The sequence below is a fragment of the Pongo abelii genome, chromosome 4 (genome assembly GCF_028885655.2).
Source record: "Pongo abelii isolate AG06213 chromosome 4, NHGRI_mPonAbe1-v2.0_pri, whole genome shotgun sequence".
Taxonomy (NCBI): domain Eukaryota; kingdom Metazoa; phylum Chordata; class Mammalia; order Primates; family Hominidae; genus Pongo; species Pongo abelii.
In genome coordinates, this window is record NC_071989.2 from 169115094 (window position 1) to 169167967 (window position 52874).

The window sequence follows — 52874 nt, forward strand, 5'->3', positions numbered from 1 at the left end:
TCATTTCAAGATGAGAAAACTGAAGTACAGAAAGGTTAAGAGACTTGCCCAAGATCACACAGCTGGGTGGAGGAATTAGAATAGAACTGGCAATTCAGCCCCAGAATTGATACTCAGGACCACTACACTGGCCTCTCGGGATCCATGAACTTCACACACCGCTGTTGTCGAGCATTTCTCCCACAATTCCTTTGGCCAGACTTCTCACATGAGACCCGGCATCAGATCCACCTGGAGGGTTTGTTAAGAACAGGTGGCTGGACCCCATTCCCTGGGCTTCCGAATCCATGACAAGAAAATACGGGCTGATGTTGAGCCTTTCCAACAACTGCCTGGGCGGTGCTGCTGTACAGTTCAGTGACATTAATTAGATTCACACTGTTGTGCAACCATCACCACTGTGTCCTAATATTTTATATATAGATTATACATTTTAGCCGGGCACAGTGGCTCACGCCTCTAATCCCAGCACTTTGGGAGGCCAAGGTGGGCAGATCACTTGAGGTCAGAAGTTCAAGAGCAGCCTGGCCAACATGGTGAAATCCCATCTCTACTAAAAATACAGCAATTAGTCAGGTGTGGTGGCATGCGCCTGTAATCCCAGCTACTGGGAAGGCTGAGGCAGGAGAATCACTTGAACCTGACAGGCAGAGGTTGCAGTGAGCAGAGATCACGCCACTGCACGCCAGCCTGGGCAACCGAGCGAGACTCCAACTAAAAGAAAAATTACATTTTAATGTATCTGTTTATCTATAATATAGACTATATAGTTTACATAACTATATTTTTATATACCTAGATATATAGAATTTATATATTTTTATATACAGAAAATCCCAAAGAATCCACAAGAAAGTTGCTAGAATACAGCCTTCTATTGTCTCTTGCCTGGGCATGTTTTGCCTCCATTCCTCCACCCAAAATGCTCTTTCAAGGTCTCTGATCTCCATCTTGCTAAAGCCAATGGTCAACACTTAAGTCTGCATCATCTGATATGGTTGATCATTACTTCCTCTTTCTTTCTTTCTCTTTTTTTTGAGATGGGGTCTCTGTTGCCCAAGCTGGAGTGCAGTGGCATGATCATAGCTCACTGCAGCCTTTGAACTCCTGGGCTCAAGGGATCCTCCTGCCTCAGCCTCTCAGATAGCTGGGACTATAGACAAATGCCATCATGTCTAATTTTTTTTTTTTGAATTTTTTTTTTTTTTTTTTGTAGAAACAATGTTTTGCTTTGTTGTCCAAGCCAATCTCAAATTCCTGGCTTCAAGTGATCCTCCCGCTTCAGCTTCCCAAAGTGCTAGAATTACTGGCATGAGCCACTACACCCGGACCACTTGCTCTTTTTAACAGTGTCTTTGGTTTCCAGCATCACAGTCTCTTGATTCTCTTTTAGCTCTGTAGCAACCACTTACTTTTCAGTCCTTCTCATCGTCCACAATCCAATACCAGAGCGTCCCAGGGCTCAGTCTTCAGACTCTCCCCTTCTTTATTTGAATTCTTTCCCCTTGTGGTCTCTCTAGAACCATGGCTTAAAAGCCATCTATAGACTGAGGACTTCTAAATTTATGTTGTCAGTCCAGACCTCTTCTCTGAACTCCAGACTCATACATTCAACTACCCATTTGCCATCTCAACTTAGTTGTTGATGACAGTCCTCAAAAGAATATGTCTACATCAAATATCTGGAACCTGTGAATGTGGCCTTATTTGGAAAAAGGGTCTCTGCAGATGTAATTAAGGATCTTGAGATAAGAAGATCTCTAAGGGGGTCTCTAAGTCAAATAGAAGTGTTCTTATAAGACACAAAGAGAGGAGAACCACTCAGAAGAGGAGAAGGTTGTGTGACCAAGGAGGCAGAGACTGCAGCAATGCAGCCACAAGTCAAGGAACGCTGACGGCCAACAGAAGCTGGAAGAGGCAGGAAACAGAGTCCACCCAAGACCCTTCAGAGTAAGCGCAGCCCTACTCCTGACATGTAGATGTCAGACTCTGGGTTCCAGAACTGTGGGAGAATCCATTTCCGTTGTTTTAAGCCACAGTTTGTGGTAATCTGTTATGGCAGCTCTAGGAAACTTACACATTTGTTTTATAGACATCTCTGACACAATGTTTCTCAAAACAAACTCTATTTACTCACCTCCTGCTCCCATCCACAGAGCCTGCTCCTCCCCCTCCTCCCAGGAGCAGTGTTTCCCATCCCGGCAAAGGGCAATTCCAGCCTTAAAGTTGCTCAGGCCAAAACCTTTATGTCAGTGTTGACCCTTCACTTTCCATCACAGCCCACATCCAAATACTCAGTGAAACCTGTTGGCTCTATCTCCAAAGACGGCCAAAATTACATCGTTTCTTACCTCTTTCCTGCAACCACTTAGGGCGAAGCTCCCATCATCCCTTGCTGGGATTTTTTTTCCCTCCCTCCCTCCCTCCCTCCCTCCCTCCCTCCCTCCCTCCCAACCTTCTTTCCTTCCTTCTTTCCTTTCTTCTTTCTTTTTCTTTTCTTTTTCTTTTTTTTTTTTTGACAGGATCTAGCTCTGTTGCCCAGCTTGGAGAGCAGTGGCACAATCCTGGATTACTGCAGCCTCTGCCTCCTGGGCTCAAGCAATCCTCCCACCTCAGCCTTCTGAGTAGCTGGTACTACAGGCATGTACCACCATGCCCGGCTAATTTTTGAATTTTTCTTTTTTTTTTTAAGGGTGTAGAGACAGGTTTTCACCATGTTGCCCAGGCCGGTCTCGAACTCCTGGGCTGAAAAGATCCTTCCATCTCGCCTTGCCTCCCAAAGTGCTGGGATTACAGGTGTGAGCCACCGAACCTGGCTGCTGTGATTATTAAACTAATCTCCTGTCTCCCTCCTTTGTCCTTGCCCCTCACGGTCTATTCTCAAATAGTAGCTGGAGTAATGCTGTTATAATTGAAACCAGACTTCATCACGCATCTGCTCAAAGGCCTCCAATTATTTCACGTCTCACTCAGCATAAAAGACAAGTGCTTACCATGTTCTGCAGGACCCTACATGATCTGCGTGCTTGTAACCTTTCTGAGCTCATCACCTGCCACTCTCTTCCTGTTACTCTGCTCCTTGAGCCAACCATGTTGACTCCCACCTTAGGGACGTTACATTGAGAATGTCGGGGGTTGGGAAGGAGCTGGTAGAGCTCCTTCCAACAAAATGTTGCCAGGTTAGCATTTTGTGCCGTTGGAGATTTGTAGGCATGAATTGAAAGTAGGACCAATCAGCACAGTTACGTGTTCTTCTTAATATTTAGTTGGAAATGAGTGAATTGTGAACAAATGTGAACCTGAAAGAACCAATCCTTCAAGATAGATCCTGAGTGGCTAACTGGGCCTAAATTTAAAATAGAGCCAAATGACCATTTGCTGACTACAGATCACCCACATACTCTGAGTTCCCCAAACACCCCTCACCTCTGTTTAATTTTAGGACTTTCAGGGCTCACCTCAACCAACCAGAGCTCACCTACTTCAGCCAATCAGGGCTCAGCTGTATCAACCAAGCAGAACTCAGCTGTATCAACAATTCAGAACTAAGCAAATTTGAATCCTTCATGTGCATAAACACGTTTGATTGGAAACCTATGTGGGAACTTTTTCTATAAAAGCTAAACCTGGCTCACTCCTGTAGTCCCAGCACTTTGGGAGGCCAAGGCGGCTGGGTCACTTGAGCCCAGAAGTTGGAGGCCACCCTGGGTAACATGGTGAAACCCCATCTCTACAAAAAATACAAAAAAAAACTAGCTGGGTGTGGTGGCATGGGCCTGTAGTCTCAGCTATTTGGGAGGCTGACGCAGGAGAATCTTGAGCCCAGAGAAGGCTGCAGTGAGCTGAGATCACGCCACTGCACTCCCACCTGGGTGACAGAGTGAGACCCTGTCCCCCCAACTCCCCCACTCCCCAAAAAAAGCCAAACCTTCTCTTTGTCTCTGGAACATATCTTCATTTTACACTAAAGGCTGTGTCCCCTTGGTTTGTAAACTGTTCACTGAAATAAAGCCTCTTTCCTCCAAATTCCTTTTTAGGAACTTTTATTCACAGAATGAAGAAAGAGAAGGACTGGGTTTGGCTGGATTAAGGTTTTACTAGGAAAGAATGATGAGAGAAAAGGGCAAGAATGTAAGGGCTATTTGTATAAGGGAATGATTATAATCTTGGCCCATGAGATCTCAGATGGGTAAGAAGGACCTAGGCAATGTGTATAAAGCACTTACCATAGGGCTTGGCCATTTTAAAAGCTCAGTAACTACATTCATCCTATGTATACTAAAACTACTCTTCTTCTTCTTCTTCTTTTTGAGACTAAGTCTGGCTCTGTCACCCAGACTGGAGTGCAGTGGCACGATCTCAGCTCATTGCCACTTCCACCTCCGGGTCCAAGTGATTCTCCTGCCTCAGCCTCCTGAGCAGCTGGGATCACAGGCACCTGCCACCACGCCCGGCGAATTTTTGTATTTTTAGTAGAGATGGGGTTTCACCCTGTTGGCCAGGCTGGTCTCGAACTCCTGAACTTGCGATCTACTCACCTCGGCCTACCAAAGTGTTGGGATTCCAGGCATGAGCCACCACACCCAGCCTAAAACTACTCTTAAACCTCAAAAAGACCTGGCAAAATTAACCACAGTGCCGTGCTCTAGCCTAGCACTTGCAATTAAACCTCAATCTCTGTAAACAAGAGATGGCTTTGAAGATAGAGCAATAAAATCCAAGACATGGATAATACTTAAGAAATGTGCATATATATTATATATATTTATATGGTATAAACAAATCAAACGTATAATTGCCAGAGTGAAAGTGATTATCACTTTGTAACTCTATATAATGAGCAACATGCAAAACAAAAAAACAAACCAAAAACACCGCCAAAACCCCAAAACACATCCAAGCACGTTCTTCAATTTAAATACATTAAGATTTACTTACTCCTCCAAGTGTTTGTAGTATTTCAGTACCATTTCAGCCTGATAATACTGTGGTTTTCTTTTAGATGTATGCCTCATTTTACAAATCTTTGTCGACTTGCTTTCAGTTATCCATTAGTGCTGACACAGAAAGTGTTTTTTCATCTGTTACTCATATCTGCCAAGTTGCAAGCTGTGGTTGACTAATTGGAAACATACAACCAAATGGATCAACTTTATCAGCGTGTTCCAGGTACTCAGGGCCATGGCCGATTTTCCTCAAGCTTCAATATGATTCAAAGATTTGGCTAAGAAAAACATTTTATTTTTATGTTCATACAAATAGAGATGTTAATAAGGAGAATGTCAAAATCACATATATTCGGAAGATTAAAACACATCAGCAAAATTCACGAGCTGGGCCATGGATCAAGAAATCAACAGATGGGAGTTATAGTAGGAGGTGCCATCTGCCAATTCAAGGTCCCGCTAATTTAGGACTAAGACAAACCCTCTGTGACAACACTGGTGGAGGGAATTATTTCTACATTTTTGAGCCGAGCACCTGGGTGGATGGAGTTGCCAGTTATTAAAATGAGGGAGTTGGGGCTGGAACACACAGTTTCAGGTTCAAGCCCCTGATGGTTTAATTCCAACTGCAGGAGCCTCAATTTCATTATCTATGAAATGGATGTCCATTCCAAATTTCCTCAATCCTATTATTGATTGTATGGCATTTCTGCTATTGAGAATGTGTCTTAATTAATAAATTAATGCATTTGAAGGGTCTTTTAACAGATAAATTTTAAAATTGACAGCATTTCTTTTACATGATGTTGATTTAAAATGTAGCAAAGAAGACAGGACATGGCTCGTGAGGTTGCTGTGAGGATTAAATTCGTTAAAGTGTGGTGTTGTTTGTAAAGCATTTCGGAGTGTCTGGACCCCAGGGCTGATGAGGGAAAGTGAGAAGGGCTGCAGCCTGAGTGAGGATGTTCCACTTCCTACTCCTGTGTGTTGCTAAGATCTCCACCATCACCTCACCTCACCTCAGCAGAAAAAGGCCAGGAAAAGCATCCCCATCCTACTCTGGGGAATTATTTCTTACTTATAATTTGTTCAGAGATATGCATTTCTCTTGAGCTGTTTCCTACTCTGCCCCCCTTTTCTTGTTACTCACTATGAAACCTACTTCAGGACAAGGTCAGATTCTGACCCACACAATCAGCATCTCTGCAGGGGGATCTTGAGTTCACATTTATTTCCTGTTTACATGTGAGTCTTTTATTGTTCAAGACACTCCAGGGGGCTGGGCGAGGTGGCTCATGCCCTGTAATTCCAGCACTTTGGGAGGCTGAGGCGGGTGGATCACGTGAGGTCTGGAGTTCGAGACCAGCCTGGGCAACATGGCAAAACCCCTTCTCTACAAAAAGGACAAAAGTTATCTGGGCGTGGTGGCGGGTGCCTGTAATCCCAGCTACTCAGGAGGCTGAGGCAGGAGAATTACTTGAACACGGGAGGCGGAGGTTGCAGGGAGCCAAGATCACTGCACTCCAGCCTGGGCGACAGAGCAAGACTCCATCTTAAAAAAAAAAAAAAGACAACAACAAAACTCCAGGGGCCACCGTCAGGTCAATGGTCCATAAATGCCATCCATGATCTCTCTGGCGAAGGACTCTAGCCATGGTGGCCTCTTGGCTATTCCTTCAACCCACCAGGCTTACTCTTGTTTCAGGTTCTTGCATTTGATATTTCCACTGCCTGAAATGCTCCCTGCTACCCTCCACCCCTACCCTCAGATATTCTCCTCTCACTTTCTAAAAGGTCTGTACTTGAACGTCTCCTTTGCAATAACAGCTTCCCTAACCACCCCCATAAAGCTGTAATCCACCCTTAACCAGCACCCCCATTTTCTCCCCTACTTTATTTTCTCTCCGTAGCACTTTGACCATCTAACCCCATTTTATTTTATGTTTACTTGGTTTACTGCCAGTCTCCGTATTAGAATGTAGGTTCCACGAAGGCAGGAATCCTTCTCTGTCTTGTTCACTGCTTTCTCTCCAGTGCCCAGAACAGAGCCTGGCATATAAAGGTCCTCAGTAAGTGCTGTTAAATAAAATGTGTAGGAGGCCATTGGTTTAGACTGAGCTCCTGCGTTAGGCCCAACTGAATAAACCAAAATGGGATCAGTCATGCTGAAGTTCCATGTCACCCAGCCAAAACTAAGTTGTTTATCTGACCTTCCCAGAAATCAGGAGAGACAATAGCCAAATTTCTAAACAAGCTAGTTTTAGCTGGTATGATAAGGAAGTCCCCTCTTCTTTAACCTTCACTAGGAAAGTAACTTTGAAGCAACCCATCCGCTTTTTGCTTTCTGTTTCTGCTTTCCTCAGCCCTTTTTGGTCTATAAAACCAACATTCTCTGCTCCGATTCTAGGAACACTCATTCTGTTTTACAGAATATGAGGTATTGCCTGATTCTAGAATTGCAAATAAAAGCCAATTAAGATCTTTAAATTTGTCAAAATTTTGTCCTTTGACAGCATTTATTTCAATAACTAGTCTTTTACGTATTCAGCATTTCCCTTCTTCAAGGTGGGATTTGGGGCCAAAAGGATGACTACTTTTTATAGTTTTTCATCTAGGTTGTTTCAGTGTATCAATAGTTTGTTTCTTTTTATTGCTGAGTAGTATTTCATGGTATGGATGCATCACAGTTTGTTCAACCAGCAAATGCAAAGGCCTGGAGTGGGGAATGAGCTTGCCACCCCTTCAAGTGACAGGAGACCAGGTGGCTAAAGAGAAAGAGATTATTTATCACATTAGGCTCCGAGCAGCAGAACCTCGAGAAGCTAAGGAGCCATAGAGGGCAGTTGAAGGATGTTCCTTGAGGTTTTTTTCATAACTCAGCTCTCAAGCTCAGTCTCATCTGACCTCTACAGGAACTTTGCCTTGGGAGGAACCCCGCCCCCCACCCCGCACCTTCCACAGCTCCTGACACTCTCAAAGGAGTGGATCAGATCCTGGCCAACAGCCAGCAGCATCCAGTTCTGGCAGTGCCAACTGTGGGTCAGCTGACTTCATTTCTTCTCCTCTCACTGGTCTGCAGGCTTGGTCTGCGTCAGAGGGAAGATGGTGGGCAGGGCGCGGAGATACAGCTTTGAAGACTCTGCTCTACCTGACTGGCCATTGGAGCTGACACAGTATTACCAAGGTCCCTCAGCCTCCATCTGTCAGTTCCAGAAATTCAGTCACCTTGGAGAAAGCCTTCTGGCAGCAGAACTGGTGAATCACAAAATAAAAAAAAATATCTAAGCTAGAAGGGAACTCAGAGATCACTGAGTCCAGCCAGAGAGATGGCTCTTCCCTGCAACAGCTCTCTCAAGTGTTTTACGAGCTATCTGCCTGTGGGTCTCAACCTGGCTGCACCACAGACTCAGCTGGGGAGTTTCCAAACATTCCCAATGTCCAGGCTGTACTCCAGACTAATTGCATTAGAGTCACTTGGCGGGTGGGAGACAGGATTAGAAGTCTTACCACTCCACCCAGGTGCAACCACGGTTAGAACCAGAGCTGTGGTCCCTTGCAGCCTGGCTGTCAGAGGGCTGTAGCCATTATGATCGTGACCTCTGAGGTCTGAAGGACTTGGATTTGAGCTCCTGCTCTGCAACTTCTCCAACTGGGTAACCTCAGTCAACTTTCTGAACCTCTTCTAGCCTCTGTTTCTTCATCTGTGGAAAGTGAATCATCGTAAAACACCTACCTTACATGTTGTTCTCAAGGCCAAACGTATTAATCCATGAAAAGCACACAGTGTTTCATTCCTAGTAAGAACTCAGTAAATGTTAGCTTTTATTGTTATTACTTTCCCAAGGTCTAGCATTATATTAGAAAGCTCTTCTGGGCCGAGCGACGTGGCTCATGCCTGTAATCCCAGCACTGTGGGAGGCCTAGGTGGGTGGATTACCTGAGGTCAGGAGTTCGAGACCAGCCTGGCCAACATGGTGAAACCCCATATCTACTAAAAATACAAAAATTCGCCAGGTGTAGTGGCGGGTGCCTGTAATTCCAGCTACTCGGGAGGCTAAGGCAGAAGAATTGCTTGAACCCTGGAGGCAGAGGTTGCAGCGAGCCAAGATGGCACCACTGCACTCCAGCCTGGGTGATAGAACAAGACTCTATCTCAAACAAACAAACAAACAAAATGAAAGCTCTTCTATAGGTAAGCTGAAATGTTTCTCCTATAGCTGCAAGAGCGGTCTTCTCAAAACCCAAGTCTGCCCACTTAAAATCGTTCTGTGGTTTCCTGGTATTCTCATGGTCAAGATAGCCGTCTTTAGTTTGACCCATCAGCCTTCAAGGTCTGGGCTCTGCCCCCTCATCTTCTCCCCTTGCACACTTTGCCCCCATGACCTGGGGAGGGGCTTCTTTGATTCCTCCGCTCTGTCATGCCCTGCCCCACCACGGGGCCTTTGCCTGCCATGCCCCTCCCTGGAAAGCCTTCTCCATCCAGCTTCCCTTGCCAACTCCCGCTTGCCCTTCAGCTCTGCTGTTACTCCACCAGTGCTACCCCCTGACAGTCTCACCAGGACAAATCCTCACCTTGCCACTCTCATGGCATCATGCCACAGCTGACATCTTACATTTATTGGTGTGGTCATTTTTGCAATGTCTGTCACCTGTGTTAGACTCCAAGCTCCAGCAGAACAGAGACCATATCTGTTTTGCTGATCCCATGATCACTCTGTGCCTAACTCACTGCTTGGCACATAGCTGAGGTTCAATAAATATGTGTTGCATAAACAAACTGGCCCCAGTTGGCCTCTTGATAAAGTCCACCAGTTGTTTCAGTTCTGCCCTCTGCAGCTCTTCAAAGCAGTCAGCACCTTCTACCCCGAGACCACCTTGCAGGGGTAGGCGGGCACCTTCAGGACTCCCAGTCTTCTCTCCTCAAGGTTGAACAGACACCACTCCTATGGCAGGTGGCACTTCTAGACCCTCCACACCCTCCTCGGGTTCAGGTTGTAGGATGCCTAGAACCAGACTCAACACCAGGGAATAAGGAGCTTTTCAAAAGTGATTTGCCCATCCAGTTCTGCCAAGTGACAGGAAACTGTGATGAGGTTGAGGATTAATGCCCCGTTAGCCTTTGACCTCTGAGGCCCTTGATCTCCATGTCTTGAAGCTCACACATTAAGTGTGTTTTATGGGATAAGAGAACCCCAAATAGAATATGGACATTTCACATGAGGAAGCCATTTCGGACTGCTGTCAGTATCAGCTTGAAAACCACTTGGGGTCGGGACAAATGAGTGTCGGAAGTTTGCAAGGGCATCAGCAAAAATAAATACCTGTGATGAGGTTGAACTCTTCATTATTGTTTTTAAGTCAGGGCCAATCTGAGGCAAAAGTATAAAGTAGATGGAGAATGTTTGAAAAATAAAAAATAAAAAAACAACCCCCACCATTTTCCAGAGCCATCTTTGGGCTCTTTCTGAGAAATTCTTTTTTTTTTTTTTTTAAATGGAGTCTCACTCTGTTGCCTAGGCTGGAGTGCAGTGGCACAATCTTGGTTCACCATAACCTCCGCCTCCTGGGTTCAAACAATTCTAGTGCCTCAGCCTCCCGAGTAGCTGGGATTAAAGGCACCCGTCACCATGCCCAGCTAATTTTTTTTCGTATTCTTAGTAGAGACAGGGTTTCACCATGTAGGCCAGGCTGGTCTCGAACTTCTAACCTCAAATGATCCACCCACCTCGGCCTCCCAAAGTGCTGGGATTACAGGCGTGAGCCACCGTGCCCGGCCTCTTTCGGAGAAATTCTTTTTGGGTCTCTGTCTCTGGAGCAGGGAGAGAATAGTGTTAGGAAGCCACAGAGGTCGTCGGGAGCACCCTCAGATGCTGTGGTTGAGGAGCTGGGCCTGCGAAGTGACCTTCAAACCCACACTCTGCTCCATTCTCAGTGCCACCCCGGCCTGAGGACAGCTGTGGAAATGACACCGGGACAAGGGAGGCACACACAATGTCCTCCCTTGAAGGGCAGAACTCGAGTCTTTCCTGTGTTAGTTTTCCCCTCAGCCCGGCCCAGGGCTTGGCAAAACTGGCTGAGGGTTAGAATCGGCTGAGGAACTTTTATGAAAGCGCATGGCAGCCGTCCCCGCAGGAGGTTCGGCTGCTGAATGAGGCTGTGGTGCCAGATAGATCTGACTCCCCACCTGGTTTGGGGACCCCGGGTGTATTCTCCAGCCTTGCCTCAGTGAGTGCTCAGGACACGTCTGCTGAATTGAAATAGACCTTCAATGGACTGAACAACAACCTGCTTTGTGGCAGGCAATCTAGAAAACAGCCTGAGACCAGGGTGGATCTCCCAGCCTCCATGCCGCAGGCCTGCAGGTTTGTGTAGTCGACGTTCTCCCCCTAGTGGCATGAGTGAAGATGACAGGCAGGAGGGAAAAAAAGCCTTTCCACCTGCGAGGCCTGGCTGCCAAGGGCTCCCCAGCTGCGGATGGACACCAGGATCCAGCTGCTCTTGCATGACTCGCCCTCCCTTACCTCGCCCTGATCCCGGCCCTGTCAGATCTCATCTTTACTTAACATTTTGATATTTTGTTTATCATAGAGTTTTTGGGTTAATTTTGATTTATTAAAATATTGTATTAAAATATTATTTCTGGCCGGGGGTGGTGGCTCACTCTTATAATCCCAAAACTTTGGGAGGCTGAGGCGGGTGGATCATTTGAGGTCAGGAGTTCGAGACCAGCCTGGCCAACATGGCGAAACCCCGTCTCTACTAAAAAAAAAAAAACTAGCCAGCCGTGGTGGTGGGCACCTGTAATCCCAGCTACTCGGGAGGCTGAGGCACAAGAATGGTTTGAACCAGGGAGGCAGAGGTTGCAGTAAGCTGAGACTGTGCTACCTCACTCTAGCCTGGGCGACAGAGCAAGATTCCATCTTAAAAAAAAATTATTTCTGTCAGGTGCGCTAGCTTATACCTGTAATCCCAGCACTTTGGGAGGCTGAGGCGGGTGGATCATTTGAGGTCAGGAGTTTGAGACCAGCCTGAGCAACATAGCAAGACCTCCCGTCTCTACAAATAATTTAAAAATTAGCCATGTGTGGTGGCACAGGCCTGTAGTTCCAGCTTCTCAGGAGGTTGAGGTGGGAGGATCACTTGAGCCCAGGAGGTCAAGGCTGTAGTGAGCTGTGATCATGCCACTGCACTCCAGCCTCGGTGACAGAACAAGACCCTGTCTCAAAAATATATATATTTCTATTGATTACTGAGGTTTTTGTCACCCTCTTACATTTTGTGCATGAGGTGAGTGCCTCAGTTGCCCTCCCCCACCCTCACCATAGTCCTGATGCAGAAGTCAGCCCACGAAGCCCCCCTAGATATAGGGAGTGCGACCCTCACCATTTGTCAGCTGAGCCCTGAGGCTCCACCCAGGGTTGGGCTGGCCTGTGAGGGCCTTGTGTGTCTAGTGCTCTTTGCACTGTAATAAAGGGAGCTGCAGATTCTCCAGGCTTTCTCCAGAAGGGGAATGGCTGCCTTTCAAAGTGTGTTCTGAATGAGAAAATACCCCTGGATCAAGGGCGATTTGAGTACACAAAGATGCACTGGGTTCTGTGGTGCTTACAAACATGGAGACCTACAGGTAGGCCCTGGTTGCTGAAGGCCACAGTAATCAGCCGCAGCTAGGAAGAAGGGCTGGGGACCAGTGCATCTGGGAAGGCCACCGCCTTGGATCCCCTTCCTCATCTGGGCCACCATCCCGCATGATCAGCCTGAGACCTCCAAGTGGCTTACCAAGGAAGCAGCCATCCTCAGAAGTGTCAGGGGATAAAGGAGCACTCATCCTTGACATCACTCGCTACCAGAGACCCGCCTCAACTGCATCATCTGCTTCTGCCCTACCTGCCACAAACCCACCCTCTGCAGCAACCCTAGACCACATCCAAGGAAGACAAGACCCCAGCCCTGGGCCCTGGAAGGTCTCTGCTATCATCTGCCGCATGCTCTACAAAAGAGTGACGAGTCTTGCCCCATCATTCCCCCACTCTCCCTGAGGAGTCCCTGGTAGATGCCAAGGGGACATCGGTTCAATATGGGCCAAAAAGTGGCAACCACAGAGCTCTGGGGTCCAGCCCATCTTGCTGAGTTTGGATTTATTACCTGGGCTACAAAGGGTTAAGTCAAATGCCTTCAAATGCCCATATCCCTGAGGGAAGGAAGAGGAAGAAGCGAAAGGCTCTCCTAAAATTTATTTTTGTGAGAAAAAGAAAAGGAAAAAAGAACTGTTCACTGACCAAAGCTGACCCCTTCCCACAGGGGTGCTGCAGGGGACCCCAACCCACACGTCAATCTGATTGGGCCAGAAAGCCTTTCCTGAATTTTTCAGACCCACCCCAATCCCAAACCATTTATGGTCCAGAGAAAATGGAGTTATTTTAAATAAACCCCATTTTATTTATGGAGATGGCCACTCCTTCCGGAACCATCCCGTGCAGCTATCCTTGTCCCTGAGGATCTCACTAGGCGGGCAGCCAGAGAAAGCTGCTAGGGAGCTGCAGCTCCAACTGAAAATTCTCTGCAGCAAATTGTTTCATGGGGCTCTCAGTACCTGCGTTTTTTTCTTTTTTTTTCTTTTTTTTTTTGAGATAGCCTCACTCTGTTGCCGAGGCTGGAGTGCAGTGGCACAATCTCAGCTAACTGCAACCTCCACCTCCCGGGTTCAAGCGATTCTCCCACCTCAGCCTCCCCAGTAGCTGGGATTACAGGCGCCCAACACCACACCTGTCTAATTTTTGTATTTTTTTAGATGACGTTTCGCCATGTTGGCCAGGCTGGTCTTCAACTCCTGACCTCAAACGATCCGTCCACCTCAGTCTCCCAAAGTCCTGGGATTACAGGCATAAGCCATCGCATCCGGCCAGCACCTGGCACTTTTACTTCGGCTTCTTAAGCCCTCACATCCCTGCATACTGGAAACACCTGGGCTTGGGGTGCGATTCATTTGCGTGGGATCCATTCCTGCCATCTTAGATCAGCAGTTCTCAGGCACACGTGCATATCCTGGTGTATCTCATTCATTGAGAAGCGGGCCTGCAAAAGATTAACTAATAATAAAGTGCTCAAGTCTGTGGCCGACTTGACTCATGCATTGAGCAGATTCAGGATGATCCGCTTATCAGTGTCACTTTGCATTCTGATAAGCCTTGGTGAGTGGAACGAGCTCTGCCATGGCCTGGGAGGTTCTGTATTATCTTCCAGCCTCACGCCTCCTGCCTCCCTTCTCAGTTCTTACCTTGGCCCCTCCCTCTTTCCTGTCAAGGTCTTTGCACTTGTAGAGGCTTTTGCTGGAGACCTCTTTTCTGAGGCCTTCACGATGCTCTATTTCCTTCTTTGGAGCTCAGCTCAAAAATGGAACTTTTCCAGGTACTGACTTAGAGGGGTCTTAAGAAAGCCTCTGGGGAAGGGACATGAGAGGCTGGAAATAGCCTGTTCTTTGATCTACATGGGGGTTTCAGGGTGTGCACATAAGTAAAAATTATTCACTGAGCTGTCAACTTAAAATTTGGAGAGTCACTGTATGTAAATAAACCTAAAAAGGCAAACTTAAAAAAAAAAAAAGAAACAAATTTCCACCTCTTCCCTGTCTCCTGTTATTTCTATTACTGTCAACCATGGCATGTTCATTTCTATCCTGGCATAATATTATATTATTTGCTCGTGTATTTGTAAATTGTATCTCCTGCTAGCATGTAAGCCGCATGAGGACGGATACTCTGTCGTGTCCACTGCTGCATCTTTCAGAGAATAGCATAGTGCCTGTTACGCAGGAGATACTTTAAAAAGAAGTGAATAAATAGATGGTTGGATGAATAAAAAGGTTTGGATTTAATGATGGGGAAAAAAAGAGGCAGAGGAGGTGAGCCTGAGGCTAGAACTGCTCACTCGACCCCCCACCCCCACCCTACAGTTGAGGAGTCTTGCTCCGTAAGCCCAAGTCCAGAAGCTTGTTCCCTGCCTGGAGGACCGCCCTGGCATGTCTATATCTCGTTGGGGTCATCCTGGTCGGCATAGATTAGGAAGCCCGTAAAGAGGCTGTCTGTCCAGTAAGGGTCATAGAAGAGCCCGTTCTGCTCTGAGTAGAAGATCTGCAGCCAGACTTCGTCACCCTGCTTGAGAGCCAGGATGGTGGAGCCTGAGGCCACATCATGGTTGCCGGTGTTGGCATCAAAGGTCCGGATGCGGTACTGGCCATTGTGCACCAGGCCGATGGCCAGGTGCTTGTTGGCCAGCGTGATGTCGTAGGTGAAGTAGTAGATCCCAGGCACGCCGCAGACGAACTTGCCACTGGAAGCATTGTAGTGGCCACCCTCGTTCATCAGAATCTTGTCAAACTTGATGGGCAGCCGCTCCCGTGGGTAGCTCTTGGTCACTGCCACTGAGAAAGCTGACTTGGTATGGCCACTGCCACAGCTGCAGGGGCCTGGGAGGCCTGGCTCCCCCTTCTTGCCCTTGGGCCCCTTCTTGCCTGGTGTGCCATGCTTCCCGGGGGTACCGTTGACCCCCTTGGGGCCACGGGGGCCAGCCCGCCCAGTGGCCCCGGCTTTGCCCTTTGGTCCTGGCTTTCCCCGGTTACCTGTCCGGCCAGGTGGACCTGGAAGACAGAGCAGCTGGTGTTATGGAGGGTCCTCACAGAGCTAGGCAGAGGGGTGCACCTTGGTTTTCCAACCTTGGAGAAGGAGTGCTTGGGTAATAGAACAAGAAGGCTTTGCAGACACATAGAAGTGGGTGTAAATCCTAATGCTAGCTATCTGGAAAATGGAAATGATGACACTTACCTTCAAGAATCACTGTGGATCAGAGCAAAAAGAATAACTTGTAACAGTTCACACCCTTTCCTTTTCCTGCCTTCTAAGGAAGGGTCTGGTCTGTCTGCCAGATCAATCCTTCCATGGGCTGTGCTGGTAATGGGTTGAGAAGAGAACTGGAAAAAGCCTCTTGATTTCAACATATTGATCTTAGTAAAATCCCTGCCTAGTGCATACAAGCCCTGCCCATGTGTACAAGGATTTTATTGCAGCATTGCTTATAATAGCAAAAAATAGGAACAACTAAATGCCCATCCAAAGGCAAATGATAAAAAACATTATGGTCCATCTATACTGTGGATTTCTATGCAGGAGTTAAAAAAAAAAAAGTAGAATTACATATGCTCTATGAAACCTTCTCTAACATACACTAAGAGGAAAGAGCAGGTGGCCAGACCCTTTATGTTAAAAGGAAGCCAGGCCAGGCATGGTGGCTCGCATCTGTAATCCCAGCACTTTGGGAAGCTGGGACTGGAGGATCGCTTGAGGCCAGGAGTTTCAGACCAGCCAGGGCAATGTAGCCAGACAGTCTCTACAAAAAATACCAAAATTAGTCAGGCATGGTGGCGTGTGCCTGTAGCCCTATCTACTTGGGAGGCTGAGGTGAGAGGATCCCTTGAGCCCATGAGTTCCAGGTTACAGTGAGCTATGATTGTGTCACTGCATTCCAGCCTGGGCAACAGAGTAAGACCTCGTCTCTAAAAAATAAAAATTAGAAAAACAAAAGGAATGGAATCCACAGTGCTATTTTTTTTTTTTTTTTTTTTTTTTTTTTTTTTTTTTTTTTTTGAGACAGAGTCTCGCTCTGTCGCCCAGGCTGGAGCACAGTGGCGCGATCTCGGCTCACTGCAAGCTCCGCCTCCCAGGTTCACACCATTCTTCTGCCTCAGCCTCCCGAGTAGCTGGGACTACAGGCACCTGCCACCACGCCTGGCTAATTTTTTGTATATTTAGTAGAGATGGGGTTTCACTGTGTTAGCCAGGATGGTCTTAAACTCCTGACCTCATGATCTGCCCACCTCAGCCTCCCAAAGTGCTGGGATTACAGGTGTGAGCCACCGCGCCTAGCCCACAATGCTAAATATTTCTACACCCATTTAAACGCATAGAAGAGTGCTTGGCCTATAGCAAACATTCCCTAAATACTAGCTGGCATTCCCTGCAGAACAATTCCCCCAATTGTGTTTTCCTTTAGAAGGCTTTTTGATGTTTCATACTCTAATGTTTCATAAAATGCACATTTCTCTCAATACAACATTTTTGGCTACTGATTGTATAAAATCAATTTAGTTTATGTCCCCTCAACTCAATACATTTTAAACAAAACCTATATGGATAGTGACTTGAGTTCACTCGACACAAGGTTGTTACAACCATATGAACTGGGTGATCAAGGAAGTAATGTTTTAGGCATTTTACATCCTAACAAGTTACTTTGTTTCTTATACATCTGTATGTAGGCATTTCACTGTGTTTTAGAGTTTTGAGTTAATCTGTAATGCATCTGAATTTTTCCTATTTTACATAATTCGGAAATAGGTTTCCAAATTGCATTTTGTTACTGAACACTTGATTTTCAGGAACAGAGTGCTTATGTTAAGTGCCTGACAATGGCTAGTATTATTAAATACATATGTAAATACACAGAAAAAGGCCAGGAAAGAGACACACCTAACCAATTAATAGTGGTTACCTCTGGAGGGTGAGGGAAGGATGAGAAGGGGTAGTAAGTAAGGAGGACTTTTGCTTTATGTGTATTGTTTGAATATATTACAATGAGACTGTATTTGTATATTACTCATATAATTAAAAATAAACAAAAAGAATGGGAAAAAATAAAACTCAGAAAAGTCACAAAGCTATTTCTTGAAAAAAATGAAAGTAAACAAAAGGTGGGAAAAGGGGCCAAGAGAAGAGGAATAGAGACAGAATCTTTTTTTTTTTTTTTTAGAGATACAGTCTCACGCTGTTACGCAGGCTGGAGTGTAGTGGCGCGATCATAGCTCACTGTAACCTCAAACTGTTGGGCTTGAGTAATCCTCCTGCCTCAGCCTCCTGGGTAGCTGGGACTTCAGGCACATGCCACAACACTTGGTTAATTTTAAAATTTTTTGTAGAGATGGTGTCTCCCTATGTTGCCCAGGCTGGTCTCAAACTCCTGGCCTCCCAATACTCTTGCCTCGGCCTCCCAAAGTGCTGAAATTACAGGCATGAGCCACCACGCAGTCCCCAAGTCATTTTGACTTGGGGTTTTTGGCGGGAGACAAATAGATAAAAAAGCTTACCAGGAGGTCCTACCATGTATTATATAATGTGCTTCTCTCTTCATTACCTTTTTTGAGAGACTTTGGGAAAAGCTGACTTTACTCTTGAAAGGCTTTTCTGGAGGTGAATTTGTATGTGTGGTGATGGGGGGTGGTTGGATGTTATCCTGAATTGGCCCCAGGGTGACAAGCTTTGTCTGAGTCACATGCGCTGGGACTCTCCCAACACTGCCTTCCTTGGTGTGGTGGCTTCCTTCTCTGCAGAGACTCAACACACAGCAGAACAGATGGCCAAAGGCAGCCCCAGTACATGGTAGAACGTCCTGGTAAGCTTTATCTATTTGGGGAAAAAGTCAACAGCAGAGACTCTGTCCCTCAGGATCCATATGCAAATCTCAGGGAAAACTCTAGCTGGCCTGCTTGGAGCACATGTCCAGACCTGAGTCTGCCGCTGTGGTCAGGAAATTGGGTATCATGACACCAGTGCCCAGCATGCTGGAAGACCTACCCCAGCTAAAGCTATGATGGTTACTTTTATACTAATCTCCTGGGGAGGAGGTACCTTTGAAGGAATTAGTTTGGTGTGGTAGGAAAAGACCTGGATTTGTAGTCAGCTATCTGCGTGTTATGTGAGCTCAATAAGTCAATTACAGGGTGCCTAACATTTATTGTATGTCTATGCTGAGACTGGTGCTTCATACATTGTTTTATTTCGTCTTTACCACAACCTTGTGAGACAGGTGCTTTTATTATCCATATTTTAGAGATAAGGAAACCATGGTTTGGAGGTAAGTTAAGTAGTTTGCCAAAATCAGTGTCTAGGTTTGTTTCCAAAGTTCATGTTCTTGCAAGGATGACATTTTGCTCTCAACTGAATCACTCTGACTCTCAGTATCCTCATCTGTAACATGGGGAAAATAAGAATCTCTCCGGCACACGATATGGATGGTTAGATGGGCAACATGTTCAAAAGTGCTTTGTCAATATTAAAATGCCATACAAATGAAAATTATTATATTTCTCTACTGCTTAAAATGTAGGCTTAGGGATGCTGCTGACACTGAAAAGTGCTTGGTTGCTGGGGTGAAAGTTTGGAGATATAAGGAATGTCACAACGGAAAGGTCTGTAGAGTATATCCATTCTGCTCGCAATCTGCCTGGCATCCCTTCCTTTGGGGAGTTGCCCTTCACCATTTCATTTCATATGGTCCTAGCGGGGCTGTCAGTCACAATGACTGACTGCCCCCACCACCCACTCACACACATGCAGGGGTGGGCCCATGAGCCTGCCCTGCAAATGGAGGCACCTCACCTCCTTGGTCAAGGGAATTGGTCCAGGATACACATGTGGCCAAGGAGAATTGGCTGTTCTGAGATTTGCTCTGTGGATGAAGCCAGGAAGATGTGGGCTGGAGCCCAGCAGTGCTATTTCAGAACTTCCAGCCTTTGTGAGGATACAACAAACACAGAGAGAAGCAGAGCCCTGACAATGATATTTGAGCTCCTGGACTCAGCTATTCCTGGAGCTTGGCTCTTGGACGTTTCAGGCTTTTTTTTTTTTTTTTTGAGACAGGGTCCTGCTCCGTTTCCCAGGCTGGACTGCAGTGGCACGATCTCAACTCACTCCAACATCTGCCTTCTGGATTCAAGCAATTCTCCTACCTCAGCCTCCTGAGTAGCTGGGATTACAGGCATACACCACCAGCCCTGGCTAATTTTTTGTATTTTTAGTAGAGATGGGGTTTTGCCATGTTGGCCTGGCTAGTCTTGAACTCCTGGCCTCAAGTGATCTGCCCACCTTGGCCTCCCAAGTGCTGAGATTACAGGTGTGAGCCACCGTGCCTGGCCTGATGTCTCAGTTTTATGAGCTAATACATTCCATTTGGGACTATAAATTGAGTTTCTGTCACTTGCAATCATCAAGAGTTCTGAGTAATATTTTGGGAGACTTTTCCAAAGTCACTTAGCAACCCAAAGGTGCAACAGGGACAGGAACACAAAATTCAATACCCATGTTCCTTTCAGAATAAACTGCTCTGAGGCTGGGCACAGTGGCCCATGCCTGTAATCCCAGCACTTTGGAAGGGCAAGGTAGATGGATCACTTGAGGTCAGGAGTTTGAGACCAGCCTGGCCAACATGGTGAAACCCCATCTCTACTAAAAAATACAAAAATTAGCCAGGTATGGTGGCACACATCTGTAGTTTCAGCTACTCAGGAGGCTGAGGCAGGAGAATTGCTTGATCCCAGGAGGCAGAGGTTGCAGTGAGCTGAGATCACGCTGCTGCACGCCAGCCTGGGCGACAGAGCAAGCCTCTGTCTCAAGGGGGAAAAAAAAAAAAAAATATATATATATATATATTTATCAGTAAACAGTAATTTGATTTATAATGAAGAGGATTAATACTAGTTTTATTAACTTCATGACGCCCCCCGCATGCTGGATGCTTCAGCCAGGTGGGAACGAGAGGAGCAGGTATAGGCCTCTTACCTTCCTCTCCGCTGTCCCCCTGGTCGCCGTCGTGTCCATCTTGGCCGTCTTTGCCAGGAAAGCCCATTCGTCCCATCATTCCTGAGGGCCCTGGGGCTCCTGGGGGGCCGGGTGGGCCCTGGGGGCCAGGCAGGCTGCAGACCAGTTGAGGGGAGCTTTTCCGGAAGTCCCTGCGAGCAAAGGCGCCAAGCAGTGGGTCAGCAGCACAGGGGAGGGCACAGGCCAGGAGCACCCAGGGGATCATGGTGGTCACCTGTGGGAGGCAAGAGAGCTGTGACAGGTGAGTGTGGCCACCAAGCTGACCTGGGGCTGGTCAGAGGGGATGCACAGGAGGAGGCAGCTGGGATACACTCAGTTGGATTTCTGTCTCTTGCTCTTTCCTGCATCACATACAAGTAGATGTGATGTGGACAGAGTCGTCATATCTTGAGGACGTATTTGGGTGAGTGGAGTCATTACCCAGAATACACTTTGAAGGGGTCTCGGGGGTGAGGCATTCATCATCAGACCATCATCCTCCAGAGTGGCTGAAACGGATGCAGAACTTATGACCCAGAGACTGATGACTGGGAGGAGCTGTGAATGGAGAGAAATGATCCATGGTTTCATCCAAATCTATGGCATGAATAGAAAGTTACAGCTCTACAAGGGTAGAAATGTTTGACTTGTAGGTGACTTTGCAACTAGTCTGCTTCTCATGGGAGACTCAGGGTTGCACATGAGGAGGGCTGAGGATTCAGTTACTGAGTGGAGGTCAACCATCACCTGAGCGACCCTGGCAGGCCGTGGTAGCAGCTCCTCCCCCAAGTGCTTCCTGTGTGCCAGGTATGTGCTAAGAGCTTTCCATTCATTACTTGATCTTCACAATACCCTTATAGAATAGATACAGGAGAAGAAGCAGAGGCTCAGAGAAGTTGAGCAATGTGTCTACATCACGCTTTTCCAACTCGGGGCCTGTGAGCTGCATGCACCCCAGGATGGCTTTGAATGCAGCCCAACACAAGTTTTGTAAACTTTCTTAAAACATAGTGAGATATTTTTTGCGATTTTTTTTTAAGCTCATCACCTATTGTTAGTGTATTTTATGTGTGGTCCCAAGACACTTCTTCTTCCAATGTGCCACAGGGAAGCCAAAAGATTGGACACTCCTGGTCTACATCATGCGATGAGTAGATGGCAGGGCTAAGGTTGGAACCAGGCTGTCCAGATCCAGAGCCTGTGCCCTCCTGTCCCAGGCTAGACCGTGTCCTTAAGGCTGATGGCAGCAATAGCATGATCCCACCGGAGATCAGTGTGCTATGCACCTGGAGGTATCTATTCCCTGCCCTCACTATGCATACGCAGAAACTGAGACCCAGAGCAGAAATAAGCAACTTACCCAACATCTCTCAACAAATCAGTTCCTTTGCTTTGTAATTAACAGCCTCTCTCTCAAGAACGAAACCAGGAGGGGGATCATCCCAGGCATGACTTCCTGCCATGGCGATTAACTATAAAATGGCAACTTGCTTTGTGACCTTAAGCGAACCCTTTTCCCTTTCTGGGCCTCAGTTTCCTCACCTGAACAACAGGGGCTGGGCCAGAGCAGTGGTTCCTAAACTTCAGTGCGCATCACACTCACCTCGAGGGCTTGTTAACACACAGGTTGTTGGGCCTTACCCCCAAAGTTTCTGACTCATTAGTTCTGGGGTGAAGCTGGATCAATTGCATTTCTAATAAGTTTCCAAGGGATGCTGCTGATGGTGGTCCAGAGACCTTGTTTTGGGAACCACTTGAATAGATGGTCTCTAGGGTCTCTTCTAGCTCCAATGCTGAGCCTTTCAGACTTCTATCTGTTCTCTTTCCAGATACAAAGCACTGTGGGCTTCGTGGTCCTCACTCAGCCTGTGGCTATCCAATCAGAGCGTTTGAGTATTAGGGGCATCCTCGGCAGCTGTGGTCCTGGTTGCACGGCAGGGGCATTGCTCAGGCATTGACCTTTGGAACTCATTTTTCCTTCTGGGCTTTCAATCTCCTTTCCCTTCAGACTCTGCTTGGCCCCTGGCTCTTGGAGCCGGTCCGGGCTTTTTGGCTGCCTCTGGCTGTTCCCCTCAGAAACAGGCTGACCATACCTCTCCTCCTGCCCCCTCCAGGATCTTTAACCCTGGAAACAGATGCTGAGGGGAAGGCCTGGACTTGCAGAGAAAGGAAAATGTTCATTGCCCACATCCCAGTAGTGTGACAATCACAGGGCCCAAAATGGTCACTCCCAAAGAGCCTGCAAAAGGCCCCCATGGAAAAGACAGCTTTAAATGTCTGCCAGGCACAGAAATGCAGAGCAGTCTAGGCCCGCCCCAGTCGTGAAACATCAAGAAATCCTCCTCCTGTCCCTGTACCTCCCCTCCCTTCAACTTGGAAAGAGGTGAGCTGACAAGGGGAGCAGATGGCCTTGCCCGTTTCACACCTTCACTGGGGGAGCAGGAAGAAATCTCACCTTCGAATGGAAATTGAGGTGTGGGTTGCCTGGGAGTGGAGACTTCAACCAGGGGCAGGAGGAGCTCCCCTCACTGACTAAATTATAAGTAGGGAGGGGTAGGCAAAAATAAAGACGCATTTGATTGTATTTCTGATGTCACACTTGCTCTACCTAGGTTGCATAAATAATAGTAGAGACGGTAGGCAGGTACGGCAAACATCGTGGAAATGTTACATGAATGACAGGTGCTTTTGGAAAACTACGGCCTAGACACTCCCAGGCCCTGTGAATCACCATTTCTTTCCCTTGTCTATGTGACGAGAGTCTTGGAAAACTGGTTGGCCTTATTTGTGAGCTGCAGCACATCTGGGACCCCCAGAATAGAAACTGAATTTTTAAAGCAGGTTGGAAATGATTTGGAAAGTTGCAGTCTACAATCATTTTGCAGTAGGGAGAGAGGGAGGAAGGAAGTGGAAGCGAGTCTTCAAGGCAGATGAGAATCCTGCAAACAGCTAGCTGAAGACAGGCAGAAAAGAGAGGCAGCCGGACGAGAGAGAGGGAGAGAAAGGGAACCATCTGTCACAGCTGACAACTCCCCTCTCTCTTCCGACCTCCATGCCTAGCCACACAAGCTCCACAAGAGGAAGGCAGATTTGCTCTCTTGCCTACAATGCCCTTGCACCAGCTTCTCTGGACAAAGAGGGAATGCCTCTCTGGGAAAGCTGGTTTGGGGCAGGCCCCAGTGCCTGGGTGGAGGGGCGTGTGTCTGAGACACACAGGGAGGAAGCGTTTTATGAACCGGAGCCTGAAGCTCCTGGAGTCCCAGAGGAGTCTTGGGAGCTAGAGCCAGGAACTGTTTTGGAAATAAAGGCGGGGAGACTAGATTCTAGTTCCAAACCTAGAGGAAGGGAGGGAGAGGAGAGTCTCCTTGCCTCCACAACACCTCCAAGAAAAACAAGGCTCCAAATAGCCCTGCTCCCAGCTTGTGCCCTGCCCCACCCTCACCCCACTCTCTACACAAGGGTGTCGAGAAAGCCTGGGGGCAGGGTGCTTAGAGGGGTGCTAAGGCCCCAAGGAATCCAGGCAGATTAACTCTTCTGGGGCCTTTCTTTAATTTTTTTTTTCTTTTTAGGGATGGGGGTCTTGCTCTGTTGCCCAGGCTGGAGTGCATGATGGAAGAGCTCACTACAGCCTTGAACTCCTGGGCTCAAGTGATCCTCCTACCTCAGCCTTCTGTCCCAAGTAGGTGGACCTACAGGAGTGTGCCACCACTCTCAGCTAGCACCTTTTAAATACATTTAGAATCAAGAACTTGGGGAGGGCCTCAGGGAATCATCTAATCCAACCTCTTCAGTTACAGATGGGGAAACCAAGGCAGAAGCAAACTGACCTTATTACGCACCTACAATGTTCCAGGCACTGTGTGAAGCCCTGTATCTACATTGCTTTTTTTTTCTCACTTTGTCACCCAGGCTGGAGTGCAGTGGCATGATCTCGGCTCACTGCAACCTCCACCTCTCGGGCTCAAGTGTTCCTCCCTCCTCAGCCTCCCGAGTAGCTGGGACTATAGGAGCGTGCCACCATGCCCAGCTAATTTTTGTATTTTTTGTAGAGATGGGGTCTTGCCATGTCACCTGCTGGTCTCAAACTCCTGGACTCCAGCGATCCACCCGTCTCAGCCTCCCAAAGTGCTGAGATTACAGGTGTGAGCCACCGCATCCAGCCTGCTGCATTGTTTTATATGAAGCTTACCAGAGCCCTGTGAAGCTTACCTGAGCCCTTATTGTCCCATTTTTTTTCAGAGGAAAAAACAGATACTCCAAGAAGTGAAGTTATTTACCCAGAGTCACACAATCAGGGATTAATGGAGATGGCGTCCAAACCCATGTCTGTATGCCTCTGAAAACTATGCTTAATCCATGCCACCTTGCTTCCTGCCCCTGCTATTTTCCCCCCCATTTTATAAAAGACACTCAAACTTGGAGAGGCTAATTTACTTATGTTTACACAACTAGTTAGTGGCAGAAGTTATATTTGAACTTGGGTTTGGCTGACCCTAGTACCCAAATGCTTTCCATTATGTCAGCATTTCTTATATTTTTCCCCCTAAATATCCCACATTACAGAAAAGACCTGGAAGCATATGCCAAAACCACACACAGCCATAGAGAAATCTCTCTGATGCCCTGTATTTTATTTTACGATTTTTACACACACATTACATGACTTTGAAAATGTACAAGTGATGCTTTTTCTCTCTCTCGGGGTGCTGGAGTAAATCAATGCTTGAGCAAAACCTCCTGTCCTTTGAGAGGCCACACTTGGATTAGACAAGGTGATGAGAGGCGTGGAGGGGATAGCCTCCCGGGCCCTGGGTCCCCACCATAAGCCCCTTTGGTGTGTTAATGGGGGAGTTTCCAAGGCCTGAGCCAGAAGATCAGGGTGTCACTCCCCAAGACCCTCCAGTAGGTACTGGCTTAAAATAGCAAACATCAGAACCCCGGACATGGCTTACAAGGCCCCAACTGAGCTGGCTCCAGCCTCCGCCCCAACTTCAGCCCCTCCCTGGCTCCCTCGGCTCCTCTGGCCCAGCAACCCCTCCCACCCCCACTACCTTTTCTAGGCCAAGCCCCATTCAGCCCCAAGGCACCATCCACTCCACCAGTAACCTCACGGCTCCACCCTCTTGGTTTGCTGGCTCTTTATCTGCTGTATTTCAGTTTAAATGTCACTTCCTCCAGGCATTCCCTGACGTGCCCTCTCAGCCAGCGCCCTCTTTCTGCAAGCTCCCTTTTCCCAGCTCTTTGTTTCTTTTCCAGCACTTGAAACCACTCACCCATATTCACTTTACTTGGTTGCCTCCCCCATGTGTCTCCACTAAAATGTAAGCTCCATGAGTACAGGGACCCCAGCTGGCCACCTGGCTTCAAACTTCCTCACACACAGTGAATGTTCAAGAAATATTTGCTTAATTAGTAAGTGTTGGAGATGCAGACTCTGCCCTCAAGAAAATCCGCAGTGAAGAGAAAACCAGACAGTGGCTGAAATCCAGAAGAGAGAGCACTGACACCCCTTGATACAAATCAGTTCTTTTTTCCTCTGCTTTTCTAACCCAAATCAGATCAAATCCCTCCTTGCTTTTGACCCCTTACAGTATAGGGGCTAGGTTGTTCCCTCTCTGGCCCCTAGGGTGGGGCCAGCCTTGCAGAATGCCTTACATAGAGTAGGTGCTCCATAGAGAGCTGTCCAATTAACCAGAAGAGAGGTAAGTATTAGTCCTTTCTCACCTGTAAAAAAACAATCTCAGTTCCTAAATTGTCCTTTCTGGGGGTGGGAAGGTGTTAGTTGAATATGGAAGCCTTCATCAGAGCCTTCCTACTAAAGGGATAAAAAATATTAGTTGGTTAAACCCCAGAAATGGAATTGTGGGTTGCTAAACTTGGATGAGTTCTTTTTTTTTTTTTTTGAGATAGAGTCTCGCTCTTTTGCCAGGCTGGAGTGCGGTGGTGCAATCTCGGCTCACTGCAACCTCCACCTGCTGGGTTCAAGCAATTCTCCTGCCTCAGCCTCCTGAGTAGCTGGGACTACAGGTGCGCACCACCATGCCCGGTTAATTTTTTGTGTTTTTTAGTAGAGACGGGGGTTTCATCATGCTGGCCAGGCTGGTCTCGAACTCCTGACCTTGTGATCCGCCTGCCTCACCTCAAAGTGCTGGGATTACAGGCGTGAGCCACCATACCTGGCTGACCTTGGATGAGTTCTTAAGTCTGGCTTTCAGCTGCCCAGTCCCTGGGCTTCTCATCTCTCTGTTAAGTAGCTAATGATTCATCAATACACATGTTCTAGAAAAGCGCTAGGAGCTAAAGTGCCACAGGCTGGGTCTACTGTCAGGGAAGTCTTCCTCCTGGCCCACAGGACATGGCCCCCTGGTTTATTCCCAAGGGCCCTCTGCCCAGACTGTGATGTGAGAGGGGCCAAAAGTGGGGATGTGGGCCTCTCACTGATCCTTCCTGAATGTGTCTGCCAGTAGAAGCTCCAGGAATACTTGTCGTGAGCAAGCCTGCTAGGCCTGGGTGCTGAACAGTCTCCCCTTGCAGATTGGAAGATGTAAATTACGCTCAAATAAATCTGACCTGTTGGTTATCAGGTTTTGACACACTGACAGATAGGAGTGGCATTTAACTCCATGGTTAAGAGCCATGGAACACCCAGCACTTGGTTCCCTCAACTATGCAATAAAAATAATAGTATACCTACCTCAGGGAGTTTGTGTGAGAAATGAGTGAAGGAATGCATTCAAAGATTCTATCTAGCCCAGTGTAAATGCTCCACGGTTGGAAAGAACTGTGCCTAAAATGCCCCCAATCCTTAACCTCCTCTGGGAAGCCCTCAGGTAGCTGCCAGCCTCATCCTTCAAGTCTCAGGTCTCATATCATCTCCTCAGAGGGACCTGCCCTGATCATGTGATCCAAAGCATTCCACCCATCCTGCATATGCTCTTATCCCATCCTGTTCTTTCAAGGCACCTGGCCCAATTTGTGATTATGTATTTGTTTGTTTCTTGACTTGTTAACTTTCTGGCTCTTTCCCTGGAATGGAAGGTCCAGGAAAGTATGGGCCCTACATGTTGCTCTCAGTTGGGCTGCTGGAGCCTAGCGCAGTACTGCATAGAGTAAGTGCTCAACACGCAGCTGTTGAATAACCTTGAATGAACTGGCCACCCTTACGGAGACAGGAATAATCCAGGGTGGTCATAGGAGAAAAATTCCAGGCAGCAATTTGACATGATTAGAGGTATATAGGCCGATAAGACCCTGAAAAACAGGGTGTGGACCAAGCTGGCTAAGACCCACTGGACCCAACATGGTGATGGATTTGATCTAGGTTTCACCTAGGACCTCTTTATACGCTCATTCATGTACTCAATCACACACCCACCAGTGCCACGACAGCTCCGAGAACACCCATATTTGGTGTAGAAATGAGTGGCACCACAGTTCCGGGAAATCTTCACCTTTTTCCAGGAATTTTAATGAATATTCCACCTCTTGGTTAAAGAAACCCATAAAGATAGAAACCCCAAACCCTTCTGCCCAAGTCTCTCTTGAGAATGCCCACAGCCCCCTCTCCTGAGTGTGTACTGTTTTCCCTTGCAAAAAGTCACCATACTTTCACAATTTTCTGACTCATCCTTGAATTCCTTCTTGAGATGCTGTCAAGAGCCTGGACACTGGCTGGGGTCGAGGTCCCACTGGCGTTTGAGGACCTCCCCAGCCCACTGGTATTATTATAATTTATAAAACAAGGGGATCACAAGGGTCTCAATAAACGTGCGGATGACAAAGCCTCACTTGGCTACTGAGGAAAACCCAGTGCAATGACTGGGCTTGGATTCTGAAGACCGGGGTTCCAGTCCTAGTTTTGTAACTTACTAATCGTGTGACTGTGAAAAAGTCATTTCATCTTATCTGGGCCTTCATTTCCTCACCTGTAAAATGGAGATACTAACATTTGCCCAGTCTGCCTTACAGGGTTATTCAGAGAATCAAATAAGATAGTGGATTTGAAAACAAAACGTGATACAAAAGTTAGAGCCGTATTTAAAATTGTAATTGTCACTAGTTGCAATTGAACTAAGGGATCACAGTCCTGAACTCCCACTGGGAGCCCCCGGAGTGTTTCAGGGGAGGCCTCATCCTTGGTGGAGGAGGACACCCAAATCTCGCCCAGCAGGGAAATTCTCCCTGTGTTTGGTGTTAAAAGGGACAAGGCTTGCTTGCAGATGAAGCTTGCTGAAAATCCACTTTGATGGGAGAATAGAATACTATAATAAAAAACACTCCACGCCCTCCCTGAATTCCAGGAAGTAAATTGGAAACAGTCCTCTCCAGCTTCCCTGAAAAGCTAAAGAAATCCTTTGGAGGAAAAAGCGGCTGGCTGCTGCTCCTCACAGTACTCACGAAATGTCCCCTCTCTCCAGATCTCAAGATCAGTGTCCTTTTGGAAACTGTCCAGAATCCAGAGTCTAAATACAGAGGCTTAAAAGTCCTGGGGCCCACTTGACAGGATGCCTCAGAAAATATTTGATCTGCTATTTTCTCTCTCCTCATTTCTGGTTCAGCCTAGAAAATGAGATCCAAGGACACATCATGATCTAAGAGGGTCTCGGAAGCCAGGGGTTTGTCTCAGCAAGAATTCCTGAAAGCACACAGGAAATCAGCCCGTGTGTTAAAGGTGAAGAATTATACCTTCTAATATATACACGCCCAGTCTTTACAAAATGACAAACGTGGTATATAACGTGGTGGGCAGTGGAGCCTACCCCCGGGCCCTGGCCTGCTGCACATCTGAGCCTCAGCTGCCTCCTCTGCACAATGAGGGCAAGAGTCAGGCTCTGGAGTGGCTGAAGACAAAGCCATCAAGCTTTGGCATTGTCTGCAGCTGTTTTCTGCCACGTGGAGACCAAGGACTGCCATGGGAGAGAAGAATGCAGCAGCTGTGCGAGATGTGAGGGGGAGAGAAGGCGGTTGAGGGTGTTCACATCCCCATATCGCATCCCCAGGGCCAGTCTCCACGTGCCTGACTACAGCGGTGGGGGAGTGGGTGTGAGCAGCTCGGCCGAATAGGAAAATGACGCAAGTCACATGTGTCAGTTTGTCTTGTAGTCACATTAAAAAAGTAAAAAAGAAGCAGGTGAAATTAATTTCAATGCTATTTAGCCCATGATTTCCCAAATATCATCATTTCAACATGTAATCACCATAAAAATTATTAATGAGACATTTTACATTCTTAAGTTAGTACTAAGTCTTCGAAGCCCAGTGATGTATTTCACACTTGCAGCGGATCTCAATTCAGACTGGAGCATTTCAAGTCTCCAATAGCCGCATGGTGGCTTCCATAATAGCTCCAGCATAGCTGTGTGAGTTCAGATGCCATGAACTAGCTGTAGTACCTTCACACATTACTTAATCTCTCCCCTTCAGTCTCCTCCTCTCCAACATGAACACGATAATAATAGAACCCACCTTAGACAGCTGTTACGAGGATTTAATGTTTCTAGAATAAGGCCTGGCATATGGCAAGAGGTATAAAAGCATTAGCTTCTATTATTTTATTATTTCTTGCCCTTCCGAAAATCAAACAAGACAATGGATGTTGAATGTAATGATACGAGTTTTAAGACCTTGTTTAAAATTGTAATTGCCACTAACTGCAGCTGAACTAACAAAAACCAGTCCTGATCTGCCACCCTGAGTCCTGCATGCATTTCAGGTAGAGACTCCTGTAGCTTCTCATAAATTCCCATTTTCACTTAAGTTAGTTTGAGTTATGGCTCTGTCAGGCACTACCAAAAAAAAGTCCTAGGGAGGCTGGGCCTTTTTTCCTGCCTTGCTGTTTCTGCTCTGAGGGAAGGATGGGGTGTTGCCTTGGCTCCACAACTTTGAGCCACCTGGTGTGTCCGTGCTCCATAATACAAAGACCAGGGAAGAAGCGAGATGGTGCTCATCTCATCAAGTGACAGGGCGAAATGGGATACGAGGTGTGCATGTGTGCATGATACTGTAGCCTGGCACATGGATACCCAATAAATAGTATGGTTTAATATTATTGCCTTTGAGGCCAGACACTGGGGAATTGGAGGTGAAAAGATGTAGTTGCTGCTCCTGTAGGGCCCACTCTGATCCCTAGAACTACCTGGGCAGGTTATAACTGTCTGCTTACCTGAGCATCCAGCCGGCACACCTGTGTGACCAGGAAAGGAAAGCCTCACTCTCCTTTTCCTTTGTAATAGGTGCCCAACAGCATCTTAGACGTAACAGCATTCAAGACCAGGCAGGCAGCAGGGGAAGGAAATTTTGGGATTAGGCAACAATCCCTCGGAATGACATAAAAGGGACTACACTTGAAGATCTAAGAACTGAGGGAGAGAAACAAATTCTGAACTTTGAAGAGGACAGGGAGAAAAGGCTAAGTTTTCCTTGACTTTTCTGGGTGAACCCAAGGACTTCCATGGAGTCATTTCTGTTCAGGCCTTGATGGGCGTTCAGAGTAACCCTAAACTTCTGATACAGGGCCGGGCACAATGTCTCACATCTATAATCCTAGCACTTTGGGAGGCTGAGGTGGGGGATCACCTGAAGACAGGAGTTCGAGACCAGTCTGGCCAACAAAGTGAGACCCTCTGGGCAACAAAGGGAGACCTCCCCCCCCCACCTCACCCCGCCATCTCTACGAAGAAAAAAAAATCAGATACAGGTCTACCCCTAGAGAAGCACGAGCTGGTCTGGTGGTTAAGTCATTTTCCAGCTGTTTGACCTTGGGCCAAGTTATTTAATCTCTCTAGGCCTCAGTTTCTTTGTCTATAAAATGAGAAAAATAATACTGTATGGTCTTATTTGAATTTGAATATTTATTGTTTCACTTAATGTGTGAAATCTGAAATAACCCCAATTTTCCCAAGTTAAAAGTTGTCAAGAATCTTGTAAGGCAGTGTGAACTGTAAATTGTAAACTGTGTTTATGCTATAGCCACATAATAGCACTGTCCTAATAGGTAATCAGAAATATCTACCATTCTTCAGCAGGTGAGCTTTTTTTTTAATTTTTAATGTCCATAGATTATTGGGGAACAGGTGGTGTTTGGTTACATGAGTAAGTTCTTTAGTGGTGATTTGTGAGATTTTGTTGTACCCATCACCCAAGCAGTATATACACTGTACCCTATTTGTAGTCTTTCATCCCTCACTCCCTTTCACCCTTTCCCCTTAAGTCCCCAAAATCCATTGTGTCATTCTTATGCCTTTGCATCCTCATAGCTTAGCTCCCACTTATGAGTGAGAACATATGATGTTTGGTTTTCCATTCAGCCTGTGAGCTTTTAATGACACCAGTTTTGAATTATCTGAGGTCTTTAGGAATGCCTCCCTTGAGTAATTTGACTGTTCACACCTCCTTTATAGAGTAATTGTGAATATTTAATGAGATAATGCAGCAACCAGCCCACAGTAAGCACTCAGTAACAGTAGTGATTTTTGATACAATAATCATTCCTGAGAACAAAGAGAGAGATGATGTCATGGGAGAAGGTTGCCACACTCATGAGAATAAACCAGCAGACCTGGGTAGACCTGGGTAGACCTGGGTCTGCTGTTTCCCCATCTGTAAAGTGGCCGTAATAGTGACCCTGTGAGGAGCTGAACATTCGCAAACTTTGGCATCAATGGCAATGAAAGCAGTTATAATGGCTGATGCAATTTTATAGCTGGGCATGAATGCAAAGAGGTACGGGATTTCTACAGGGGTGCCCTACTTTAAACAAGACTGTAAAATTCAAATTTAGTCATTCAATGATTAGCTTTTAACTTTCTGTTAATGTTACAATGTGCAGGCTGAGTGTGGCGGCTCACACCTGTAATCCCAGCACTTTTGGAAGCCAAAGCAGGTGGAGTGCCTGAGCCTAGGAGTTCGAGACCAGCCTGGACAACATGGCAAAACCTCATCTCTACAAAAACTACGAAAATTAGCCAGGCGTGGTGGTGCATGCCTGTAGTCCCAGTTACTTGGGAGGCGGAGGGGGGAGAATCACTTGAGTCCAGGAGGCAGAGGCTGCAGTGAACAGAGATAGTGCCACTGCACTTCAACCTGGGCAACAGAGCAAGACATTGTCAAAAAAAAAAAGAAAAAAAGAATAAACAATGTGCAAAGACTGGCTGAGAAGGATTAAAAAGCTACGGAACATGCCCCTGCCACTGAGGAAGTTATAGCCTAGACAAGCAGGGATCAGTTGGCTTATCAGTGGCCTCATGCGGATCACAGACTACTCTGTACTTTTTGTTTTGGGTTTTTAATTTGAAATTGTTGCCAATGTAAAACTTGGGAGATTTTCTGTTAACATCGATGTTTGCAGCTTTTCTTGAGCAGCAGAAGGATCTGGGCAGCACTGAGCCTACATTTGGGCAGGTCAACAGGTAGCTGCCCCTTGAGATAAGGTATTACAGGCTGACTTGTGTCTCCCCAGAATTCACACATTGAAGTCCTGACTCTTAGATTCTCAGAATGGGACTGTATTTAGAGATAGGACCTTAAAAACTGTAACCAAGGTAATATGAGTTATATGGGTAGGCCCTAATCCAGCACGAGTGGTGTGGTTACATGAAGAGGAGATCACGACACAGACACACACAGAGTGACAACCATGTGAAGACACAGCAGATGATGGCCACCTGCAAGCCACAGAGAGAGGACTCAGAAGAAACCAACACTTCAGACACCTTGATGACGGGCTTCCAGCCTCTAGGGATCGTGGGAAATAAATGTCTATTGTTGCAGCTCCCCAGTCTGTGGTATTGTCACAGTGCTCCACGCTGACTAGGACAGAGAGCCTGTGTTCTAGAGTGTCCACAGTCCTCACCCACTCCCCAATGTCATGCATCCCATTCCTATACACATCGTGCACAGTCTCTATCAGTATCTGGGTTTGCAACCCCTAATCTAGAGGAAAAGAGTAATGATTCTCCATGTATGTTGTGTGTTCTTATTTCAAAGTTTTGATGTTCACATCTCCTTTAATTCTCCCCACACTTCTAAGAGGCTGATACTGTCATCTCCACTTGGCAGAAGAGAAAACAGAGCTCAGAAAAGGGAAAAATTACTTTTCCTAGGTCAATGTTTGGGTGGAACTCAGGCCTGCTGGCTCAGGGCCCAGAGCTCAAGTTCCTCTACCATGGCCCCTCAGCTAACAGGGGAGTTACTAACAGGGCAGTGATGTGTATGTTCATGTGTATGTGTGTTATAGGAGTAAGCCACTTAACAGAAGTGAACAAATCCAGGGGAAGGTTATTTGCTTGAAAAAATATTTGGCACATAATTCCTTTCAAAAGAAAAGCTAGAATGGGCTGGGCGCGGTGGCTTATGCCTGTAATCCCAGCGCTTTGGGAGGCCGAGGCGGGCGGATCACAAGATCAGGAGTTCGAGACCAGCCTGGCCAATATGGTGAAACCCCATCTCTACTAAAAATACAAAAGTTAGCTAGGTGTGGTGGCGTGCACCTGTAGTCCCAGCTACTGGGGAGGCTGAGGCAGAAGAATTGCTTGAACCCAGGAGGCAGAGATTGCAGTGAGCCGAGATTGTGCCACTGCACGCCAGCCTGGGCAACAGAGCGAGACTCCTTCTCAAAAAAAAAAAAAAAAAAAGAAGCTAAAATGGAATATAACTAACAGAAGTTTGATTTATGCAAGAGTTCATCTCACAGAGGCAAATTAAGGTTGGCAGGCCGTTGACCTGCGAGAAGGAGTGGGTGAAGCTGTGGGTGTGGAGAGAGACTCTGTTACCCCACAGTGAACATTCAGGAGTAGGAAGCATCAGTGATTGAGACAGCAGGAGAGACTATCTGATCAGCAGGGTCAGCATAAGAGAAGGAATAGCGAGACGGGAGGAAGAATAGGGAGATTTGCAGAGAAAAAAAGTGACATCTTGGAGAACTTGCTGAATATTCGATGGAGACAGAGTGGCTTCAAACATGACTCCAGCCTTGTGAAAAATAATCTCAGTTTATCCATACAATGACACACTATGACACCATTAGAAGAACAAAGTAGGCCTGTGTATGCAGATATGAAAACATGGCGAAGACACACTGCTAAGTGAAAAAAGCAAGTTGTATCATGGAATGTAAAGTATGCTTCTTTTTGAGTTAAAAAAAAACAGCACAAATATAGAGTATGTATATGTACAGAAGGGTTGGGGAAATACTTTCTGAAAAGACACAATCTTGTTAAGGGGTTACCTTTCAGAATTGGGAGGTAGCGTGTGGGCTTTTACTTTTCTCTTTCTACCTTTTTGAACTGTTCGAATTTCTTGTGATGAGCATCGTTACTTTTATAACATTTAAAACAAAAGGTAACCCTTAGGTTTAAGGATTGGAAGACAGGTAAGTGTGGTATTCCTGCTAGGAGATGGGGAGAAGTCAGACATTTGAGAGGAAAAAATTCTGCAGTGAATCTGATGTGTTACAATGAAGGGCTGTAGTGATGCTTGGAAATGTGTGGAGAGTCTGAGGATCGGGCAGTTGAAAGCAGGAGTAATTGATATAATTACTCTAGATGACAGAATAAATTAGAGAATGGTGCAGAGGGAGGGCAAAAATAAGGATGTGAGGGGACAGATTTTTAACAGTGCTAACTGAGCACCAGCCTTGGGTTGACCTATGTAAGACATTGTCTTTCTATTACTGCTACTTCAGCATGGTGGAAACACAGGGTCTCTGAGAGATGGCCAGTCTAAGGAAGGGACCCCTGCAGGCTTCCAAGCAGGGCAGTTTTGTGGTCAAGGAGCAGAGGAGGATCACAATGAGGTAGTGCAAGGGACTCATGGTGTCAGAGGAGAGACCTGGGCTGGGAGACTATTAGGGCCCACTGCAATTGTTTAGCTGAAAAGCGACGTCCTAGAATGGGGCAGCAGCAGTGGGGATGGAGAAATAAGGACAAAGCATATTAAGACAAGTAGTTTAGGTGGGGAAGGAGAGTGAAGAGAGTCATGAAGCACTGGGTACAAACCTCTGCCTGCCGTTCAATAGCTTTTGAGCTCAGTTTGCCAGTCTGTATCATATGTTTAAATAAATGTGACGATTAAGTGAAATAATGCATTCAGTAAATGTTAACTGTGATTGTTAGCTCGGGTATTGGACTCAGATTTGCCAGACTTCAAGTCCCTTTTTCATCAGTTACTAGCTGTGCAACCCTGTCCAAGTCATTAATGTCTCTGAGCCCAGTTCCTCTTTCGTAGACGGGGATAATCTGTTGTCATGAAAACGAAAGAGCACAAGTAAAGTGCTGGCAGGACTTGGCACAAAGTAGGCGCTCAATAAATGGCAGAGCTACGGGTGTTACTGTTGTAACGGGTAAACCACTGGGCACACAGCCTGGCACACAGTAAGGACTCAAAACATGTTAATTTGTATTATAATACAGAAGGCAGAAGTCGAGAGGCAGGAATGCAGGAGCTGCCCAGACCGCAATAAAGGCGCGCTGGCAGCTCTCCCACCTTCCGCATCCCGTCCCGCCCGCAGCAGTGCGAGTCCTCCTCCTCCTCCTCCCCGCGCGCACTTGCCGCCCCCGCCCGACCGCGGTGAGGGACACTCACCCTCGCGGCTGCCCGCCACGTCCAGGGGTGTCCGGAGCAAAGAAGCTCTCGGTGGGGCTCCGCGTCCCGGCTTTCCTCAGCGGCAGCAGCCGAGCAGCCGGGCCGAGCGCCGGCCCCAGCGCCGGCCCCAGGCATAGTTTTCCCATCCCGTCATGGGCTGGAGAGCCTTCCTCCCGGTCACGTGGGCTGGCCCGCAGCGCAGCATTCTCTTTTTAGCAGCTGTTTGGAAAAAACTTGCAGTGCTGATGACAACTCGGGTGTGTCGGTGCAACTCTGCGTTTGTAGAGCTTGTTAGTGTATTTGGAGGTTTTGTGCGCCAGAGTGATCAGAGTGATTGTTTCCCACGCGTTTGCAAAGGTGTGCATGTACTTGAGTGTGACGATAAATCATAGGGATGTGTTTAGTTGTGTGTGTGCGTACGTGCGTTTATCCAAATTTTCATCAGGGCTGTTCGGTGTATGCACACGTGCATGCACATGACCAAGATGGCAGCTTGGTGTACAACTGGAGTGCACATCAGTGGTTGGATGTACACGATAGTGGCTAGACATCTGTATGTGGGGTGCATGTTTAAATGTGTGTGTGACTGTGCAGTGGCTCATTCTATGTGTTGATTTCTATGCATGCCTTGGTGTGGATTTTGTCCGGATGTGAGTGTGCACATACACATTACTGTGGGTGAGTTCCCTTGTGTCCCAGCTCTCATTTCTCTTCTCCCCAGAAGGTGAGGATTCACTGGTCTCACTCACTTTCTGGCCCAGCCTCAAGTCATTGAGAGACTTATGGAGGGTCTCAGCTCCCAGGATAGGCAAAGCAATCCTGTTTGGGAATCAAGCAGGCACTGGAGGAAAGGAAATCCTCCAAGGCCTGGCTTTTGCTTCTCCCTGTTCCTTCCACTGCTCTCTTCCACTAGCTACCCATATTTCACTCCACGCAGCCAGAGCATCTGGTTAACAGCTGGTAAGTGACACAAAATTTACAGTCAGAATTTTAATACAGATATGCATTTGAATTCTAATGTTGTATCCACCACCTTAATCAAGTCAGATAATCTCACAGGTGGTGTTTTATTTTCTAAAAAATTGGGAGAATTATATTACCTGCACTGCCTTTACCCCAAAGTTGGGACGCTAACTCATAAAGATGTTTGGTAAGCCATTGAACTATGTAGGGAATTATTACTAATATTACATAAATACTATTTGAGAAAGAAAGTTTGTAGGCTCAACAAACATTCATTCAACAAATATTTAATAAGTATCTATTGTGTGTCAGTCCCCAAGCAAGGTGCTGGGGATATAGAGGGAAACAAATAGGCTTGATGCCTACCCTCATGAAACTTAGAGTCCTCCAGTTGGGGATGACACAAGTGGTTACAAGTGAAATGAGTGTTATAGAAAAGAAAAACTTAAGTATAAACTGGGCAGTCAGGGGAAGGCCTGGGAAACTGATGTTTCAGGTGAACCCTGAGAGATGACTAAGACTTGTCTGAATGTAGGGGAAGTGTGAGCTCAAAAAATGAAGGAATGATAACATGTGGAGTGGAGTTTAGGGTGTTGATACACAGATGGCTAGAAAGGAAACTTCCATCCACCACCTCTTGGGTCAGATGTGTCAGCAATCGGAAAGGTGAGGAAACTGCTTAGAATGCCTGGAGGCCATTCAGAATCTAAAGGGCTCAGGAAAGCCCCTCTCCTAGAGTAGAGTGGTAATATCTGTGTGTTATCCATGTGGCTCTATTATGACAGAGGTTGAAATCACTGGCATGCTCTCATTGGTTAAAAAAAAAAGGTTAATGAAAAGTTAAGAAAGGCAGTGGTGCTATACCTGGTAGTGTGAAACATTTAATAAACACTACTGATTGAATGAATGGGGGCAAATGTTTTCCCAACTTTTGAAGGATACCTGGAACCTAGGTTTCCTGAAGCCTAGCAGAGTTTCTGGGTCCTTGTCCTATGGTTCCTTGCAGTGGTGATGACTTCATGTAGCATGCAATTCAAAATACTTGTTAAGTGGCAGTTCCACGAGCTGCAGGAACTGTGTCAAGCTAGAATGGGGCTTAGAACTTCCTCTCCCTAGCCTCTCTCTGTCTTTACTCTCTGCTTGAATTCGGTCTACGAACATTTGTTTGTTTGTTTGTTTGAGATGGAGTCTCGCTCTGTTGCCTAGGCTGGAGTGCAGTGGCACAATCTCAGCTCACTGCAATCTCCACCTCCCGGGTTCAAACGATTCTCCCATCTCAGCCTGCCGAGTAGCTGGGACCACAGGTGCGCACCACCACACTAGGCTAATTTTTGTACTTTTAGTAGAGATGGGGTTTCACTATGTTGCCCAGGCTGGTCTTGAAATCCTGGCCTCAGGTCATCCACCTGCCTCGGCCTCCCAAAGTGCTGGGATTACAGGCGTGAGCCACTGCACTCGGCCACAGTCTATAAACATTTATTACCTATTATGAGTATGGGGACAAAGAGATGAACTTCTGAATGAGAACACAAATTACACCAGGAGGCAAAATACAATTAAGTGCCATAGGAAAGGTGCAAAGTGTGAACATGAAAGAGGAGGATTTTCCCCTTTGATTTCATGCAATTCATTTCACATCCATTCACATCTAGAGAACACGCTGGTATCCATCTAGAGAAGATGAACGATATTATGACATTGATGGCCACAGAGCAGGGCAGCCATGAGGCAGATGTGGCAGATTGACTTGTTCCACAATTGTCCAAACTTTTCTTGGTGTGCTTTCCTATACAACAGAGACTAGAAAGCTAAAAATCCATTTCCTAGACTCCTTGCTGTTGGGGCTCCCATTATAATTTAGGTTTAGCCAGTCCTGTGCACCCGGGAAAGACCTGAATTCAAAATTGTGTTAAGAAAAACAAAAAACAAAAACAGTTATGTGAAGAGGAGGCAGCAGCCTGGGAAGAATCCACTTTGCTGGCGGTGACCTGGAAGGTGCAGTGTGACTCTAGAGTTCTGCCAGTTCCTGATCCCCAGATTATACCTAAGATGTTGTGTTCTTGTAGTCAGACTAGGCCAGTCGCTGGCCTCCTGATTGTGGCAGAAGGCCACATCCCTTGGGGTGGTGGGGTTAGTACGACGGCAGGTTTTGGGACTCATTCCTGCAAGCCCAAGCCAGAACTTGTTCTGCAATGGTTCTGAGTTTATTTGATTCTTTTTATTAAATTCATGTCTGCTCAAAATTCTAACTGATATGTCATGTTATGAACTATAGGTGCTGTGAAAGTCAGGGAAAGGAGATGAGTGTGGATCAGAACAAGCAGAGAAGAAATCTAGAGCACTGCGTTCTTTCCTCTTTCTATCCACCTCCTATGCTCAACCCCATTTCAATCCTCCCATCAACCTTCAGATTAATCATTTGATTAAATATCAGCAACTACAAGGCACCAGGCACTCTGCTTGATGTTGGGCTCACAGTGATGAATGAATAAGGAAGGTCTCTGCTTCCACAGAGCTTATGAGACAGATGTGAAACCAGCAAACAAATAAACATATAATTCAAAATTGTGGTGAAAATAAGAGGGAAACATGGGAAAGAATAACGGTATGAAGTCTGTGAGATAACCTACTTTGATTGAAAAGTCTAGATGATCTCTTCAGTAGGTGATATTTAAGCTGAGTCCCAAAGGATAAAAAAGGGCTAGTCATACAAAGGTGGCCAAGGTGAGGAGTGGTGCCAGGCAGGAGCAGGGTATGTACAAGCTACCTTAGTCTTTCTAAACATCTTTCTAATGCTTCCCTGTGTAACAGAGGATAAAGCCTAAACTCAGCCTTTTTTTGTTGAGGGGGCTGTCCGATGCATTGTAGGATTAGCAGGATCTCTGGCCTCTACCCACTAGATACTACCTACTAGTAGCAGCCCGCCTCGACCCCAGCTGGGACAACAAAAATGTCTTCAGACTCTGCCAAATCTTTCCAGAGGGGCAAAATTGCCCTCTGTTGCAAACCACTGTCTTACAGGTAAGCTCTGCTTTGCTCAGGGTGGCTTTCTGACTGACTCCCAAATGCACCATCAATGTTTACATTTCTGCACCTACATATGCCGTTCCCTCTAATTGCTGTATCTTCTTCTGCCTCTCCACAAAGCCTTACCCATATTTCTACCACACATTCATGGCTTTTTCCATTGGGGAACTCTGTTTGGATGACTCTCATGTGTTTTGGGTGGTAAGGGAAGAGAGGTCTATCCTAGTGCTCTGTCTGCTCTCTGGCTACAGTGCCGGGGCATGTGAATTAAGTACCCTTTCCTTTTCTGCCCAGTTAGGAGTTGAATTGGTGGGCATGAGACCCAAGTGAGCCAATCAGAGTCTTTCCACGTGATCTCCATAAGAGTGCATTGCTTTTCTTTTGAATTGTTGACTGCAAAGAGGTAGCCCCTGGGCTGCCACTAGCCATGTTTTTCCTGCCACTTGGAGACAGCCTGCTTATGGCAGGAGACAATCACATCAATACACAAATAGAAGTAGATTCAAGAAGAACTGAAAGGTGGAGCAAGTGCCATGACTACATTATTAAAGCCCTTTTTTTCAGATACTTATGCTAAAACAGTCTCATTCTCATATTCTTTTTCTTTCTTTAAGCTAGTTTGAATTGTTTCTGTCAGTTACGATGGAAAGTCCTAATCAATATCCTTCAATGCCTAGTCCAAATCTTTCCTCTTTTATGAAGTCCCCTCAGCATAGAACAGTATGAAGAAAATGCCTTCTTTGCATTCTTCACTGGTGGTTTGGTGGATCCCAGCAGCCAATTCCATGCATCTCTTCCCAACTCTGAGTTTAGTGATGTCATGTTGGTGATGTGAAAGTAATCACACCATGAAATCAACAAATTCTACAAATCAGAGCACTGTTCTCTCTACCCCAGCCCCCAGCCTGTTCACCAGCACGTCACTGTCTAAACCCCTTCACAACTGTATCACCCATTTGGATAGTAATCATGTAGTGATTTGTGACACTTCTTGCATTTTGAAAATGGTGAGATTGGGAGGACAAGTACCCCTTATGCTGCATCTGAGTCTTCAGAATCTCAAAGGAGGAAAGGTCCTGAGAAATAATTTGGTCTACGGTCTTCATTTCATACCCGAAGACAAAGAGGTCTGGAGACCTTCAATGACTTAATGGTTGTGAAGCCAAGAAGAAAGTCTTCTGACTTACATTCATTATTTAAATGTAGGCTTTTTTTTGTTGTTGTTGCCATTTTCAGCCTTTTATTTTCTCCAATTTTGGTATAAAATAATACTTTAAAACTATTGTTGAATCATCCCAAACAGCTGATGGCCAAGACCCAAGTTCTCAGACGCTTACTTTTAATAAGGGTCTGTGAGGTTCTTCGGAATGAGATAATTCCAGATGGTGCTCACCAATGTGGCAGTACCGGGGAGATAGCTGTTGATAGAGAGGACTTGCTGCCATTCCACAGACTTCTAAGCCCTCAAGCCTGGAGAACTGTACTCACTGTTGTAATGCCATATGAGGGAAAAGATCAAAACAGCCCAGGTTTAAAAGATCATGATGTCGAAGTGAATGTTGGCTGCTCTGTGTATTATGTCACTTAGAATGAAACAAGATCAACCCAAATGAAAGCTTGCTGATTTATTTAAAAAAATTAAAAATACACAATTTATTTTTTGATATAGCCATTCTGTTTCCAGGAACTTATTCCGGAAATGTGCATATGGATATTCACTGCAACCTTGTTTAATAAAGGATTGGAAACAATCTAAATGCCCAGTAACAGGGAGTTGATTAAATAAATCACTATACATATCTACACAGAGGCAGAATTCTATGTCTTATATGGAATGATCTCTGAGATATACTGTTTAGTGAGAAAAATAAGGAGCAGAACAATGTATATAGCTCGCTACTACGTACGTTAATAAAAGAAAGGCAAGGAAAACATACAAACACACATGGGTATAAAAACAATTATTTCTAGAAGGATATAGAAATTGTAACCCATGAAGTTGTCTCTGGAGAGGGGAATTGGAAAGCAGTTGTGAGAGGGAGGCTTATTCACTGCTTGTCTTTTGGAACGATTTGATTTTTAAAACCATGGGAATATGTTACTTATTCAACATCCCTCCCTCCAAGAAAATAAAAAATAAAGTCTGTGCTGTGTTGTAGTTTTTGGAAATTCTTCTTTTGCTCTTATGGATGAGCTGGATCTGGGGATGTGCCAGAGTTTGGATAGTTAATAATAGTAATCCCTCTACAATTATATACTTTCTTTTAAAAAAAAATTTAAAACCAGCTTTTTGTTCCATCTTTTAAATTTGGGAAAAGTATTTCCCTCATTATACACCTGAAGGAACTGAGGCACAGAGGCAGGTCATCTTCCCAAGGTTACATATTGAATGAGGGTCAGAGTTGGGATAACCAAAATATTGAACCCAGCCATAAGTTCCTTCTACTAGACTATATTTAGCTGGGCAGAGGGAGTCAACAAGCGAGTAGTTTTCATGGGAAGGAGAAGAAGAACCCATAGTTCTCAGAGGCTCTTCTTGCTTTGGGTTTTTTTTTGTTTTTTGTTTTGTTTTGTTTTGAGATGGAGTTTCGCTCTTGTTGCCCAGGCTGGAGTATGGCGTGATCTCGGCTCCCCGCAACCTCCGCCTCCCGGGTTCAAGCAATTCTCCTGCCTCAGCCTCCGAGTAGCTGGGATTACAGGCATGTGCCATCATGCCCGGCTAATTTTTGTATTTTTAGTAGAGATGGGGTTTCACCATGTTGGTCAGGCTGGTCTCAAACTTCTGACTTCAGGTGATCCACCTGCCTTGGCCTCCCAAAGTCTTGAGATTACAGGCGTGAGCCATCATGCCTGGCCCCGTTTCAGATTTTAAGAAAGTTAAAGCTCTGACCGGACGCAGTGGCTCACGCCTGTAATCCCAGCACTTTGGGAGAGGCCGAGGCGGGTGGATCACCTGAGGTCGGGAGTTCGAGACCAGCCTGACCAACATGGAGAAACCCATCTCTACTAAAAAAATACAAAAAAATTAGCTGGGCGTGGTGGCGCATGCCTGTAATCCCAGCTGCTCGGGAGGCTGAGGCAGGAGAATCACTTGAACCTGGGAGGCGGATGTTGTGGTGAGCTGAGATTGCGCCATTGCACTCCAGTAGCCCGGGCAACAAGAGCGAAACTCCGTCTCCAAAAAAAAAAAAGTTAAAGCTCTGAGACAGAGTCCTAGTGCAGATGAAATCAGACTAAAATAGGTATCATTTACATTCAACAAGAATTGACCCAGAAAAGCTCCAATTGGTTTCCAGATGTAACTCGAAGGGCCTCAGCTGGAAAGACTTCATTTTGGAATCTGATGCCAAAAGCTCTTGATGAGGTTTCTCAACTCAGTGTGTGGATCAGAAATGAACTAACATTTGATTTGAGAAAATGCCCTGCTAAGTTGTAGAGGCTTCTGCTTTGTAGAATCAGGTTCTGAGGAAAGTAGCCTATGAATGAGTCCAGAAACAGGCTTTGCCACATTTTGCCAGTGTGATTTTAGGAGGGAATATAAGAAATAAAGGATCCATCTTTGCCTTTTGGCTGGGAAGAAAAGTAGGAGTCCCACATTAAGGAAATGAGACATAATTAAACTGCATAAATGAGATATTGCTAGTGGCTGGAAAGGGGTATTTTATCTGTTAGCTGTTCTGAAGTAGAAGGTGACTAATTTCTCTAAATCTTGTATTTCAAAAGACTTCTACAGATGTCCTTTAAATAACACTCAGAAGACTATGCCTCATCCACTTAATTTACATCCAGTAAATTTATTTTATTGACAGTAAATTAAAAATCTTGAAGTATTCAAGAGTGTGTAATGTGCTACTACTTGTGAAGAAAAAAAGTTACACACACACAGACACACACACACACACACACATACAATGTACCCAGGCACCCATGCACATACTTGTTTATTAATAACTATCTCTTTAAAAATCCATAATCTGGTAACAATGGCTGCCTCTGGGGAGAATTCTGGAGCTGGGAGATAGGAGGGAGTCACAGCTTTCTCTGTACTGTTGCAATTTACAATATGCATGTATTACATATTAAAAATAAGACATTCTAAAAAAAGCTCAAAGGGAAAAACATAGATTTGGTGGCTACTCTGTAACCAATTAAGTAAATTTAGCATTACCAAGGATGTAACAATTTGGCATTTTATACCTACTAACCTGAATCAAATGATACTAGCCTGAATTGAATAAAGCCTTTCTACCTAACCTCTGATTAGCAGAAAACCCAGAATAATTCGTTAAATGGCATACAAGAAGATACTCAAATCAAGTAAGTGGGATATTCTTCAAAATTTTAATGTCATGAAAAAATAAAAAGGTGGTTCAGAAATAAAAGATAATAAAATCAGAAATAAAAGACATTGGGGTGGACTTTCAATATGGTCTGAGTATTAGGTAATATTAAAGAATTATTACTTTTTATCAGGTGTGAAGAATGGTTTTGTACTTATAAAGGATAATGTCAGCTGGGCATGGTGGCTCACACCTGTAATCCCAGCACTTTGGGAGGCTGAGGTGGGTGGATTGCCTGAGGTCAGAAGTTCGAGACCAGCCTGGCCAACATGGTGAAACCCCATCTCTACTAAAAATACAAAAATTAGCCGGGCGTGGTGGTGTGCACCTGTAATCCCAGCTACTGGGGAGGCTGAGGCATAAGAATCACTTGAACTCAGGAGGTAGAGGTTGCAGTGAGCTGAGATCGCGCCATTGCACTCCAGCCTGAGCAAAAAGAGTGGAACTGTTTAAAAAAAAAAAAAAAAAAGGATGTCCTTATTTTTAGGAGATGCACGCTGAAGTATGTAGGGGTAAAGGCACACAATGAACTCACTTTAAAATGGTTCAGAAAACACACATGAACACACATGCAAGTGTATGCATGCACATACAGACACACACAGTATTGGTTATTAAGCTATAGTCTCAGTTTCAAACTCAGCTACGTGATGCCAGGGCTGGGACTTTGCAAATCACATTTCTTCTTTACCAGCCGGCCTTCTGTCAGTCTGCAAATAGGGAATACTAGAAGATTGGAAGTCAAGAAGAGTGGCAAGGAACTTGGTCCTTTCTGTTTTGCTCCTGTTACTGTCATTGTCACTAAGCAACAGTTCCTTACCCTGGCAATGACAGTTATTTCCCGTAGGAGCAGCTGGTTCAAGTTTGCATTTTTTTCCACAATCTCAGTCTCATTATACTTCTTCAGACAATCAGTATCAGATGGCAGATGCTCTCTCAGTCCCAGCTCCGTGGGGCCCTCCATCAAAGCTTCTGCATTTTAATAATCCCAAATTACTCTCCATGTTCTCCCAGCTGTAGGGCTGGTAGCTGCTTTGTGCATTTACTATAGTATTCCTTTTGCCCCTCCAGTTCTCCAATACCTGGTTAACGCTTCTTTATGTTAAATTCTCCCTGTGAAAGTAACTGGTATAGCTTATGTATCCTGACTGAACCCTGATTGATTCACAAATTGGGATCAGGAGTCCCAGGAAACAGACTCTCAAAGATGGAATTTTTGAGGTGTTTGCGTTTGTCTTTAGACTTGAATGAAATGTTGAGCTCTTTGTCATGAAATGGGATGCTGGTAATCCATGGGATGGAATGGCACTGATATTCAAATTATTTACTGTAATAAAGAACCTCCTGAGGCAGGTGCCTTGGGGGCCCACGTGGCTGCTTGGAATGAAGATGACTATAAACATTGTGAGGTGGGATGCCTGCTTCTGAGTGCATGGAGTGCTTACAGGAAGAAAATGTCACACTCAGTTCTTTCAAATCTCAGCTCAAGTCTTTGTCAGAGAACTAGAGAGCATCTGTGGCAGTCCTAAAAGTATCTAAATGAGATTTAGATACATTTCATAGCCTACATTTCCCAGCGAAAGTTAGGGTGAGAATTTGGAAAGTGTCCCCAAGACTTGGAATGAGGACATCTTCATGGACTTGGATGAAGATGAAAATCTTCCATGTCTGAGATTAGCTATCTTTTGCTTGAAGACCTTGTAATAACCTCACCTGAGGCAAGTGCCTTACAAGGAGGTGCCTATATTCTCTAAGACACAGCCTAACTACTCCTTGTTGCCACCAGGACGTAACTAGGGTCAAACCCAGCATATTTCAAGGGAACAAATACAAAGTCTGATTCTGAAGGAAAGACTTTATAATCCAAAAGAACTGCAAGATTTTTCTAATTTCTATAGGCAGAAACCTGGTCAATATATATTGGAATGGGATTCTAAGAGTGTTAGACCAAAGAAGGTGGAATATAACAGGCCAAATTTACTGGTATGAGAGTACTTATCAGAGATTCTGGGTGTTAGATTGTATTAAGAATTTACTTACTTAGATGACAGAAACTTGGACTAAACAGTAACCTATATATAATCAGTTTGAGGTCTCAGAACTTTCTGGCATAATGTAGAGAAAAGAATCCAAAGTCTTAAGAGGTTCTTAGTGATAAGGCAAATGATTTTTTTTCTCTATACCAATTTGCAATGAACACCAGAAACAGTTTGTCTTTACCTGACAGAGCCAAGAGATCACCTTCACAGACTTGCCTTAGGGATATATTAACTTACTGACTGCTATAATATAGTCTGCAGAGATTTCGATCATCTTGACATTCCACAGAGTAACTGATCTGATAAGAAGGTAGTAGCAAGTACTTTAGATGTCTTAGCAAAATGCATGTGGGTCAGAGAATGGGAGATAACCACCACAAAAATAGAGGGACTCATGACCTTAGTGAAGTTTCTGATGTGCTAATAGTCTGGAGCATATTGCAATATCCCCTTCAAGGTGAACAAGAAGTTGCTGTGCCTTGCATGACCTACCACTATACAGCAGAGGAACAGTGCTTGATGAGCTTCTTTTTAAATCTGGATGCAACATATACCACAAATGTGTGACACTGCTCTGACCCATTTACCAAGTAATCCATAAGACTGCCAGTTTGGAGTGGAGACCAGAGCCCGAAAAGGCTATACAGCAAGTCCATGCTGTAGTGCTAGCTACTCTGCCACTTGGAGCTTAAGAGGCAGCAGATCCAATGACACTTGAATGTGGCAAATAGGAATTCTTTATGGAGGCTTTGGCAAATGCCAATAGGAGAACTGAAGCATTGACCTCTGGGGTGGTAGAGAAAATCCACACCCTCTTCTGTAGATAACTATTTTTCTCTTGAGAAATAGTCACTGATTTGCTACTAGGCATCTAACCATGGGACAGGGTGCTATTTGATCCAGCAAGCCATAAATTGGAGTGAGCATAGCAGCAATCTATCCTCAAGTGGAAAGAAGTACAGAAGAAACAAAGATTAAGCAGATTTGGAGGGCACAAGCAAGTGCCTGAGTAAGTGGCTTAACACCATTGACACCTACTTGTGTTGCAAGCCTTCTTTTTTCTCAATCCATAATTTAGGCTACATGGGGAGTTCCTTATGACCAGCTGACTAGCAGGAAGAAATTTAGAACTGGTTTATAATTCATTCTGACCAATATGCTAGGACAAGCTGGTTGCTGCAAAATCTATTGCAGCATTACAACCCTGATCAGGTATGTCTTGGAAAGATCCTAATGAAGGTAAAAGTTTCTAGAGAAAATTTTGAGCAGTACATTTGGTTCTCTACGATGTCTGAATTGAACAATATCCAAAAGTATGGATCTAAACTGCAGTAGTCAAGGGAAGTTACTAATGGTTTGATGGATGATCAGGGACTTGGAAAAAACAGATTGAGAAGATAAGTGACAAGAAGGTGTGGGGGAGAAGTATATGAATGGACCTCTTAGAAAAGGCAGAGAATTAAAGATAATTGTACTCCAGATGAATACTTACCAAAGGATGTTGTGTGCCCATGAGAATGCACTTTGCAGCTGTCAACTACAGGCAACATAATTAACCAGGGGCCCCAGATGCTGAAATTAATGCACTCTGAATTTCATCACTGTACTTGTGCCGGTTCACGCTTCCTGGGAGCTCTCCCCAGCAAATGTCTGAGCGTGGCAGGAATACTTAGCCACGCCTATTCCTGGAATGTATGGGTCTCTTGTGACAGCTGACTTTGGCTTGAGGTCTTCCGGACTGCCTTGCTGAACCTAAACTAATACAGACATCCATCCACTGCAGAGGAGGCTCTCAATAAACAGTAAGACAAGATGACACTCCTTCACATAGACCAATGGAAAAGATAAAAGAACCCAGAAATAAATCTACACATTTATAGCCAACTCATTTTTGACAAAGGCACCAAGAACATAAACTTAGGAAAGGGTGGTCTCTTTAATTAGTGGTGCTGGGAAAACTGGATATCCACATACAGAAGAATGAAACGAGATCTCTTTCACAACATACAAAAATCAACTAAAAATGGATTAAGTCTAAGTCCAAGAACTATTAAATTACTAGACAAAAACACATAGAAAACCCTACAGGATATTGGTCTGGGAAAAAATTTTTGAATAAGACCTCAAAAGCACAGGCAACAAAAGAAAAATAGACAAAGGGATTACCTTAAATGAATAAGCATCTGCACAGTAAAAGAAACAATCAACAGAATGAAAAGACAACCTACAGAATGGGAGAAAATACTTGCAAACTATCCATTTGACAAGAGATTAATAGCCAGAATATATAAAGAACTCAAGCAACTCAATAGCAAAAACTAAATAATCCAAATTAAAAATGGGCAAAAGTCCTGAGTAGATAATTCTCAAAAGAAGACATAAAAATGGCCAACAGGTATATGACAAAATGTTCAACATCACTAATCATCAGGGAGATGCAAATCAAAACCACAATGAGATATCATCTACCCCAGTTAAAATGGCTATTGCCAAAAAGACAAAAAATAATAAATGCTAGTGAGGATGCAGAGAAGGAGAATGCTCATACACTGTTGGTAGGGATGTAAAGTGGTACAGTGAATATGGAGAACAATGTGGAGGTTCCTCAAAAAAACTAAAAATAGAACCACTATATGATCCAGTAATCCCACTGCTAAGTATGTATCCACAAGAAAGGAAATCAGTGTATCTGCACTCCTATGTTTACTGCAGCACTATTCACAACAGCAAACATATGGAACCAACCTAAGTCTCCATCAACGGATGAATGGATAAAGAAGATGTGGTATATATACACAATGGAATATTATTTGGCCTTAAAAAAAGAATGAAATCCTGTCATTTGCAGCAACGTGAATGAGACTGGAGGTCATTATGTTCAGTGAAATAAGTCAGGCCTAGAAAGACAAATATCGCATGTTCTCAGTCATACGTGGGAGCTAAAAACATGGATCTCATGGAGACAGAGAGTAAAATGGTAGTTAGCAGAGACTGCAAAGAGTAGGGTGCTGGTGGTGGTGGGCGGGGGAGAATGCAGAGAAGTTGGTAATTAAGTAAAAAAAAATTAGTTATAAAGAAGGAATATGGGGCTGGGCATGGTGGCTCACACCTGTAATCCCAGCACTTTGGGAGGCCAAGGTAGATGGATCACTTGAGGTCAGGAGTTCGAGACCAGCCTGGCCAACATGGTGAAACCCCATCTCTACTAAAAATACAAAAATTAGCCAGGCGTGGTGGCAGGCGCCTGTAATCCCAGCTACTCGGGAGGCTGAGGCAGGAGAATTGCTTGGACCCGGGAGATGGAGGTTTCAGTGAGCTGAGATCTCACCATTGCACCCTAGCCTAGGCAACAAGAGAAAACTATGTCTCAAAAAAAAAGAAAAAAAAAGAAGGAATATGTTATAGTATTCAATAATACAGTAGGGAACCTATAGTTAACAGTAATTTATTGTATACTTCAAAATAGCTAGAAAAATTGTAATGCTCCCAACACAAAGAAAAATGTTTGAGGTGACAGATGTTACAATACCCCGATTTGATCATGACAGATTGTATACATGTGTAAAACTGTCACATGTACACCCCAAATATGTATAACTCTCAAATATCAGTTTAAAAAAAGAAAAAAAAAGGTGACATACTCTGTGGATATCAGATGGCCTCTTTCCCCAGCCTTCCCAATGACTGCCCAATAGGTCCATGTACAAGAGAGGCCATGCTGGCAAGGATGGAGACTTACATTTAGGCTCAACAACATGGACTTCCCCTCACCAAGTTTGATATGCTGAGTGCCTGACCTGCCAACAGCAGGGACCAACACTGAACGCCTAACATAGGTACTTGGTGGCAGGTTGATTACAGTGGGCACTTTCTATTTACTGTCACTAGAAAAGATACATATTCTAGATACGACTTTGCCTTTATTATCTCTGCCAGCCTTATTAACTGTCATGGTATCATGCACCACATTACTTCTTATCAAAGATTAGCAAAGGGGTATGTATTAGTCTGCTTGGGCTGCCACAATAAAATGCCACAGACTAGGTGAATTAAACAACAGAAATTTATTCCTTACAGTGGAGGGTGTGAAGTCCAAAATCAAGGTACTGGCAAGGTAGGTTTCATTCTAAGGCCTCTTCTCTTGGCCTTGTAGGCAGCTGCCATCTTGCACAAATCTCTTGGTATCTCTTCTTCTTATAAGGGGCACTAATCTCACGGGACCAGGGTCCTGCCCTCATGACCTCACCTAACCCTAACGACCTCCCAAAGGCCCCATCTCCAAGTACTGTCATATTGATTACTAAGGAGAAATTGGGTTGCTGCTACACAATGGCAGCAAGAAAGACTATGTCTGGGACACCAGTGGATGCTCTGAGTACACCTCTTAAAGCTTCCATGTCCAATAACAAATGTTAACAAAAAGTAATTCTTCTTTTTATTTCTTTTTATTGCCTAATTGCCCTAGTTAGAATCTCCAAGTACAATGTTAAATAAAAGTGGTGGCTGGGAGCAGTGGCTCACATCTGTAATACTAGCACTCTGGGAGGCCAAGGCAGGCAGAATGCTCGAGCTCAGGAGTTTGAGACCAGCCTGGGCAACATGGCAAAATCCCATCTCTACAAACAATATAAACAATTAGCCTGCCATGGTGGTGTGCTTGTGGTTACAGCTACTCAGGAGGCTGAGGCAGGAGGATCGTTTGAGCCTGGGAGGTGGTGGCTGTAGTGAGCCATGATTGTGCCACTGCACTCTAGCCTGAGCAACAGAGATAGGCCTTGTCTCAAAAAAACCAAACAAACAAGTGGTGAGGGTAGACAGTCTTGACTTTTCCTGATCTTACAGGGAAGGCTTTTTTTTTTTTAACCACTAAGTATGTTAGCTGTGGGTTTTTCATATTTTCATAAATGCTCATCAAGTTGAGGACGTTTCCTTCTATTTCTAGTTTTTTTTTTTTCTAATTAAAGGATATTGGATTTGTCAAGTGTTTTTTTTTTTTTTCTGTCTGTTGAAATGATCATGTGGTTTCTTTTATTCTGTTAGTTTGATGTATCCTACTGGCTGACTTTCACATTGAACCAACCTTGCATTCTTAGAATAAATCTCACTTGGTCACAATGTATAATTTTTGTTATACGTTGCTGGATTGAGTTTGCTAGTATTTTATGGAGGATTTTTATAAGCATATTCATAAGGAATACTGGTCCGTAGTTTTCTTGTGATGTTATTTGTTTGGTTTGATATCACGTGTGAGGTAAGTGTTCCTCCCTTTTCATTTTTTTGGAAGAATTTGTGAAGGATTGGTGTTCTTTTAATATTTGTTGGAATTCATCAGATGACAGTGAATCCATCTGGTCCTGAGCCTTTCTCTGATACCTTGGATTTTTTTTGGATTACTGACTCAATCTTTTTACTTGTTATGGGTCTATTCAGGTTTCCTATTTTTTCTTGAGTCAGTTTTGGGAGTTTGTGCCTTTCTATTAATTTTTCTGTTTCAGCTAGGTTATCTAATTTGTTGGTATGCAATTGTTCATAATATTTCCTTCTTTGATTCTGTAAGGTTGGTGGTAATGTCCCCTCTTTCATTCCTGTTTTTTCTAGGTCTAACTTAAGGTTTGTCAATTTTGTTATTATTTTCAAAGGACTAACTGTTGATTTCTATGATTTTCTCTATTGTTGGTCAGTTTCATTTATTTCCACTTTAATATTTATTATTTCCTTCCTTCTGCTTGCTTTGGGTTTAGTTTGCTCTTATTTCTCTAGTTTCTTTGGGTGGAAGTTTAGGTTATTGACTTTTTTTTTTTTTTTTTGAGACAGAATCTTGCCCTGTCACCTAGGCTGGAGTGCAATGGTGTGATCTCTGCTCGCTGCAACCTCTGCCTCCTGGGTTCAAATGATTCTCCTGCCTCAGCCTCCCAAGTAGCTGGGATTACAGGTGCCCGCCACCACGCCCAGCTAATTTTTAAATTTTTAGTAGAGATGGGTTTTCACCATGTTGGCCAGGACAGTCTCAAACTCCTGACCTCGTGATCCGCCTGTCTTGGCCTCCCAAAGTGTTGGGATTACAGGCATGAGCCACCGTGCCCGGCTGACTTTTCTTTTTAATGTAAGCATTTACAGCTTACATTTGTTCTCTGCTAGAACAAAGGAGGCAGAAGGTGGAATAGCTTTTGCTTGCTGGGTCTCCTGGCTTCCTTCTTTTTCCCATGCTGGATGCTTCCTCCTGCTCCTCCCGCCCTTGGACATCAGACTCCAGGTTCTTCAGCCTTTGGACTCTTGGATTTACACCAGTGGATTGCCAGGGGCTCTAGGGCCTTCAGCCACAGACTGAAGGCTGTATTGTTGGCTTCCCTAGTTTTGAGG

At 45.2% G+C, this 52874-nt stretch overlaps 1 protein-coding gene across 2 annotated transcripts; it reads right to left on the reverse strand.

Annotated features, from left to right (window-relative positions):
• Positions 1–14794: 14794 nt before the first annotated feature.
• C1QTNF2 (C1q and TNF related 2) lies at positions 14795–36330 on the reverse strand. Of its 2 annotated transcripts, XM_054556175.2 has the most exons (4): positions 36146–36330; positions 21008–21124; positions 20549–20801; positions 14795–15579 (listed from the first exon to the last, which is right to left on the reverse strand). In XM_054556175.2, exons 1-4 carry the CDS (start codon positions 36278–36280, stop codon positions 14966–14968), a joined length of 1119 nt encoding a protein of 372 aa, XP_054412150.1. In that variant the 5' UTR covers positions 36281–36330; the 3' UTR covers positions 14795–14965. The 2 variants fall into 2 exon arrangements, with proteins under 2 accessions (XP_054412150.1, XP_003776755.3); XM_003776707.5 differs by lacking the exon at positions 21008–21124 and having other exon boundaries at positions 36146–36329.
• Between the last annotated feature and the right edge of the window lie 16544 nt (positions 36331–52874).

Bases quoted from the DNA above. Each gene is read 5' to 3' on its own strand.
- C1QTNF2 (XM_054556175.2), bottom strand. From the start codon at position 36,280: ATGCCTGGGGCCGGCGCTGGGGCCGGCGCTCGGCCCGGCTGCTCGGCT. The intron at 21,125-36,145 runs GTGAGTGTCCCT...CTCCATTCACAG, and splicing joins CGTGGCGGGCAGCCGCGAGG to CTCCTCCCAGTCATCAGTCT. The intron at 20,802-21,007 runs GTAATGACTCCA...TGCCTCCCACAG, and splicing joins CCCTTCAAAGTGTATTCTGG to GTGACCACCATGATCCCCTG.